General features: G+C 42.2%; 1 protein-coding gene across 2 annotated transcripts; it reads right to left on the minus strand.

Moving 5' to 3' along the window:
• Positions 1-8,257: 8,257 nt before the first annotated feature.
• On the minus strand, positions 8,258-59,276 carry LOC120058363 (pre-mRNA-splicing factor CWC22 homolog). Of its 2 annotated transcripts, none has more exons than XM_039006975.1 (20): positions 59,196-59,276; positions 57,786-57,876; positions 48,536-48,801; positions 47,443-47,498; positions 47,209-47,295; positions 46,698-46,940; positions 43,658-43,786; positions 43,307-43,475; positions 42,935-43,124; positions 42,183-42,389; positions 35,191-35,253; positions 34,773-34,877; positions 33,843-33,927; positions 27,111-27,171; positions 15,817-15,894; positions 15,155-15,307; positions 12,141-12,268; positions 11,850-11,951; positions 11,114-11,289; positions 8,258-9,490 (listed from the first exon to the last, which is right to left on the minus strand). In XM_039006975.1, the coding sequence occupies exons 1-20, from the start codon at positions 59,256-59,258 to the stop codon at positions 8,748-8,750; spliced, it is 3,195 nt and encodes a 1,064-aa protein (XP_038862903.1). In that variant the 5' UTR covers positions 59,259-59,276; the 3' UTR covers positions 8,258-8,747. The 2 variants fall into 2 exon arrangements, with proteins under 2 accessions (XP_038862903.1, XP_038862902.1); XM_039006974.1 differs by having other exon boundaries at positions 48,536-48,804.
• Between the last annotated feature and the right edge of the window lie 12,813 nt (positions 59,277-72,089).

Raw genomic sequence — 72,089 nt, forward strand, 5'->3', positions numbered from 1 at the left:
GAACGGGAAAAAGAGGTAAGGGAGGAGCACCATTCTCAAATCGAACCGTAATCTGCGCCACTCAGTCAAACTAGTTTTCATTGGGAAGCAGATAAATCGTCTTTATCAAAAGCAATCACTTTTGCATGTGAAAACACAGAATCCTACTCATTACTCTACATGCTTAATCTAGCCTAGGCTACGTCACTTTTGTTTTGTGCCAACTTCGCTGTGGACTTTGAACCTGGCTCACGCCCAGAGACAGACCTGTTCCAAAACTAATTCCAAAACGAATTCCAATCACTTTTCACCCGGTGCAAGATAATCGAATCACCTCACTCAACTGTATTAGTGCAGAATTTTGGAGCGACAGTTGTCTCAACCAATCACACTTTGACTTGTAAAAAAAAATTATGGAAAGGTAGACAGGTCACTGCAATAGTGAACAGTAGGTTTCCCAAGGTCTAGCTAGTAGCTAGCTAGCTTTTGTTGTAGGCTAGTTAAAAGTGTGTAGCGTCTGCAACAAGTGTTATCGAAGAGGATGTTGATGCTAATTTGTTGGCTTTGCCCTTTTCAAGATAAACTAAAGATGGATTAATTGGTGCCTCTAGGGCAATTTATGTGAATGTTAATGTGTATATTGATATGTATAGTGTACACTAAGTGTACAAAACATTAAGAATACCTGCTCTTTCCACGACAGACTGACCAGGGGAATCCAGGTGAAAACTACAGTATGATCCCTTATTGATGTCACTTGTTAAATCCCCTTCAATCAGTGTAGATGATGGGGAGGAGACATGTTAAAGAAGGATTTGTAAGCCTTGAGACAATTGAGACATGGATTGTGTATGTGTGCCATTTAGAGAGTGAATTGGCACGACAAAAGATTGAAGTGCCTCTGAACGGGGTATGGTAGGTGCCAGGCGCACCGGTTTGTGTCAAGGTTCTTAATGTTTTGTACACTCAGTGGAAATTGATGTGTTAGATGTGTATTGATGTGTATACAGTGCTCATCTGTGAAAGAGACCTTGGTCTCAGCATGAGTCCCTGTACATTCCTGGATCGCTCGTCTTTTCAGTTCGCTGCAGCTAGCGACTGGAACGAGCTGCAACAAACACTCAAACTGGACAGTTTTATCTCAATCTCTTCATTCAAAGACTCAGTCATGGACACTCCTACTGACAGTTGTGGCTGCTTTGCGTGATGTATTGTTGTCTCTACCTTCTTGCCCTTTGTGCTGTTGTCTGTGGCCAATGATGTTATTACCCTGTTTTGTGCTGCTACCATGTTGTGCTGCTGCCATGTTGTGTTGCTACTATACTGTGTTGTCATGTGTTGCTGCCATGCTATGTTGTTGTCTCTCTTTATGTAGTATTGTGTTGTCTCTCTTGTCGTGATGTGTGTTTTGTCCTATATTTTTATTTAATTGATTTTGATTTTGAATTTGAATTCCAGCCCCGTCCTCGCAGGAGGCCTTTTGTCTTTCGGTAGGCCATCATTGTAAGTAAGAATGTGTTCTTAACTGACCTGGCTAGTTAAATAAAATAAAAAATAAAATAATAATAATAATAAAGGCTAAATATGCAAATACAGTAAGCACATCTAAATAGAAGACATTATTGTGATACTTCATAAAACTTATGTCATTAAAGATAAGCATTCTGCTTTAAGAGCTGTATAGTCTACTAATAGACAGAAACATGCGAAAAAATGGTTGTCACTTAACTCTGCCCTGCAGTAAAATGTGTATAAAAAAGAATCTGTCAATGTCAGACAAGATCCAAAAAGTGGATAAATATAGTCATTGGGGCGACTGGTGTTGGGCCAGTAACAAGGTAGCCTAGCGTCGGACCAGTAACCGAAAAGTTGCTGGATCGAATCCCCGAGCTGACCGGGTAAAAAGCTGTTGTTCTGCCGCTGAAAAAGACACTTAACCCACTGTAGGCCGTCATTGTAAATAATAATTTGTTCTTAACTGATTTATCATCCACTTATTCTAAAATTATCAAGCAGCATTCTGGGCACTGTAGGCAGATCAGCTCTTCATTTTAAACAAAACACATATACCTAACAGACAACAAAAGACAAGACTTTACGTCGGAATAATGGATTTGTAAAGGATTATCTCATGACAACAAAGCGTGTAGCCCATTGACAGCATTATCACTAGGCTGCACAAAGCGAAACCGTTAGCCCACTATCAGTCTTTTCCCCTGGATTTATTTATTAATTTCTTCAATCTTACTCATTGCCTACAATCAAGGTGGACTGACCAGCCTAAAAACGATCACTGAATCGGACTCAGAAATCGAATTTAAAACCTAATAATTATATGAAGAGATTTCTTTTCGTTCTTTCTTTTTTGGATTAAATGCATGCCCTGTTTAGCCACCATGGAAATTATATGACATTACTTGACACGAAGCTATGGATTTATTTCCTAACAGGTGGCATGTGTGCAAGAGCCAAGACAAATTAATAACACGTGCATTACTGGTCCGCAAAATAGGAGAACAAACTACGCACGACGATGCTCAATTGACATAACATTCTCGCATCACAGCGCAGTCAAGCTCGCTTTCAAATTCTGAAGACACAGAATAACACTTTTATTGCAATTCAACTTTCAAATAACTTTCAACTAATAAAATTGCTTCCAAAAACAGACTAAACTTCGCGTAAAATGAAAGAATAATGCCACATGAATAATATTTCAGTGAAAAAATGTAAGGAGTTCGTTAAAGTGGGAACGTCCAGTTGACTCCATCTATTTACCTTGCAAATGGTTCGGTGTGAAATGATGAGGAAATCCGCTCAAATCCATTTGATAATAACTCACGTCTTGCAGTGTATTGCATTACCTGTAGACACCCTTGGATGTCAGGAAAGTAAAACCGTCTCCGTTTTGTTCTTGCGGGTAGTTCCAAACGCCTTCTCCACTGACTCGAGCTCAGAATGTTTGACTGCGATGAGCTGCACGCGCTTGCTCTGCTTTGACCAAAAAACCTTCACGCATGCTCATCCCGGGGCCGAGGCAGCAGTAGCAGAACTACCTGAGCCCGCGCAGTAGACTATGGCCTACATTAGGCTACCAGTACTCTCTTCCTTGAGTCTTCCTGCTCTGAAAAAAAGTGTTTTATTTGTCTCAGCTTTATTTCAAAAATAAAAATAGTTTGACATTACTATAATAAACATGCGTAAATGCGCACAGTTGTAAACTATATTTAAGTATTCAAAATAATAAAATCAACATTAACAATCTATTGGGAGATGAGACTTAATTGTATGCTATAGTGTTGGTCATCATGTAAACCTACTACTTTAGAAGTTAAATGCAGGGTTCAGTACACAACCTCTCCTCTCATAAACTTCCTGTGGTCGAGTTAGTTAGGTGGTTCGACACCCTCTCCTTCTCTGGATTAAAATGTATTCATGAGTAAAGCCACTTGAAAATGCACACACTTAGTAACAGTTCTAGTAAAATAGTTAGAATACATACAGTACCAGTCAAAAGTTTGGACACACCTACTCATTCCAGGATTTGTCTCTATTTTTACAATTTTCTACATAGTAGAATAATAGTTAAGACATCAAAACTATGAAATAACACATAATGGAATCATATAGTAACCAAGAAAGTGTTAAACAAATCTAAATATATTCTACATTTGAGATTCTTCAAGGTAGCCACCCTTTGCCTTGATGAAAGCTCTACACACTCTTGGCATTCTCTCAACCAGCTTAATGAGGAAGTCACCTGGAATGCATTTCAATTAACAGATGTGCCTTGTTAAAAGTTTATTTTTGGAATTTCTTTCCAAGTCCATATTATGGCAAAAACAGCTCAAATAAGCAAAGAGAAACGACAGTCCATCATTACTTTAAGACATGAAGGTCAGTTAATGGGGAAAATTTCAAGAACTTTGAAAGTTTCTTCAAGTGCAGTCACAAAAACCGTCAAGTGATATGATTAACTGGCTCTCATGAGGACCGCCACAGGAAAGGAAGTCCCAGAGTTACCTCTGCAGCAGAGGTAACTCTGCTGCCATATTACTGGTTTCACATTTGTCACTAGCGATCATAACGTAAAATAGATCTTAAACAATTGTAATTTATATTTACAATCCCTTATTAATAGTTCAGCCTCTTATCAACTAGTAAATGAGAGTGCATGGAGAATAGTGATATTTCTATCAAGGGATGGAACCGTTTCAGGGAACAGAACAGAAAACCAGAAAACAACTAAATTATTTGAGGAAAAGAATCCGAACCAGAAATGAAAGTGATCTATACTGTTCTGGAACATTCCAAGCATTTTATTTCCACTCCCACAAAAATTGCCTATGCAAAGCCCTCACTCTGTCACTCAGAAACTTATTGCAGAGTCTGCCTGCCAGCTGGAAATCTTTTCCAGTGGGTGTGGGTGTGTGTAGTAGGGTTGAATGGCAGGAACCCGGTTACCGAGATTTACAGAGATTTACCGACCAAAACCACTCCCTTTTCCCAGGATAAACAACTGTGAGAAACTGGTAAATTATAACAAATTATTTATATCAAATCAAATTTTATTTGTCACATCCGCCGAATACAACAGGTGTAGATCTTACCGTGAAATGCTTACTTACAAGCCCTTAACCAACAATGCAGTTCAAGAAATAGAGTTAAGAAAAGTTAAACTAAAGTAAAAAGATCAAATCAATCAAAAAGTAACACAATACATTTACATAACAATAACTATATACAGGGGGTACCGGTACCGAGTCAATGTGTGGGGGTACAGGTTAGTAGAGGTCATTTGTAAAGTGACTATGCATAGATAATAAACAGCGAGCAGCAGCAGTGTAAATAGTCTGGGTGGCCATTTGATTAGTTGTTCAGCAGTCTTATGCACATCATTTTCCTGCCTCACGATCCCATCTATTTTGTGACGTGCACCAGTCGCTACTGCAACAAAGCACCCCCACAACATGATGCTGCCACCCCCGTGCTTAACGGTTGGGATGGTGTTCTTCGGGCTAGCAAGCCTCCCCCTATTTCCTCCAAACATAACGATGGTCATTATGGCCAAACAGTTCTATTTTTGTTTCATTAGACCAGAGGACATTTTTCCAAAAAGTACGATCTTTGTCCCCATGTGCAGTTGCAAACCGTTGTCTGGCTTTTTATGGCGGTTTAATAGCAGTGGCTTCTTCCTTGCTGAGCGGCCTTTCAGGTTATGTCGATATAGGACTTGTTTTACTGTGGATATAGATACTTTTGTACTTGTTTCCTCCAGCATCTTCACAAGGTCCTTTGCTGTTGTTCTGGGATTGATTTGCACTTTTCACACCAAAGTACGTTCCTCTCTAGGAGACAGAACGCGTCTCCTTCCTGAGCGGTATGACGGCTGCGTGGTCCCATGCTGTTTATACATGCGTACTATTGTTTGTACAGATGCACAGGCGTTTGGAAATTGCTCCCAAGGATGAACTAGAATTGTGGAGGTCTACAATTTTTTTCCTGAGGTCTTCGCTGATTTCTTTTGATTTTCCCATGATGTCAAGCAAAGAGGCATTGAGTTTGAAGGTAGGCCTTGAAATACATCCACAGGTACACCTCCAATTGACTCAAATGATGTCAATTAGCCTATCAGAAGCTTCTAAAGCCATGACATCATTTTCTGGAATTTTCCAAGCTGTTTAAAGGCACAGTCAAATTAGTGTATGTAAACTTCTGACCCACTGGAATTGTGATACAGTGAATTATAAGTGAAATAATCTGTCTGTAAACAATTGTTGGAAAAATTACTTGTGTCATGCACAAAGTAGATGTCCTAACCGACTTGCCAAAAATTTCTTAAAACCTTTTTTTGCTTTGTTATTATGGGGTATTGTGTGTAATTTGACGAGGGATTTAAATTTAAAAAATCATTTTTAGAATAAGGCTGTAACGTAACGAAGTTCTGGAAAGAATCAAGGGGTCTGAATACTTACCAAATGCACAAATGTATTGGATAACAGCACACTCATTTAGGCTTTTTTGGGCTTGTGTTCATAAAATGTATTTAATGGAGGGCTTATAAAATGTATTTCATGTATATCTCATCAGGCTCCGTTAGCATCAGGCTTGATTTTTGATCAAATTTCCAATCAAATTTAGACATAGGCCTATTTATATGCTTAATATGCTTTTGAATTACACTTCTGGTTTTGGCGGGAAATAGCTAAAAAGCATTTTTTTCTTGGGATGGAACATTTGTAAAATACCAGGAAAATATTACACCATAGTGTGTAGGCTTATCTGCCCCTACCCTCTGAAAGCATAGGTTACCATAGCCTACGTTACAAGCGTGATTGGCTTCCCCAGTGATTTTACCCATGTACCTCTACTGGCAGCACAGTGCGTGTGATTGTCTTTCATTATGATTAAACCATGCTGTTAATGCTAAGACTTTCCTATACAGATTAAATAGTTTACCCTCTCCATAGCACGCTGATCTAGCCGCACTGATTGGTGAAGTAATTTAATGTCGAGCTAAATGTAAAAACAATTTCGATTTCAGAGGTTTAAAAAGGAGCAGAAAAAAACGATATTAACCAATACTTGTTGGGTGTTTGAACCGGTTCAGAATGATTATTTTGCTGGTCAGAACAATGGAACGGAACAAAAATAATGGTTCAGTTCAGAACAAAATTATTGGAAAATAATTTCGGTTCCAACCAGATTACTATTAAAAAAAATAAAGTAAATGTTGTTCCACTTGGAACCGATGTTGCTCGACCTTATTCGTTTCATCAAGCGTAAAGGTGGTGGAATTATGAAGAAATTAAGTCAAAACCAGAATACAGTGTATCTGTAGACACACCATCCCAAACGGGAATTACGTTACGTTCCATTTACCGGCGTTTAACTCCGGTCGGAATTCCCCCCAAAGAGACTGTTCTGTGTCTCGGGAGTTGAGCAGTCTTAACCCAGTGTAACTGATAACGGAAAAGCATGGTTCTATCTCAATTAGTTTTCTATCATTCCTCGCATCCTATCTCCTTGCTTCTTTTTCAACCTTATTGGAGTTCTAAGGTCCCTCCTATCAGACCTTCTTATGCAATGCATTCTGAGGATGATCATGCAAGGATTCAAGGAAAGATTAACTGAGTCACATATTCCTACAAGACAACCCACTGAGACTCTACCAGGCACTATAATCTGCAGTATGGGAAACGTGTCTATTGTTCCCCATGAATTCTTAACCGTTTGTATTAATCATAAGACAGTTGAAATGAACCCTATTCTTCTCTTGGAATCCAATATTTGAAAAGGAATACATAGCGCAGGAAAAACTAAATTGAGGGACACTGGTAGTTAAAGAATGTAACAGCATAACAAAACCAAAACACTGGCATCATGGTCTTCCTTCCTAGCACAGATCCAACCAAATGAGTCAAAATATTAACAGTGCTAGTCCTATTTAACAGAATATGTAGTCTATGCTGATTTTATCCTTTCTATTGTGCTTCTACTTTTCAGTTACATCTTAAAGCAAAGCTTGAATCTGCCCCCTATCCCCTTCTCCACTAGGCAGGATTCTACTGACAGACATCAGTTCATTCTAGTGATTTCACAGAGTTCCGTATTCCATCCCAACGGAAGCAATCTTCCATTCTACTGGCCAAAACACAAATAAAAGATGACCCAGTTCTCGTGGAACCCTGTGGTGTTTTGATACATACAGTACACCCTTAGGGAGAATGCTGAAGGTCAAATAAGGTAGGCTCTATCTGGAGATCAGCGTGAAGACGTATGTCAATTGTGTAAGAGGCATGTATTCATGCATATTGTATACTGTGGGTGATAATGACAGGGTCTTGAATTCATTCTTGCAAGTATGTTCAACATGAATGTCAGATTTGACAAGAACAGATCCTTGGATTGATCTGTGTGTTAACAATCACCTGCTGGGTGTCAAAAAATGGCAGCGATTCAAACATTTTATGAACTGGCTGATGTTCTTTAATCACAGGTGTTCAGGTTAGACGGCACCCGATGCTTTTAAGTGGACAATGTGTGGCTCAGTCGGTAGAGCATGGAGCTTGAAACTCCAAGGGTCATGGATTGGATCCCAGCTGGGGCCAGCCATATGTAAAATGTATGCACGCATGACTAAGTTGCTTTGGATAAAAGCATATGCTAAATTATAAGGACACTGCATTGCTCTGGTGTATTTCCCCTCTAACCTGTGTCAATATAGTGCAAACATGTTCAGTATACTGTATAATATTTAGTAATAAATCAAGTAGAATTGAACAGTTGCAAGGTTTTTAATATGTTGTCTCATTCTTTTTAAACCGCACCCCAAAAATAGGTTGCACTAAATACAAACTTCACACATTTTCTTGACATTACCAGTCTTACATTGATAGAACACACAGAAAGAAACCTTCATATATACACTACTTCTGCAAGCAGAGCTCTGTACTGTTATTGTTCCAATACAACCGCTGAACCATTTCTAAGAAAGACATTTCATTGCGCGATATAAAACATACATTTTAAAGGCTATGCATAAAATGTATACATTGAGAGGTACAGACTATGGCAGAGGATGAGATGGATGAGTCCAATTTACAACTGGCTTATGAACAGCATGACTACAACGTAGGCTCTGTTTCAACGTTCACACTAGCACACTACTTAGAATGAAGTACTGGACATGTACTTGAAGTAGTATGCTAGCATGGACATTGGAATGTAAGACTACTACATTTCCTTTTTGAGTAACGTCCGTCCGGCTATCTCCGTCTACGTGGGGAGCTATCCCTGCTCCGTTCCTCGTTTCTCTTGGGTTCTCTGTATCTGTCAGAGTGATGGCGGTTCTCCCTGTTCTCCTTGTCCGCCCGCTCTGCTTGCTGCTCCACCCCGTTCCTGTACGAGTTCCTGGAAGAATCCATGTCTTTCTCCTTGTGGCTGCTCTTCTCTCGTGACTTTGACCTCTCTCTGTTTCTGTACCTGGCTGGTTCCTTCTCTTTCTCAGGGCTGCGGTGTCTGACTCTGTCATGGTCAGTCTGGTCAACCTGGGGGGCTTGGCGTTTCCCATCATATTTCCCCCCATCGTCCCGGTTGTGCCTGCGGGACTCTGGCTGTCTGTCGCTGTCCTCGTAGTCTCTGCCTCTGTCAGGCCTGCCACGAGGCTGCTCCTCATCTTGGTGCCCCCCACGGTCGCGGTGGGGTCTCTCGTACGAGGGTTGCGGCGCGTCTTCTTCTCGACCCCGGTGGCGAGAGGATTTGTGGTGGTCCTCTGGCTCTGGTCTCCTCCCACCGCGCTTCGCCGCCTCCTCATCGCTACTGCTGTCATCACGGCGACGGTTGTCGTTTCTCAGACTCTTATTGGGCCGTTCCTCCAGAGGTGACTTCTGATTTGAGGAGGTATTTTTGGAAGAAGCCTTGGACTTGGTCATCTTGTCTTTCTTCTTGTCTTTGTCACTCTTCTTATTTTTGCTCTGGCCCTTGCTCTTCTTACGCCTTGAATCAGAATCTGTAAAACAGTAAGTACGTCTTAGAAACACGAGATAATTCCAGACTTTGAACCGAAATATGTTAAACATAAGCAAAGAACCTAAATAAATCCAGAAGCATGCAAACAGCACACCACATTGCAATCCCATAGAGCGAGACATTATATATGCTGTAAAAAATAAATATCGAAAGACAAGAAAAATCCCCCAATGACAGTCCGTCATCGCCCAACATCTGCACACACAGGGTGTCCCCCAAATGGCACCATATTCCATATATAGTGCACTTCTAGGCCCTGTAGGCCCCGTTAAAAAACAGTGCACTAAATAGGAAATAGGGTGCCATTTCAGACACAACCTGTGTGTGCAGATAATGTGTGGCGATGACAGACTGTGCTTTTAGCAGGTGCCTGGAGTGCCCTACTCTGCCATGTTAACATGTCACTCTACCCTACAGAGAGCCGGCCAGGGACACCCAACACCACACCAGTCAAACAGTCACCAGACTGCCAGAGCACTGACTGCAGGGAGGGTGTATTTGTGTGAGTGTGTGTGGCCACTGCAGGGACTGACTGACTGTCTTTGCGTGCATGGTTTTCATAGATATTTGCATACAAACACAGGATGAATGGTAAATAGCCACATCAACATCACAGCAGGAAACACCTCCAGTATCGCAAACAGGCTTGATATCATGTTCAGGACAATTGAGAACCAACAGAAGCTATCAAGGAAATGTTTTGTGCTGTTGGACAGACATTTCAGTGCTATTGGACATTTTAGTGCAAGGAGGTCATTTCAGAACTATTGATTTGATGTGAAAGCAGGGATTGTGTAGAGAACATCTTTCTCCAGGACAATTGCTGCTCTCTTCTCAAATAGGACATTTCAAGTTCTGCTCTGACAGACATTTTTCTTTAATTGAATAAGTGAATACAGACTGGTCCTTGGTTGGCTGTGGTTGCATGTCATCAGCAAGGGACTGACACGAAAAGCCATCTTAATGTCCCACAATCAAACAAGAGGTTGCCTAAACAAGTCTTTGGATAAAAACCTTTGCTAAATGGAATTTTTATATTATGTGAAATGAAGCATTTTCCAGGGAAACAGTGAAGTCCTTCAAACATCCAAGTTTCATTTCAATAGAGCTGGTCAATTAAAATAGTTAAATTAGCTAATTAAATTAGCATGCCGAGTGAGAGGGGCTGAGTACAACACAGTAACATTCTTCAAGGTGAGGCAAGCGATGACCCATGACCCAGGCGCGCACACACACACACACGGGCAACAGGCTGTGCCACCCTCACATCAGGGACCAGGACCTCCCCGACACAACACAGGCATTATAATTAGGTAGAGGTGAATGTGGAGGGCAGACAGTTAATAAATACTAAACTATCAAAGGACGAATTAAAGGACAAGCACTTTGAATTCCTCAGAAATAATTCAGATATTGCTGTTAGAAGAGGGCTGGGTTGTAAATTGATTGCAACTACCTAAGTGTTTCAATAAAAAGCCTAGTTAGGGTAGCCTGGTCCCAGATCTGTTTAAACTGCTGTTTGTGCTGACAATGACCAAAGTCGATACAGTATAAGAAACAGCTCTGGGACCAGGCTACTGTAAGGCTGGTAAAATTACTGTACCTGAGCTGCTGCTGGAGGAGGAGGAGTCACTGGAGGAGTCAGAGCTGTCACTGTCGCTGCTGTCACTGTCTGAGGACGACGAGTCAGAGGACGAGTCGGTGTCAGACGACTCCACTTCCTGGTTCTGGGTCATGATAATCTTGGGGGCGTTCTTTAGATGCTCACGGAGCTCATCCCTGTGGTAATGAAGAGGAGAGATAGAGCAGGAGAGAGAGCGAATGAAAGAGAGAAGGAGCGAGTGGAAATTATGACACTGGCAAGAGATCACAGGAGGCTGGTGACGCAATACACCAGCCTTGTTATAGATGCCACAGGAGGTTGGTGGCACCTTAATTGGGGAGGACTGCCCTATAAAAATCAGTTTATTTTTTAAATACGTTTATTTGATGCCCTACTAATAAGTTCAATACATTTTGGGATATTGTTGAATTCCGTTTTTATTGTCTGGATTAAGTGATCCAGTCTGCGTTCTCCGTATCAGATTTTATAGTGCCCTAGTAATGGCCGGAGCGGAATGAGTCGAACGGTATCAAATACATCTAACACATGGTTTCCATTAGTTTGATGCAATTCTATTCACTCCGTTCCGGCCATTATTATGAGCCTTCCTCCCCTCAGCATCCTCCTGTAGATCACAAACATGCATCAAATCTATGCACACATTGAGCTGTCGCTTTGGGTGAAAGCATCTGCTAGGTGGCACGTACTATCATATTATTAGGATGGAGGCACTTACGTAAGTCCACCCAGGCCGATGGAGGTGAAGAAATTAATGGCGAATCTGGTGTTCCTGGGGTTGTCACGAGGAAAAAGACCCTCAAAGAAGGGCTGCAGCGTCCTGGAAGATACAGAAAAGACCAGATGCAGGGGGGGAAAAAAATCACGAATTTGCCATTCAGTTAAATTAATTCAACTTTATTTTTCCTTTCAGGGGCAATAAAGAAAAACAGAGCCAGTCTACAAATATAAACATCCTCAGGTGATATATTAGTTGACAGTGGAAGAGGAAAAGACTAGATTGACTTACATATCCTTGAGTCGTTCATTGAGCCTGGGAAGTCCCATATAGGCACAGAGCTCCTGAAACAAGATCTTGACGAAGATACGACTGGATGAGGTGGTGGTGTCCTCACTGACTTTAATACATTCCAGCACCTGAGAGAGAAAAACCCAGACGGTGTAACTAGATTAGTAGCTGTTTAAAATCAAATCACCAACCCCAAAAAATCTTGGCTGACCGAAAGTCGTCTGTTCTTTCGACCTATCGATTGGTTGAAATGTTTAAACATGTATTATTCCATATAGACACACCCTTTGTATTTTAATAAATTCAACTATATGCTTGTCTGATTCGGTTTGATGAAATAAGACAGAAATGACTCAAGAGTCAGAGATCAAGATAACCAGAAGAGAAAACCCTTAACCCGACCATCCTCCCCCCGCTCCTGCTGGCTTTCACAGATCCTTCCACTACTCTCCTGAAGGTGCCGGTAAACAGGCTACACGAGGAGTCGGCCACCTTTCTCATGTGGCATAACAATTTATCTGAACATTTCTACCAATCAACGTGCCAGTTATGGTTTTCATATGCACATTTTCATCTAACAATTACATTTATAATAACGTCTTCGTATCTCAAAATCATTGTCATGTGGTTAATTAAAATGTATCCAAATCTAAATGAAAATGATAAACCTAAAAAGTTGCATCTATTGCCAACTATGTAAAAAATATCCTACATAAAGCTAACAAATATAAATATTGCAGCCTGCAGGTAGAACAAAAATATTCTGATAAAAACATCCTATAAATCCCACTGGCTACACATGGCCTGTCTGCAACGAACTTGAAACATTGTATCAACTATCAACTTGGGTCCAGCCGTGCCAGTGAGCTCGGGACAGACACAGCTATAGGCTATTTTCCATAAGGGATAAGAGGTCATCAGGTAGACCTATTTACAAAAAAAAAAAGTTTCCACTGGATCAGAGCATGACATTTTCCCCTTTCACGCTGAGTGATTATCGAAAGGCAGAGAGCTGGAAAGACCTTCAAAATACATTGAGTAACTATTGTCATTCTCAATGGATGTTTAAAAAACAGACTCCACAGCTCATTAGTGGTAGTGCATTAAGACAATCAGAAATACTATCAGATCCCCAAATGAGCACATTTATATGCCTACATTTGCATGCAGGCCAGGTAGCCTACTTCTATGCGTAATCAGGTGCCCGTCCTTACTCAACATCGACAGTAACGCTTTCTCACAAGTGTAGCATAGGTTGTGCGCTCTGCAAACAACATGTCTACTCTGACCATGAGAACGGTAAAAGACTAGAATAATATACTGAATGCATTAACAGAAATTACCATAACCAAACAAACATTGTAGATTAGAAATTACAGGAATTAATGGTAAATGTAGGCTACTAGTGGTGATATATATAGTGGAATAGACACTAAATCAAGGAAAACAATTCACACAATTAAGTTATGAAACAATGAATGTGCACAAATTGGCAGGAGAGCGCATTGGATAGAGACTTGCATTGTGCGGTGTCTCGTGTGCCATAAAATAAATATACAGTACCAGTCAAAAGTTTGGAAACCTACCCATTCAAGGGTTCTTATTTATGTTGACTATTTTCTACTATGTAGAATAATAGTGAAGACATCAAAATGAGGAAATAAAACATACGGAATCATGTAGTAACCCAAAAAAGTGTTAAACAAATCCAAATATATTTAAAAATATTAAAAGTAGCCACCCTTTGCCTTGACAGCTTTGCACTCTTGGCATTCTCTCAACCAGCTTCATGAGGAATGCTTTTCTAACAGTCTTGAAGGACTTGCCACATATGCTGCTTTCCCTGCAGTCCAACTCATCCCAAACCATCTCAATTGGGTTGAGGTCGGGTGATTGTGGAGGCCAGGTCATCTGATGCAGCACTCCAGCACTCTCCTTCTTGGTCAAATAGCCCTTACACAGCCTGGAGGTGTGCTTTGGGTCATTGTCCTGTTGAAAAACAATTGATAGTCCCACTAAGCGCAAACCAGATGGGATGGCGTATCGCTGCAGAATGCTGTGGTAGCCATGCTGGTTCAGTGTGCCTTGAACTCTAAATAAATCACTGACAGTGTCACCAGCAAAGTACCCCCACACCATCACACCTCCTCTACGCTTCACAGTGGGAACCACACATGCGGAGATCATCTGTTCACTTACTCTGCGTCTCACAAAGACACAGCGGTTGGAACCAAAAATCTCAAATTTGTCTCCTATTCTCATTGGTGTCCTTTAGTAATATTTTCTTTGCAGCAATTCGACCATGAAGGACTGATTAACGTAGTCTCCTCTGAACAGTAGATGTTGAGATGTGTCTGTTACTTGAACTCTGAAGCATTTATTTGGGCTGCAATTTCTGAGGCTGGAAACTCATCCTCTGCAGCAGAGTTAACTCTGGGTCTTCCTTTCCAGTGGTGGTCCTCATGAGAGCCAGTTTCATCATAGCACTAGATGGTTGATGCGACAGACCTTCATGTCTTAATGGACTGTCGTTTCTCTTTGCTTATTTGAGCTGTTCTTGCTATAATATGGACTTGGTCTTTTACCAAATAGGGATATCTTCTGTACAACACCCATACCGTGTTACAACACAACTGATTGGCTCAAATACATTAAGAAGCACATAAATTACACATTAACTCTCAACAATCACATCTGATAATTGAAATGCATTCCATGCATTCTCATGAAGCTGGTTGAGAAAATGCCAAGAGTGTGCAAAGCTGTCATCAAGGCAAAGGGTGGCTACTTTGAAGAATCTAAAATATATTTGGATTTGTTTAACACTTTTTTGGTTACTACATGATTCCATATGTGTCATTTCATAGTCTTGACGTCGTCAGTATGATTCTACAATGTAGAAAATAGTCAAAATAAAGAAAAACCCTGGAATGAGTTGGTGTGTCCAAACTTTTGACTGGTACATAAGTGCACCATATAGGGAATAGGGCGCCGTAGAGAGCTACAATACGTACACTCCACGGGACTGAGTCTGTGTACAAGAGATGGGCGAACATTCTAGCAACGTTCCTCAGTTTATTGGTCTCTAGGCGATGGATGGTTTCATACTGTTCCATGAAGATGGCCTCAAAACTCTCCATGTAATCCTTCTTCAGCAGACAAAACCTCTGAGAAAATAACAGTCACGGTTAAAAATGTTTGTTGATCATAGAATAAAGTTGTTTTTAAACTTAGTGCTCTTGAAGGAGAATGTTAAAGGCCACATTAGTGAACTGTACTATTGTACCATAAAGCTTACCAACAAATGTAATTTCAAGGGTGATGAAATTCCTATTTTCCCCATGCAACTTAAACAGACTTCAACTAAATAAAAGAATGTCTCAGGCATAAAAAAGTATTACATTTTAGTAATTTAGCAGATGCTCTAATTCAGAGTGACTTACACGAGCAATTAGGGTTAAATGCCTTGACAGATGTTTAATTTCACCTAGTCGGCTCGGGGATTCGAACCAGCGACCTTTCGGTTACTGGCCCAACGCTCTTAACCGCTAGGCTACCTACCGCTACTATTAAATATATATTGTGGTTATATTTTGTTATATTTCATATAATAAAACATGTAAAAATATATTACATATAATAATACATGTAAAAATATATTATTTGGTCTACTTACCCCTGCTAGCAGACCAAAGAACTTCTCGTAGGTCCTCTGTTGGGCACAGCAGTCCAGAATCATGTTGCACAGCTCTTTCTGTTGAGAGAAGACACACAAAAATAGCTTTAATCTCTGGCACATGGACATAGAGAGGGGATGCTGGCCGAGCCAGGCAGGGCTGCACCTATGGGGGATAGAAAATACCTTGTACTGGCCTGGAGTGGAGACCCATCTGTTACATCCTCCTGCAGCCAGCCAGAGGCTGCTTCTGAAATAGGACCCTATTCTCTACATAATGCCATTTGGGCTTGGTCAAATGTAGTGCGCTGTAGGAATAGGGTGCCATTTTGGACAGCGCCATTGTCTTTCCTCTCTCATTCTCCAACAATTATCCCAGCCAAGCAGGTTATTGATTTCATAACATTATATTTTCGATGAGGAAGCCAGCCTTGGGCGACCATGGGCTGCGGTATGATCAATCTTCACACTAACGTCCTGGACAGGCCATGACAAAATTACACTGGTAGTGAGGAGAGATAGGAGAAGGTAAATATCTTGGGCTAATAATAGAACTCCGATATGGAGATGGGAAAATGTATTTGCTTGACTAAAATATGAACACATTCAGATAACACAACACCTCCTTCAATGTCTCTCTCAGCACAGTTATTATAATAATGATGGGTATGAGGCTAGGCGCTGTATGTATAGTTTGTTACTGAGAAGCCATTCTGTCTGGCGACTGTCTCTCTCTGCCACAGAGGAAGCCCTTGCAGCAGCATCAGGAGACTTATGTTGTTGTGTGATACTGAGATTGAAAGTGTGATGTTCACACAGCGGGCCTGATTCACACGCTGTCCATGTCTGGCAACACGATGGGAATGCAATGAGACTGTTGTCTGTCCCTCATCTCATCTCAGCTGCTTCCCACCCGGAGGACATTGAGGGTACCTCCCAAATGGCACCCTATTCCCTTGTTAAGGGATGGGCAACTTTGATGGGGTGGGGGCCACATGAAATCGTAATACATCATGAGGGGATGCAGTGGTTTGTGGGTCTGCATACCCACATCTATACCCAGGTCCTAACCTTTTGGGGTCCCTAAGCAAACTTTTGACATTAGTTAATTTCCTGCAATTCTACACATTTTGCCATAGCGTGGAGAGAAATGTTTGCAGTTTTAATATGATACACTACATGATGAAAAGTATGTGGACACCTGCTCATCGAACATTTAATTCCAAAATCAGGGGCATTTAAATGTAGTTTGTCCCCCCTTTGCTGTTACTTCTCATAGGTCCTCTTTTGGGCACAGCAGTCCAGAATCACGTTGAATAAAAAAAATGGCTTTAATCTCAGGCACATGGACACAGAGAGGGGATGCTAGAGATTGCTCTCCTGCTAGAGCTGCCCTGGTCAACTGTAAGCGCTATTACTGTGAAGTGGAAGGAGCAACGTGGTGCGAAGTGGTAGGCCACACAAGCACACATAACGGGACCGCCGAGTGCTGAAATGCGTAGCATGCAAAAATGGTCTGTCCTCGGTTGGAACACTCACTACAGAGTTCCAAACTGCCTCTTGAAGCAATGTCAGCACAATAACTGTTAGTCGGGGGGCTTCACGGAATGTGTTTCCATGGCTTAGCAGCTGTACACAAGCCTAAAATCACCACGCACAAACCCAAATGTCGGCTGGAGTGGTGTAAAGCTCACAGCCAGTGGAAACGCGTTCTATGGAGTGATAAATCCCGCTTTACCATCTGGCAGTCCGACGGACTAATCTGGGTTTGGCGGACGCCAGGAGAACGTTACCTGCCCGAATGACATTCTAGATAATTCTGTGCTTCCAACTTTGTGGAAACAAATTTGTGTAAGGCCCATGCCTGTTTCAGCATTACAATACACAAACAGGGTTGCAAACTGCTGAGGGCCCAAAAAGGTGACACTTTCCCTGCTAGGGGGAAATGCAGGTTAACTAATTAAACAACAAAGAATATGATCTACATGATCAAGTGGTTAATGTGAACCTAACTCACACCTAAAAAAAATTAAGAAAGCAATCCAATGTTATTTGTTGCCTAGACTTTACTGAAAGTGACACTCAAGTCTTGAGAAAAAACAATATAAACTATTAGTGCAGTTAGCCTTGACAGCCTATATAATAGAATGCTTGTGACCACACACACACATCTAAATATTGCACTTAGGAAAAAAAACTTCTTAAAGTAGAAATATAATGAAACAAACAGGCATTCTATTTTCTCTCTATTATAGTGGCTAGTATGGCAGACATCGATCAAGTGCACAATGCTACTGATGCTGTAACTAGTAAGTTGGTTGTCTATTTCTTCAGTCGTGTGCTGCGCTGCATTCTGTTATGTGAACGATTGTCTGAGCGTTGGATACAGTGTTGCTCGAAACGCAAATCACTTGTTCGCTTACAGCCAGTAGTGATCCAATGCCCACCACTTTTCTAATCGGATATACACGAATCACGTAGGTCACCTATTTTGGATTCAAAATGGCGATTTCACCAAAAGGTGACTAGTTCACATTCCTGACAAAGCAAGGTCCATAAAGAAATGGTTTGTAGAGATTGGTGTGGAAGAACTTGATTGACCTACAGAGCCCTGACCTCAACCCCATCGCATACTTTTGGGATGAATTGGAACGCCGACTGCGAGACAGGCCTAACATCAGTGCCCGACCTCACTAATGCTCATGGCTGAATTGGACTATACAGCTCAGCTGTAAAATGCAGCTCAGCGTTATTGTGTTACTTTTTGCTTTAGTTCATTTGGTAAATATTTGCTTAAAACTCTTCTTCAACTGCACTGTTGGTAAAGGGCTTGTAAGTAAGTATTTCACAGTAAGGGCTACACTTGTATTCAGCGCATGTGACAAATAAAGTTTGATTTGATGTCCCCGCAGCAATGTTCCAACATCCCAGAAGAGTGGAGGCTGTTATAGCAGCAAAAGGGGGGAACCAAATCCATATTAATGCCCATGATTTTGGAATGAGATGTTCAACGAGCAGGGGTCCACATACCTTTGGCCATGCAGTGTACATGTCAACAAGCCTGATGGAAACAGCTAATTTGATGGTAAACTTTCCAAATGTCAACAAAACAGAATACGCTAGACAAGGTGGGATCGTTTTGTGTCTGTAAAATTAATGCGAGAGAAATGGCAGTGGAAAACTTGAGTCACACATTGATATTGTATGGTACTCCCAGTATGACTCGGGAAAACATGCAGTTTATTAGTCTAGATTAAATAAGTTATGCTCGTGGAAAGTCATCTGCTAGACATCATTGAACACCGCAGCAATACAACTCTACCAGCACTTTTAAAACTAGTGGTAGAGGTAAATTCCAGTTCAGGTTAAGTCCAAGAGGATAGATTTGAGACAGAGACAGGCAGCTGACTGAAAATAAGGATTTCCCTTCATGTTTTTAACCCAATAACCCTTTCTAATCTACAGTTGAAGACAGAAGTTTACATACACCTTAGCCAAATAAATTTAAACTAATATTTTCACAATTCCTGACATTTAACCCTAGTAAAAATTCTGTTTTAGGCCAGTTCGGATCACCATTCTATTTTAAGAATGTGAAATGTCAGAATAATAGGAGAGAAAATCATTCATTTCAGCTTTGATTTATTTCATCACATTCCCAGTGGGTCAGAAGTTTACATACACTCAATTAGTATTTGGTAGCATTGCCATCAAACATTTTGGGTAGCCTTCCACAAGCTTCCTACAATAAGTTGGGTGAATTTTGGCCCATTCCTCCTGACAGAGCTGGTGTAACGGAGACAGGTTTGAAAGCCTCCTTGCTTAGACACGCCTTTTCAGTTCTGACCACAAATTGTCTATGGGATTGAGGTCAGGGCTTTGTGATGGCCACTCCAATACCTTGACTTTGTTGTCCTTAAGCCATTTTGCTACAACTTTGGAAGTATGCTTGGGTTCATTGTCCATTTGGAAGACCCATTTGCAACCAAGCTTTAACTTCCTGACTTATGTCTTGAGATGTTGCTGTTCAATATATCTCCATAATATTCCTCCTCATGATGCCATCTATTTTGTGAAGTACACCAGTCCCTCCTGCAGCAAAGCACCCCCACACCATGATGCTGCCACCCCCGTGCTTCACAGTTGGGATGGTGTTCTTCGGCTTGCAAGCCTCCCCCCTTTTCCTCCAAACACAATGATGGTCATTATGGCCAAACAGTTCTATTTTTGTTTCATCAGACCAGAGGACATTTCCCCAAAAAGTACAATCTTTGTCCCAATGTGCAGTTGCAACCCGTAGTCTGGCTTTTTTATGGCGGTTTTGGAGCAGTGGCTTCTTGCTTGTTGAACGGCCTTTCACATTATGTAAATATAGGACTCCAACTGTGGATATAGATACTTTTGTAACCGTTTCCTCCAGCATCTTCACAAGGTCCTTTGCTGTTGTTCTGGGATTGATTTGCACTTTTTGCACCAAAGTACGTTAATCTCTAGGAGACAGAATGCATCTCCTTCCTGAGCGGTATTACGGCTGCGTGGTCCCATGCTGTTTATACTTAAGTACTATTGCTTGTACAGATGAACGTGGTACCTTCAGACGTTTGGAAATTGCTCCCAGGATGAACTAGAATTGTGGAGGACTACAATTTTTATTCTGGGGTCTTGCCTGATTTCTTTTGATTTCCCCTTGATGTCAAGCAAAGAGGCACTGAGTTTGAAGGTAGGCCTTGAAATACATCCACAAGTACACCTCCAATTGACTCAAATGATGTCAATTAGCCTATCAGAAGCTACTAAAGCCATGACATCATTTTCTGGAATTTCCCAAGCTGTTTAAAGGCACAGTCAACTTAGCGTATGTAAACTTCTGACCCACTGGAATTGTGATAGTGAATTATAAGTTAAATAATCTGTCTGTGAACAATTCTTGGGAAAATTACTTGTGTCATGCACAAAGTAGATGTCCTAACCAACTTGCCAAAAATGTTGTTAACAAGAAATGTGTGGAGTGGTTGAAAAATGTTTTAATGACTCCAACCTAAGTGTGTAAACTTCAACCGTATCTGTTCTCCTTTAAAAACAGAGGCAGACGTTTCTGTGTGTGTCCAGTGAGCCGTGAGAAGAGAAACAGGCTATACTCTGCTGTGCTTGTGAATTGGTTGACAATCACTGCTTCAGTCATTAGCTTTTCTAATGTGTCTATACAATCACAGCTAAGATATTGAGCAGTCCATAAGCTCAAGGTCTCTGTTCTTATCCTATCCACTTGGCTGTCGGTCCAAGGAATTCTCTAAATGCATGTGTACCCATAGCCTAGAATATGTGAATTATAGAATGTGTGTGTGTCCTTGTCCACCTGTGAGGGCAGAAACCCCCATCACTGACACTCCCTGAGTCCTTGCAGCTGGGTGGGTATTACTCGCTAAGGTAGATAGGAAGATAGGAAGTGTGAGGATTATATATGCAGAGACATAGAGAACTATTTCTATATGGTTCTATGTGCACATGCTTCCCAGCAGCATTAAAGAGATAGTTCACTTTAAATAACATATTTGGTTCATTACCATGAAAGCAGTTTGTGGACATGGAAAGACAGCAGTCATGCTTTGGGTTCATTTACTGAGCAATTTCTTACCAAAAACCAATGCAGCTCTGATCATCCCTGCAGCTTACTATGGTATTTCTCTGGGCTGCAAAGAAAGTATTCAGCCTCTTTGCTATGAGAGACGAAATTGAACTCAGGTGCATCCTGTGTCCATTGATCATCCTTGAGATGTTTCTACAATTTGATTGGAGTCCACCTGTGGTAAATTCAACTGGTTGGACATGATTTGGAAAGGCACACACCTGTCTATATAAGGTCCCACAGTTGATAGTGCATGTCAGAGAAAAAAACAAGCCATGAGGTCGAATGAATTGTCCGTAGAGCTCAGAGACAGGGTTGTGTCGAGGCACAGATCTGGGTAAGGGTACCAACAAATTTCTGCAGCATTCAAGGTCCCCAAGAACACAGCAGCCTCCATTATTCTAAAATGGAGGAAGTTAGAACCACCAAAACTCTTCCTAGAGCTGGCTGCCCTGCCAAACTGAACAATCGGGAGAGAAGGGCCTTGGTCAGGGAGGTGACCAAGAACCCGATGGTCACTCTGAATAAGCTCCTCTGTGGAGATTGGAGAACCTTCCAGAAAAACAACCATCTCTACAGCACTCCACCAATCAAGCCTTTACGGTACAGTGGACAGACGGAAGCCACTCCTCAGTGAAATGCACATGACAGTTGGCTTGGAGTTTGCCAAATGGCACCTAAAGACTCTCAGACCATGAGAAACAAGATTCTCTGGTCTGATGAAACCAAGATTGAACTCTTTGGCCTGAATGCCAAGCGTCACGTCTGGAAGAAACCTGGCACCATCCCTACGGTGAAGCATGGTGGTGATAGCATCACACGTTGGGGATGTTTTTCAGCGGCAGGCACTGGGAGACTAGTCAGTAACGAGGGAAAGATGAATGGAGCGAAGTACAGAGATCCTTGATGAAAACCTGCTCCAGAGTGCTCAAGATATCAGACTGGGGTGAAGGTTCACCTTCCAACATGTCATTGACCCTAAGCACACAGCCAAGACAATGCAGGAGTGGCTTTGGGACAAGTCTCAATGTCCTCGAGTGGCCAGAGCCCAGACTTGAACCCGATCAAACATCTCTGGAGAGACCATAAAATAGCTGTGCAGCGACGCTCCCCATCCAACCTGACAGAGCTTGAGAGGATCTGCAGAGAAGAATGGGAGAAACTCCCCAAATACAGGTGTGCCAAGCTTGTAGCGTCATACCTAAGAGCCTGTAGTCGCTGCCAAAGGAGCTTCAACAAAGTACTGAGTAAAGGGTCTGAATACTTATGTAAAATGTCATATTTCCGTGTTTTTATTGTAATAAATTAGCCAAATAAAAATAAAAACTTTTTTTCCTTTGTCATTATGAGGTATTGTGTGTAGATTGATGAGGGAAAAAATACAATTTAATATATTTTAGAATAAGGCGGTGACCTAAAAATGTGGGAAAGGTCAAGGGTTTCCGAAGGCACTGTTGATAAAGGCCAAAAGGGTCTCACTCCATGCTGCAGCATCTTAGGAGGATGAAGATGAAACAAATCCTACAAACTCTTAAATACAACAGCATATAATTTCTATACCAACCCTAGACAATCGGAGACAGATCAGCTGAAAGACTAAACTGACAACATTGGTGTGCTTTTTTTGTGTGTTCCACAAGGCGAAAAAAATCCTAACTGAAATTTACATTTTTGCAATATATTTCACAGCAAGCGTACTTTTATGGAAGCATGTCATTCTGGTATGAGCAAGTAAAATGCATGCAAAACGTGTAAATCTCCATATAAACATTTAAAATATTTAAGAGCACAGATTCTGATTGAGATTGTCGGTCCCGCTTTATCAATCTTAGTTTTTCTAGCAGACTAAACCTTCATGGTGAAGCATCGAGAGGCAGGCAGGGGTGCTGTGAACAACGAGAGACCTAGCTGTAGAAACGACTGACTGACACAGATTAATTCATTCATTCTTCATTCACTCCCCTTAAAATTACGTGTTCGCTCTCTCACTGCTGATAATAATAAGGGCAATAATTAGGCCTGCCGTGAAGTCAGCTACATGGTGCCAGACTAGTAGACAGAAAGAGGTGATAGAACTGATAGTCATCCACACACAGCTCATCTCCTTTATTAAGTTTGCTTCACAGTTCACACCTCATAGAAATGAATGACTAATAAGCTGTGCGACTGTCATATAGGCCTATCTAGCAATATAGGTCTGGTGATGGTACGATGCTTAAAGGCTCATCCCAGTTATGACATTGTACTATACATTGACACAGAGGACTGAAAGTCATTGAGGGTCAGTTTATCTGATCCAGATTAGCCTAAACCTAGCCCTGGACTAAACAGCATGGTCAGTGGAAAATCACCATTTAAAGTTATTTCTTAGGAGCCCTGGAGTAGGCTTAATCGGAATCCTAGAAATTGGCCTTCAACGTGGGTGGCAGGTAGACTAGCGGTTAAGAGGGTGTGGCCAGTAACCAAAAAGTCGCTGGTTAGAATCCCCGAGCAGACTAGGTAACAAAAAAAGATCTGCTAATGTGCCCTTGGTCCTGCAAGTCGCTCTGGATAAAATGTAGGGCTGTCCAACTCAAATAAATAATAATCTTGGTCGACCGAGAGTCATCCTGTTTTTTCGACCAATCAATTCGAAATGTTTAACCTTATTTTTCCATATATTGGACACACACCCTATGTGTTTGAATAACTTCAACGACATATGCACTGAGCTTGTCTGATGCTTTTAAGCACACTGTTTAATTAAATAATTAAGAAACAAATGACTCAAAAAACAGCCCCGATGGTCAGACTTAAAAAATTACGAGTGAATGTGTGACTGGCGCACGTTGTCTCGCTCTCCTCCCTACTGCAGCAAAAAGGCACAACAGCAAGTGTTTATTGCGCTGTCCGTGCTGAAGCTGCAACATTTCAGCGATTTAGTTTCTTACTTGTTTCTGACTGACAAGTTCTGTCACTGAAATCCTCAATTTGTTTGGGAAAACCTTCCCTCAACCCTTGCTCTCTTTATGTGAAACATGTACGCATCTCATGCATGTGACCAATAGGGCCTGACCTATAGCCTATCATAAATCACAAATAAATTGGTCATAAATTCAGAACAGCAAAATGGATGCGGAGGACGTGAAAAAGAAACATGAAACTGGCGAATGTTTACTGGTTTTTCAGGAGGGAAAGGGGAAGTCACTTATTTGTGGAAACTACTAGAGATCAAGATAAAGGAGGGTATAGGAGAAAGCGTTGCGTGGGTATTGTGTGCCAAACAGTTGCTCTTCGATTACAATATCATAAATAAATAAGTGTACCAGAGTCTGTTCTGACGGAAAATATATATAAAGCCTTCATTACAGCTGACAAAAAACAGTTGCACGCATTCGTGAATTGCGGTTTATTTATTGTTTAGGCTAATTATTCAAAGCTCCCATTGTTATTTAATTTTTAAACTAAAATGCTTGATTGCATTTCAAAGCATGAATGTCTCGTATGCTGTGATGGCATGAACAAATTAATGATCGATTCAGTAGCTTATATATTGAAATAAAGGCCTAAGTAAGTTACAGTATTTAGACTAAACAGGCCTACAGCTAGGTGGTGGTTATACAAAGATACTATACAAAGCCTACTCATGATAACAAAATCATCCAAAAGATTTGGAGTTGGAGGGTCCGTCATGGTCTGGAGCGGTGTGTCACAGCATCATCGGACTGAGCTTGTTGTCATTGCAGGCAATCTCAATGCTGTGCGTTACAGGGAAGACATCCTCCTCCCTCATGTGGTACCCTTCCTGCAGGCTAATCCTGACATGACAATGCCACCAGCCATACTGCTCGTTCTGTGCGTGATTTCCTGCGAGACAGGAATGTCAGTGTTCTGCCATGGCCAGCAAAGAGCCCGGATCTAAATCCCATTGAGCACGTCTGGGACCTGTTGGATCGGAGGGTGAGGGCTAGGACCATTCCATCCAGAAATGTCCGGGAACTTGCAGGTGACTTGGTGGAAGAGTGGGGTAACATCTCACAGCAAGAACTGGCCAATCTGGTGCAGTCCATGAGGAAGTGATGCACTGCAGTACTTAATGCAGCTGCTGGCCACACCAGATACTGACTGTTACTTTTGATTTTGACCCCCCCCCCCCCCTTTGTTCAGTGACACATTATTCCATTTCTGTTAGTCACATGTCTGTGGAACTTGTTCAGTTTATGTCTGTTGTTGAATCTTGTTATGTTCACACAAATATTTACACGTTAAGTTTGCTGAAAATAAACGCAGTTGACAGCGAGAGGACGTATATTTTTTTTCCTGAGATTATAAGGAGGAGGAGTGGGGCAGGAAGTGGCAGAGTAAACTAGGCCCTACTTCCAAAAGTTATTGTAGTCAAGCCTAAATCTCTATTACCCAGGTGATGATTGATGCTCAACAGTCTGAGCTGGACCAAGTGACCAGTAAACAATTACAATCAAGGTCTGGATGACAGCCATGAGAAAATAGAACTGTGGCAGAATCCTGATTGTCTTCATCTCACAATGATGTTTTGGAACACAGCAGCATATGTTCTAGACTCTATTATAAAAGATCATGTTGATGTAGAAGCGTTGATCAAAACACAGTCATCGGTTCAGAGAACATGCTCATTAAAATACCACGTTACAAAAACATGAACCAAGTAGTCTAGTATTTCATTTATTCATGAGCAAAAAAAGAAAAATACAAGCTTAAGAAAAACAGTATAGCTATAGTACTATATGAATACAGCTGTAAACTTGGTCATGCACAACTCTATTCCTACACAAAATAACTAGATGGGCACAAACTGATTAATTATATGGATGTTAAAAGTGACCTAGCAGTAAGCTCACAAAAGCAGCCATTTGATATGTTATACAACTGCTAGCCCTGTGGCTATATAGCACAGTGTACACTTGATATACACCTCAGTGATTCCTTTATAAAGCAGGGGAAAGACAGATGTATCAAAGACACCTGGGTATATTTTCTTTCACTATTTTCTTACACATCACAGCTTTATTTTCAACACTTATTTCTTATGGAAGTAGCCAACTTACAATTGCATAAAATACCAAATATAGTACAGGTACATGAGAGTGATCACATAATATTATTTCCACCCACAAACATGTGTACTGTAGGCTGGCCACGAGAAAACATGACCTATCGCACAGCTATTTTAAGGTAACATAAATCACAGGCAGTAAATCACTGAGTTGCATTACATAAAACGTGTAGGTGCATTAACGGTGTGTAGGATGTCTCTAAACCTCTCCTCTCTACTGGGGTTCTACTGTAAAGACTACAAGATATTGAAGCTTGTTATTACAATGTCCACAACTATGACAGTTAAAAATGGGACACTTCGGGGAAACAAACTACTTGATCGGCTAAATCATAGTGGGGAACACCCAGTTCCTAAATGAGGGCTTTCTTTGGCCTGGCGAAGACACAAAACAAGGAAATTAAGATGACAAATGCTTCCCGAGTGACTGAAGAATCCAACAACCCAGCAGACCAGAAACTATTTAGATGAAGCTAAAAGTTTGGATAAACAGCTCTGGAAGCTCTTTAGATTAGATGGCCTTGATATGGCAGTCTGGCAGCTAGGGGAAAAGTATACTGGTGGAAGGGTACTGGGAGGAGAAGTACTGTAACCTACCGTTTGGCTGTCAGGAAAGTCCATCTTGATCAATTTGTGGGCACACTCCTCAAAGTCCAAACTGTTGAAAGAAGAGAAACTTGAATTTCCTATTCATCATGACTTAATAAGACAATAATAATTAGCCAATAAGTGCATAAGTTTGCATTATCATATTCCAAACAGCTTTATCATGCCATATAGACTAGGACAGAGTGTCCAGGTCATGTCTTTGCTTGGATGGAATTTTAAAATCATATCACACAGAAAAAATAAACTTTCTGCCCTCATGTTTATTTTAGAAGTACATTCAGTACGCATTTAGACTTTATATATCCATTAACAAACATGGGGAAGATAATGTCTTATTTTGTTGTTTGATCACTTTGGAAAATTCCATCCAACCCAACTGCATTTAGCAAGCAGGCAAGACTGCATTCTGCAGACATGGTGTAAAACTGTGGTAAACACCATGGACCTCTCATTTCATTCATACATTTCCACCATCATTCTGCATCTCTTCTCTAACCGCTGACAAACCCAGACAGACACACTGCTGAGCCAACGTGTCGATCCACGCGTTCCAAAACCACACAACACTCTAGAAAACTGTCCTGACCATTTCATTTACCATGACTAGACAGGGGAATTCTGATGGGACGCTGTTAAAACACAGAGGGTGGATAATCCCAGTGACGGTTATATAGCCTTCTTCAATACATGTGACATGCCATACATGTTATTAAATCACATTCATAAAGGACAATTTGTATAAGCTCCTTTTGAAAGAGACACTGATCTGCGTGGAACTCCGCAGGTTATACATCAAACCGGCTATATTCATGCATCCGTAGAGGTAAAACGGTAGAGAGCAAGGACTCATCTAATTTCCTATGTAATCACTTATCAGGGTTCCTAAAGTTCAGTCCTCTCTCCACGTTGATGCTACTGCCTTTCTACCAGCTGGAACAGATAACCTTCTCACACTACAGAGCCAAACCCAGATAGGCCAAGTGGAGTTGAACTGGGCCAATGTGAGCCAAAAATAGCCAAGCCAGCCAGGTTCGATTCAGGTCGGCACAATGTGAAAAGGCTAAGAGAGAACAAGGACCACAGAACTACCTCTTTCAGATTGAGTACAGTGTGGCTATTTATCACACTGAGACAGACAAGCAGGCCGGTCAACGGAAACTGATTTGATTATATCACAGAAATTATGGAAGAATGATTGAAAATGTGACAAACTAGGCTATGACAAACTACTTACCTTTACTGGAAGGCCACAAATATGCCAAATGTCTATGTCCCCATGCTATAAAAACGTGCATTGCAGTATGCAAACACATGTAATACAAAAATGTGGGAGGCCTACACCGCACATACAAATACTCAGCCTGTCTATTAGTGGCCTGAAGACGTTCATTCAGAAACCAGGTTAAAATAGACTGCACACACGTATAACCTCTTATCTGAAAGTGCTTAAGAGGAGAGGAGCTTTCAGCATCATCAACATATGACTGGTCACTGACTGGCCCTGCGGTAGTATGTCTGAGACAGTTGATGGCTATGCACTCTGCTCTTCCAAACAATGCGGTGTGTCTGATAGTAAGTGGATTGCTCTGCAGTGTCATCCTTCCACCTACATCATCTTGAGAGTAAGTCTGCTCTGTTCTCTCCTTCCTACACCCTATATCAGCTGGAAAAAGACCAGCTCAGATTTAGAGAAGCAAAATCTAAGAAAAATAGCAAACAATGGTTGCCATTCTCTTTGACCTCTATGGCCAGGTTTTACTCATTAGGCAGAAAATGGAAGAAACTGATTGGATTACCTGGACAAATGTATTGTTATGGTGTGCTTTAATGAAAAAGACCCAGCACAAAGAGAGAGAAAACTTCCCAAAAATATAAAACTAGAGCATGGTGCATTCTGATCTTAGACTTCAGCAGGGCTGCTGCGTATGAATGAATAGCCTACTTCATCACTTGCTGCGGCAGTCTCCCTAACAGCAATGTTTTAGCTAGTCACTAAAACATGGTTTAAAACACCGTCTCTCTGGACATAGACAAGTCTGTTCTTCTTCAAATTTACCCCAACATCCCTTAACACAATGCTATTAAATTCTGCTCTGCAGAAGTCTGTGCCACTAAGAACTTAGACCTATAAAACGTTTTTATGCCAATTAATTATGAATGCGTGCAAAACAAAAATGTTCATTCAATTAAGAGAAAAACAACATTCCGCAAATACAGCTTTAAATAAACTGCATTCTTCGAGACTTGTCTATCTGCCGTGGACATGCAGTGATTTTCAGCCATCTAGGTTTGGCACAGAAGAAAAGTCTACTGCCCCATTTCTGCTAAAAACATCCCTGGATCTGGACCCTTTCCCATTCTGTTGGGTTTGGCAGATCTAGTTTACTTTTCTTAACAGAAAAAAACACACACAAACCACACACGGACACACACAAAAAATAAGATGGATTTCAATAAGAGTTATTGAGTCATATCAGTGAATCATTGCAAAAATTATAGCTAACTTGCGGATGCACTCTGCATTCACCCTATAAAACCAAAATTAAAATGCATCAAAAAGGGGTTTCTGGCCAAAGTAGGCAGTAAGTTATGTGCAGAATAATTTGTATGGGGTATGCAATGTAAGTAGTGTAAAAACGGCAAGTCAGCCAAGCTAGCACAATGATGCTGAAACTTGGAGCGAGAGAGGCACATTGAGGGTTCATTTGAATTTCAAAATGTGATCATTTCACCACTTCACCTGGCTTGGGAGGGCTCAGTGACAGCTGGGAAACATTACAGCACGTCTAATCTTTTTAACACACACACACACACACGAGACTGAGGTTATTGGAAACACACACCATGCTAACCAGATCCTGATACTTGATAAGAAACAGAGGATGGGCTGCAGTAAGTGGGCTGCACAATTCATTTAATTTTAATAGAAACTGCGACGTTGACATGTGCAATATGCAAATCGCAATATGTTTGTCGTCTCTATCCAGTCACCCTCGCTTTCATGCAGCTGCTTGCTTCCGACAACCCAAGTCCCACCCCTTGTCACTCAAGCAGGCACAGCTGGCTGTTAGAGTCACTCACTCAGCTTGAGTCGGCATGCTTCTGTTTGCTTCTTCGTGTCAATCCACATGTTTTCTGTATTAGACTATTTGTTTTTGTATATCTCTGCAAACAGCTAGTTAGTTAAAGCTCCACACCACGTGCCTCCCCAAAAACGTGTTAGCTTCTTATGTTCATTTCTCTAATACAGGCTGCTGCCAGTGACTGAGGCCACATGTTGTTTGTGCAACGACATGTTCTGGGTCAGAGAAGAACATGTGAAGCGTATTCTAAAATCTTGTCTGAATATAACATCTCTATTCAAAATGTATTTCGGGTCTCCTGGGAAACACTGACCAACACTTTGGATTCTACCCTGTCACAACTCCTTCTATATGGTCTTTTTTATTAGTTGTCATGCCGAACACCAGCCATATAATTAGAATAGCCTACTCATTCTATTTCTATGATTCCAATGGTACACATCACACACAAACTGCCTTCAATAAGTATTCATACCCCTCAGCTTATTCCACATTTTGTTGTTACAGCCTGAATTCAATCTGTTTTTTCTCTCACCCATCTACACACAATACCCCATAATGACACATTAAAAATATGTTTTTAGAAATAATAACAAATATATTGAAAATGAAATACAGAAATCTAATTCACAAGTATTCACACCCGAGTCAATACTATGTAGAAGCACCTTTGGCGACGATTACAGCTTTGGTTTCTACCCTGTGAGAACTTCTCCTATTTGGTCTTTTTTATTTGTTGTCATGCCAAACACCAGCCATAACAGCTATGAGTCGTCTTGGGTAAGTCTGCATCAGCTTTGCACATCTGGATTTGGGGATTTTCTCCCATTCTTCCCTGCAGATTTTCTCAAGCTCTGTTAAGTGAGATGGGGAGCTGCAGTGACCAGCAATCCTCAAGTCATTCCATGGATTTTCAATGGGATTCAAGTCTACGCTTTGGCTGGGCCACTCAAGTACTTTCACATTCTTGTTCTGAAGCCATTCCAGCTTTGCTTAGGCTGTATGCATTGTCCTGTTGGAACGTAAACCTTCGCCCCAGTCTAAGGTCATTTGCACTCTGAAGCTGCCACCACCATGCTTCATGGTAGGGATGGTGTTAGACGGGTGATGAGCTGTGCCTGGTTTTCTCCAGACATAATGCTTTGCATTCAGGCCAGAGTTAAATTTTTGTCTCATTAGACTCCAGAATCTTTTGTCTTACACTCTCAGACTCTATCACGTGCCTTTTTGCAAACTCCAGGTGTGCTGTCATGTGCCTTATCTCAGGAGTGGCTTCCGTCTGGCCACTCTACAGCACTTCACCAATCTGAGCTTTATGGTAGAGTATTGTCCTTCTGGCAGGTTCTCCCATCTCAGCCAAAGAACTATGTAGTTATGTCAGAGTGGTCATAGGTTTATTGGTCACCTCCCTGACCAAGGGCCTTCTTGCCCAGTTACCCAGTTTGTTAGGTCTAGGCTGGGAAAATCCATAATTCTTCTATTTCCCAACTTTTAACACTCAAGAATGTTTTATACCCTTCCCCAGATATATAGTACCAGTAAAAAGTTGACACACCTACTCATTCAAGGGTTTTTCTTTATTTGTTACTATTTTCTACATTGTAGAATAATAATGAAGACATCAAAATTACAAAAAAACATATGGAATCATGTAGTAACCAAGAAAGTGTTAAACAAATCAAAATATATTTTAAATTTGAGATTCTTCAACGTAGCCACCTTTTGCCTTGAAGACAGCTTTGCACACTCTTGGCATTCTCAACTACCTTCACTTGGAATGTTTTTCCAACATTCTTGAAGGAGTTCCCACATATGCTGAGCATTTGTTGGCTGCTTTTCCTTCACTCTGCGGTCCAACTCCTTGGACCACAGACATCGGGTGATTGTGGAGGCCAGGTCATCTAACGCAGCACTTCATCACTCTCCTTGGTCAAATAGCCCTTACACAGCCAGGGGGTGTGTTGGGTCATTGTCCCACTGAAAAACAAATGATAGTGGGACTAAGCCAGATGGGATGGCGTGTCGCTGCAGAATGCTGTGGTAGCCATGATGGTTCAGTGTGCCTTAAATTCTAAATAAATCACTGACAGCGTCACCAGCAAAGTACACCCCACACCTCCTCCTCTATGCGTCACTGTAGGAACCACACATGCGGAGATCATTCTTTCACCTACTCAGCATCTCACAAAGACATGGCGGTTGGAACCAAAAATCGCAAATTTGGACTCATCATACCAGTCTAATGTCCATTGCTCGTGTTTCTTGGCCCAAGCAAGTCTTCTTATTGGTGTCCTTTAGTAGTGGTTTCTTTGCAGCAATTTGACCATGAAGGCCTGATTCACACAGTCTCCTCTGTTACTTGAAACGCTGAAGCATTTATTTGGGCTGCAATTTCTGAGGCTGGTAACTAATGAACTTATCCTCTGCAGCAGAGAACTCTTGAGTATTCCGTTCCTGTGGCGGTCCTCATGAGAGCCAGTTTCATCATAGCGTTTGATAGGTTTTGCGACTGCACTTGAAGAAACGTTCAAAGTTCTTGAAAAAAAAAAAATATATATATATGTAACCTTTATTTAACCAGGTAGGCACGCTGCAAAAATGTTCCAGACTGACTGACCTTCATGTCTTAAAGTAATGATGGACTGTCCTTTCTCTTTGCTTATTTGAACTGTTCTTGCCATAATATGGATTTGGTCTTTTACCAAATAGGGCCATCTTCTGTATACCACCCCTACCTTGTCACAACACAAGTGATTGGCTCAAACACATTAAAATAAATAAATTCCACAAATTAACTTTTAACACGGCATACCTGTTAATTGAAATGCATTCCAGGGGACCTCATGAAGCTGGTTGAGAGAATGCCAAGTGTGCAAAGCTGTCATCAAAGCAAAGGGTGGCTACTTTGAAGAATCTAAAATGTATTTTGATTTGTTTAACACTTTTTTGGTTACTACATGATTCCATATGTGTTATTTCATAGTTTTGATGTCTTCACTATTATTCTACAACTTAGAAAACAGTAAAAATAAAGAAAAACCGTGGAATGAGTAAGTGTCCAAACTTTTGACTGGTACTGTATTCCTCATCACAATTCTAGGAGATCTATGGACAGTTCCTTGGACTTCGTGGTATAGTTTCTGCTCTGACATGCACCGTCAGCTGTGGGACCTTACAGAGACAGGTGTGTTGAATTGGCCACTGGTGGGCTCCAAGTTCTAGTGACATCAAGGATGATCAAAAGAAATTGGATGCACCTGTGCTCAATTTAGAGTGTCATAGCAAAGGGGTGTGTATACTTAAGTAAACAAAATATTTCTATTTTCAGTAAATGTGCTAGGGTGAGAGTAAAAAAATAAATGTAATCCATTTTGAATTCAGGCTGAAACAACAAAATGTGGAATAAGTCAAGGGGTATGAATACTTTAAGGCATATATGCCATTTAGCAGATGCTTTTATTCAAAGTGACTTACAGTCATGCGTTCATACATATTTTCCGTATGGGTTGTCCCGGGGATCAAAGTGTTTTGATCTAAATTGCAATAAATATTGATAATCGCAGTCTTTGTAAACAAATAGATTTTTGGCACATATCGTGCAGCCCCTAACACACACACGCACAGCACAACTACCCACCTTGACTGGATGGCGAGATAGATGGTACGGCGAAATGCGACTAGGTTGACTTCCGTCTGGTCAAAGATGGTGACTTTCTCTGCTTCTATAAAAGGAAAACAGTACATAGTTATAAGGATGAAGGAGGGCTGTATTGATTGTTACACTGTCAGGTATTGTCATGCTATCGGTCTCCACACAGAGGTCAATCTGTTTGTCTCACTCATTCTTTTGGGATTTATTTCCATTTCTCAAGCATGGCGTTGCCAATGCCAAAGTCGTGTGTTTGATTCCCGCAAGATACTAAAGATGAATGCACTTACTGAAGCCGCTGTGGATAAAAGTGTCCAAGTGGCATGTATTATAATAATAAAACTAAGGTCATTCAAGTTGATACAAAGTTTAATAAATAGAGTGCCGAAGTGTTCTGACAGACCATCTAGGAGAGAGCAGTCAGTGAAATGTAAAAGCAGTGACCGATCTCTTGCTTGCCATGGGATAGCATGGAGACACTGAGACATGACCATATGCATCCCCAAATGGGACCCAATTCCCTATATAAGGGACTACTTTTGACCAGAACCCATTAAAGTGCATTATATAGGGAATAGGGCGCCATTTGGGATGCACACAGAGATTCAGAGGTCTCCTTCCTACCTAATGGTCTTGGTATGCAGTGCATTTCCTTTGCAGTACTGAGCCACTGGGGATGATGAGATTTCTGGGGCAGATTACCTCTGGGACCATCAAGGACAGCCAAGGCCACCACTATAACCACCACTGTCCCCAAGTTACTGCAGTACAGAACACGTCACTGAACTGAGCACTGTTAACATAACAGTATCCTTCCTCTTGTCACATGTTTAGGGTTTTTACCATACTCTTTGTAATTGTTGAATGTCAATGTTAATCTTTGTGATATCTCAAATCAAAAAGATGTTGCATGCATACCATCTCCACCCTCTTCCCCCTCCTTTTCTCCATCATTATCATCATCTTCATCATCACTTCCATTGGCATCCTCTCCAGAGTCGCTGCTGCCCTCATCCAGGATCTCTGAGAAAAGAGATGGTCATATGACATACTGTACACTAAAACACATTACTTTCTCCAACATTTGTATTTATTTAACCAGGTATGTCATGGAGAACACCATCTTCCACAATAACTATCTGAAATTATGGCACAGTATGGTGGAATTCAGTTGATCATACAGACTTTATACACTGTAGTAGCTGCAACATTAGCTAGGTAGCTGCCAGACAACGATAACCTATTACACATTAAACCATATTCAGTTCAAAGTCAAATGTTTTGCTTTGCCTTAAGGCAATAATTGGCATTGTGATCCATCCATCTAGCAACTCACCCTTTTTAATTGCTTTGTACTTCTCCTCGTTCTCCAAGAAGTCTGTATCCATCTTAAAGACATCTGCAAGATACAGAACATTATTGTTTTTAATAGCAACCATTTGTTTGCAATTACTCCATTCCAGAGCAATTAAAATCATTGCAAATGAGCCACAATGCGAAGTAATTACCCATAAAAACACTCATTGTGTATTAGGATGCATTTCATATCAGGGCTTAAAGTGATAATGGCTTTCTTTTCTTCTCTTGCACCCTGAAGGACGCTTGTATAAATTTTCCAATTAGGACAAGTGTGTATGTGCTGAAGCTACAGAAAATATGTTCATCATCTGTTGAATTGAACAAACAAATAAATAGAAGCGGAATCTTAATGTCAGTCTGAAAATATAACCCTCTTTTACGAGAGAGAGAGCGAGGGAGTGAGAGAGCAGAGGCGAACGCGGTGATTTCTCTCCTACCAGGGAACATCATTCCACACTGGGACATCTAGAGAGACTGATAGAGGAAACCCCCAGCTATACCAGTATAATTAGCTCAGAATCCTTAGGGACCTAAAGGACAGCAGGTGAATTGACTGAATAATGGGACATGGTATTCTCTCTCTCCCCTGGCAATGAACATGCTGAAAACTAAGCCATCACAGATACGGCTCAATCAGATTTTCTTAAAAACATGTTCTCACCTTGTCTCCTCCCCTTCATTTACACAGATTCGAATAGACTTGATAGTTGAAAACCACATGGTGGAAGCTAACCATTGGCTGGCTTTCACATTGTCAGTTATTTCAGAACAGCGCAATTCAGTAGGGTGAGTATAGGACTGTTGTGGTGACCATATTATTTCCACACCGGCAGTCACGAATCAGTCAAATTCCACAACAAATTGTATTGGTCACATACACATGGTTAGCAGATGTTAATGCAAGTGTAGCGAAATGCTTGTGCTTCTAGTTCCGACCGTGCAGGAATATCTAACAAGTAATCTAACAATTTCACAACAACTACCTTATACACACAAGTGTAAAGGAATGAATAAGAATATGTACATATAAATATATGGATGAGCGATGGCCGAACAGCATAGGCAATATGCAGTAGAGGGTATAGAGTACAGTATATACATATGAGATGAGTAATGTAGGGTATGTAAACATTATATAAAGTGGCATTGTTTAAAGTGACACATTTATTACATCCAATTTTTTATTATTAAAGTGGCTAGAGATTTGAGTCAGTATGTTGGCAGCAGCCATTCAATATTAGTGATGGCTGTTTAACAGTCTGATGGCCTTGAGATAGCTGTTTCAGTCTCTCGGTCCCAGCTTTGATGCACCTGTACTGACCCCGCCTTCTGGGTGATAGCGGGGTGAACAGGCAGTGGCTCGGATGGTTGTTGTCCTTGATCTTTTTGGCCATCCTGTGATATCGGGTGATGTAGGTGTCCTGGAGAGCAGGTAGTTTGCCCCCGGTGATGCTTTGTGCAGACCTCACTACCCTCTGGAGAACCTTACGGTTGTGGGCGGAGCAGTTGCCATACCAGGCGGTGATACAGCCCGACAGGATGCTCTCGGTTGTGCATCTGTAAAAGTTTGTGAGTGTTTTTGGTGACAAGCCAAATTTCTTCAGCCTCCTGAGGTTGAAGAGGCGCTGTTGCGCCTTCTTCACCACGCTGTCTGTGTGGGTGGACCATTTCAGTTTGTCCGTGATGTGTATGCCGAGGAACTTAAAACTTTACACCTTCTCGTCGATGTGAATAGGGGGGTGCTCCCTCTGCTGTTTCCTGAAGTCCACGATCATCTCTTTTGTTTTGTTGACGTTGAGTGTGAGGTTATTTTCCTGACACCACACTTCGAGGGCCCTCACCTCCTCGTCGTTGTTGGTAATCAAGCCTACCACTGTAGTGTCGTCTGCAAACTTGATGATTGAGTTGGAGGCGTGCATGGCCACGCAGTCATGGGTGAACAGGGAGTACATGAGAGGGCTGAGAACGCACCCTTGTGGGGCCCCAGTGTTGAGTTTCAGCGGGGTGGAGATGTTGTTTCCTACCCTCACCACCTGGGGGCAGCCCGTCAGAAAGTCCAGAACCCAGTTGCACAGGGCGGTGTCGAGACCCAGGGTCTCGAGCTTAATGACGAGTTTGGGGGTACTATGGTGTTAAATGCTGAGCTGTAGTTGATGAACAGCATTCTTACATAGGTATTCCTCTTGTCCAGATGGGTTAGGGCAGTGTGATTGCGTCGTCTGTGGACCAATTGGGGCGGTAAGTGGGTCTAGGGTGTCAGGTAAGGTATAGGTGATATGATCCTTGACTAGTCTCTCAAAGCACTTCATGATGACAGAAGTGAGTGCCACTCGTTTAGATCAGTTACCTTAGCTATCTTGGGAACAGGAACAATGATGGCCCTCTTGAAGCGTGTGGGAACAGCAGACTGTGATACGGATTGATTATGTCCGTAAACACACCAGCCAGCTGGTCTGCGCATGCTCTGAGTACACGGCTAGGGAGCCTTGCGAGGGTTAACACGTTTAAATGTTTTACTCACGTTGGCTGCGGTGAAGGAGAGCCCACAGGTTTTGATAGCGGGCCGTGTCAGTGGCACTGTATTGTCCTCAAAGCGAGCAAAGGTGTTTACTTTGTCTGGGAGCAAGACGCAAGTGTCCGCGACGGGGCTGGTTTTCTTTTTGTAGTCCGTGATTGACTGTAGACCCTGCCACATACGTCTCGTGTCTGAGCCGTTGAACTGTGACTCTACTTTGTCTCTATACTGACGCTTAGCTTGTTTGATTGCTTTGCGGAGGGAATAGCTACACCGTTTGTATTTGGTCATGTTTCCGGTCGCCTTGCCATGATTAAAAGCATTGGTTTGCGCTTTGAGTTTTGCGTGAATGCTGCCATCAATCCACGGTTTCTGGTTGGGGAAGATTTTAATAGTTACCGTGGGTACAACATTACCGATGCACTTGCTAATAAACTTGCACACCGAATCAGCGTATACATCAATGTTGTTGTCTGAGACTATCCGGAACATATACCAGTCCACGTGATCGAAGCAATCTTGAAGCGTGGAATCAGATTGGTCGGACCAGCGTTGAACAGACCTGAGCACGGGGAATTCCTGTTCCAGTTTCTGTCTATAGGCTGGGAGCAACAAAATGGAGTTGTGGTCAGATTTGTTGAAAGGGCGAGGGAAGGCTTTGTATGCGTCGCGGAAGTTAGAGTAGCAATGATCCAGAATTTTGCCAGCCCGGGTCGCGCATTCAATATGCTGATAAAATTTAGGGAGCCTTGTTTTCAGATTAGCTTTGTTAAAATCCCCAGCTACAATAAATGCAGCCTCAGGATATGTGGTTTCCAGTTTACATAGAGTCCAATTAAGTTCTTTCAGGGCCGTCGAGGTGTCTGCTTGGGGGGGTATACACGGCTGTGATTATAATCGAAGAGAATTCTATTGGTAGATAATGCGGTCGGCATTTGACTAAGAAATTCTAGATCAGGTGAACAAAAGGACTTGAGTTCCTGTATGTTATGATTCCACCACGACTCGTTAATCATACAGCATACACCCCCGCCCTTCTTACCAGAGAGAATTGTTTGTCGGCGCGATGCGTGAAGAAACCGGGTGGCTGTACCGACTCTGATAACGCATCCCGAGTGAGCCATGTTTCCGTGAAACAGAGAATGTTACAATCTCTGATGTCTCTGGAAGGCAACCCTTGCTCGAATTTCGTCTACCTTGTTGTCAAGAGACCGGACATTGGCGAGTAGTATACTCGGGAGCGGTGAGCCCGTCTTCGAAGCCTGACCAGAAGACCGCTCCATCTGCGGCGCTGTTGTTTTGGGTCACGTATTGGGATCCGATCCATTGTCCTGGGTGGTGGTCCAAACAGAGGATTCACTTCGGGAAAGTCGTATACCTGGTTGTAATGTTGGTAAGTTGACGTTGCTCTTATATCCAATAGTTCTTTCCGGCTATATGTAATAAGACTTAAGATTTCCTGTGGTAACAGTGTATGAAATAATAAATTTAAAAAAACAAAATACTGCATAGTTTCCTAAGAAAGGAAAGCGAGGCGACCATCGCTGGCGGCGCCATATCACACACGTTTAGTCACGATAATTTGGCTTCTCCAAGCTCTGATGCGGCTGCTGGTCATTAGTAGCCTTCCAAACTTGCTAACTGCCTGGTACTCAGCACTCTATTGTTCCTCTAATCACTCTGACATCAATGCAAATGTATTAGAAAATCTAATCAAACACTTCATGAGAACCCATGAGCTCATGTTGCGCAACATTCTATAGGTTATGCAATTGTGGGAGAAAACAGAGTGACAGCCGCTAATAAAAAGAGGATTCCAACAGCTTTCTATAGGCTAGGCCTACTATATTTATTTCTCAACTTTCCTAATATTAAGTACATTGCTTATATTTCCAACAGGAGTAAAGCCTACGTGAAAATAAACCATGGGGAAAAGTTTCCTCCATTTGGTATTTAAGTGCATAGATGACATTTATTTTTTCCCGCTGCCCCTATTTCGAGACAGGTGTATGATAATGGTCCATTCTAAATTAAATATCAGACATATGATTTGGTATATATAAAAGACAAGATTAAATCAAGAATAGTCTGATGGGTGACAATATTAGCCTATCACTTGTGAATTATATATTATCACTTGTGAATGATGCCCAGCATAAGGTAAGAAACAATGCCTTTTTTGGACAACTTTTTTGAATCAGTCGCACACTTTTTTTGAATAGCCTGGCCTATATGTTTTATTAAGGTTTGTATCACAACTAAAGTGGCCAAATAACTTCATAAAATGAAGCACATTAATCAGCTTTACAAGGGGTGTAAAGCCTAACTGGCATACACAAGCAGCGCGTGAGTTTCAAGTTTGTAGCCTGTGAGACAGACCAGATCACGTGACGGAGAGCCATGTGAGTGAGAGATGCTTTGGATTGCACAGCACACTCAGGGAGAAGGGCACAATGCAGCACTCTGGGCCACAAAAGGCATGGATTTTTTAGGGTGAATTACAGCCACAAAAGGGAAGCCACCGTGAAATTCAAGGCATTATCAAGTGCTTGTCAAATTGTGAATGAGAGACTACTGGAGTGTGCACAGCCTGCCCAAAAAACAAAGCAGAGCTCATGCCTTTCAAGCAACGTATTTCAAATCATCATTAGTCTCATCATGCAGCATTACAATGTATTAAACATCTAAACGTATAGCCCAACATTGGTAGCACAACTAAAGTTACATTAATAACTCTAAATGAAGCATATAGGAGTACCTATTTCTTTGTTAACCGCTCAACACAGAATAGTCACGTGTGCGCACTCCCTCAAATCATTGAGAAAATATTTATATTTTATTCAGCTTTGTTCAATTGTATTCTTCAGACTATAAAATAATTCCACGGAATTCTAAGCTAATCTTGTCTGCTAAATGAACTAGTGTAGCCCACAGCCATTTGGCATAGCCACATCATGACAACTCATAGTATGCTATTCTGTTCTTCTGGAATAGACTACATTTTCCTCATATCATGCTTCTTTAGACCTGTGTAAAATAAATAATGGATTTATTGTGAAGGTGACTTTTTCTCTTGTAGGCTGTGTGTGGAAGCCAGCAGATTCTAAATGTGTTTATGTTAATTAACTGTCAATTAACGTGAGGACGACAGTTATTTGCTGGACAATCACCGGCTGAAGACATTTTGTGACCGCCACAGCCCTAGGTGAGGACACTTAGTTTTTTTTATAAAGTCTTGGCTGGTTAGGCCTACAGTATGTGAAAGCCTGGGACTACCTTACTCAGGATATCTTCATGATTGTAGTCATCCTCTAGGGGCAGCATGGGTGTGAACTGAACCTACTAGGGACTCCCTACTAGAGGCTCCGGAGTGGCGCAGCGGCCTAAGGCACTGCATCTCAGTGCTAGAGGTGTCACTACAGACACCCTGGTTCGAATCCAGGCTCTATCACAACTGGCCGTGATTGCGAGTCCCACAATTGGCCCAGCGTCATCCGGGTTTGGCCTGTATAGGCCGTCATTCTTAACTGACTTGCCTAGTTAAATGAAGGTTAAATAAATAAAAAATAAATATATATTCTATACACAGGGCCACTCAGTGGCCAGTTTAATTGGTACACCACCCCCTGTTCATAAAAATGGTTCTCTCCTACAGACAGTGAGTCACGTGGCCTGCTATATAAAGCAGGCAGACAGGCATTCAGTTACTGCTCGATTAAAAACAAGTGACCTAAGCGACATGGTATGATCGTCGGTGCCAGGCACACCGGTTCTAGTATCTCAGAAACGTCCGGCCTCCTGGGCTTTTCACGCACAACAGTGTCTAAGGTTTACAGAGAACGGTGAGAAACAAAAAACATCCAGCCAGCAGCAGTGCTGTGGCCAAAAACAACTTGTTGATGAGAGATGTCGAAGGAGAATGGCAAGAATAATGTATGCTAACAGGCGGGCAACAAACAGGCAAATAACGGCGCAGTACAACAAATGTGTGCAGAACGGCATCTTGGAACGCACAACTCGTCAGTCCTTGTCACAGATAGGCTATTGTAGCAGACGACCACACCGGGTTCTACTCCTATCGGCTAAAAACAAGAAGAGGCTCCAGTGGGCACGCTATCACCAACACTGGATAATTGAGAAGTGGATAAACATTGCCTAGTCAGACAAATCCCGGTTCCTGTTGCATCATGCTGATGGCAGAGTAAGGATTTGGAGTAAGCAGCATGAGTCCATGGCCCCATCATGCCTGGTGTCAATGGTATAGGCTGGTGGCGATGGTGTGTGGAAGGTTTTACTGGCACACAATAGGTCCCTTGATATCAATTAAGCAACGTTTGAACGCCACACCTTGTAGAATCTATGCTCTGAAAGAATTTAGGCTGTTCTGGTGGCAAAGGGGGTCCGACCCGGTACTAGATGGGTGTACCTAATAAACATAATCTGTAGCATCTTACTGAGTATATCTTCTTGGTTGTAGTCGTCCTCTAGGGGCAGCATGTGTGTGAACTGATCTTCTTCCTCCACCAGGTCCAGCCCCTCTGGGACGATAGGGTGGTCCTTAAACCCATCCTTCCTGATGGCAAACATCACTTCGATCATGTACTGCACCCGCTTGTCAATCTCTGACTCGTGAAGGATGTTGCGCAGCCGCTCGAAAATGGCTGAAAACAGAAGAGACAGTGTTTGAATTAGATAACAAGCGAAATGGGATGTAAGAACACCAGAGAAATAAATAAATAAATCCCTTGATTTCTCTGAATGAACTGTGATGGAGTGCTAAAAGGATTCTGTAGCTGTGATGGAACTAATGCTTCCTTCTCTCAAGCCTGTTCAAACTGTAAGAGCGGACGTGTTCTGTATAGCCATGGACCATTAATGCCCCTAGGGGAGACCTCAGTGTATAGCCATGGACCATTAATGCCCCTAGGGGAGACCTCAGTGTATAGCCATGGACCATTAATGCCCCTAGGGGAGACCTCAGTGTATAGCCATGGCCCATTAATGCCCCTAGGGGAGACCTCAGTGTATAGCCATGGACCATTAATGCCCCTAGGGGAGACCGCAGTGTATAGCCATGGACCATTAATGCCCCTAGGGGAGACCGCAGTGTATAGCCATGTACCATTAATGCCCCTAGGGGAGACCTCAGTGTATAGCTATGTACCATTGATGCCCCTAGGGGAGACCTCAGTGTATAGCTATGTACCATTGATGCCCCTAGGGGAAACCTCCGTGAGTTTGAGGCCACACTCCTTGAGGAAGCTGATGGACACCTCCACGCTGTCGTCAGTAGGTCTCTCCAGGAGCAGAGTCAACATCTCCAGACACAAGACCTCATGGGCCACATTCTGATTGACGAGGTGAGCAACAAACTTTGATGCTGTGAGACATTGTGCCTGAAAAACAAGAATACAAAATGTATTAGAAAGAGTTAAACAGCTGAGCTCTGAACTTCTCCATAATATGTATCAAAGTTATATGTATAAATGAGGCAGGAGTGACTGAAGTAGCTGAAGCAGTCACCGTGTCTTCCCATCACATCGTTATGTCAAAACTAAACGAGGCGGCAGCTAGTCACCTTGTCGTTCCTCCGGTAGCCCTTGCGGAAGTTAAGGATGAGTCTCTTGAGGATGAGCTCTCCTATCTGAGGGAACTTGGAGTTGATGATGGCTACCACAGCAGCATAGACGTGGGTGAAGGTGGCCGAAGCACTCTGGGCCTGCAGGGTGGACCTGGCCAGGAGACCTCTGGAGAATGGACACGGACACACACAGGCGGCGCAGACAGAGACACGGAACGACAGACATGGATATGAGACAGACATACACACATTAGTGATCTGCACTTAAAAATTACTTTACCCAAATAATCCATGTCTCAAAGCTAAAAAGTAATACATTTGATTGATAAATCAAGCTGGAGTCATTACCTGCCCCTAACAATGTTCTCCTGCAGCAGTTCCTGAATGATCATGGCGATATTGGACACATTCACCTTGTTGATCAGACCGTTGATGGACTTCTTCAGAGCCTCCCAGCTCATACGCTGGTACGCCAGACTGGAAACAGGAGAAAAATCATCCTTATCAATCAAATGTATTCATGAAGCCATTTTTACATCAGCAGTCAAAAAGTGGTTATACTGTAACGCAGCCTTACAGCTGCATGCTGAGTCGACTCAGCTCATTTCAGAATGGTGATTGCAGCAAGGATGTGTGCAACCAAGTAATAACAGTACATGCTAACAGTGCATTTCTACAACACACTTTCCACGAAGCAGAACATATTTCTAATTCCTTTGCAAAGCAATACTTCCTAAATTGTCAGTACATACACAAGATTACCGCAAAAATAATGATCTAATTCATAACAATTTCAGCCTGGTTAATAGACATATCTGCTTTTCCCAGTTCCACCGATAAATAAATAAATATATACAGTTGAAGTCGGAAGTTTACATACACCTTAGCCAAATACATTTAAACACAGTTTCACAATTACTGACATTTAATCCTTTAAGAATTCCCTGTCTTAGGTTAGTTAGGATCACCACTTCATTTTAAGAATGTGAAATGTCAGAATAATAGTAGAGAGAATGACTGATTTCTTTCATCACATTCCCAGTGGGTCAGAAGTTTACATACACTCAATTAGTATTTGGTAGCATTGCATTAAAATTGGTTAACTTGGGTCAAATGTTTCAGGTAGCCTTCCACAAGCTTCCCACAATAAGTTGGGTGAATTTTGGCCCATTCCTCCTGACAGAGTTGGTGTAACTGAGTCAGGTTTGTAGGCCTCCATGCTCACACACACTTTTTCAGTTCTGCCCACAACTTTTCTATAGGATTGAGGTCAGCGCTTTGCCATGGCCACTCCAATACCAATCCAATAGTAATCCTTAAGCCATTTGCCTCAACTTTGGAAGTATGCTTGTGGTCATTGTCCATTTGGAAGACCCATTTGCAACCAAGCTTTAACTTCCTGACTGATGTCTTGAGAAGTTGCTTCAATATATGCACAATATATTTTCTTCCTCATAATGCCATCTATTTTGTGACGTGCACCAGTCCCTCCTGCAGCAATGCACCCCCACAACATGATGCTGCCACCCCCGTGCTTCACGTTTGGGATGGTGTTCTTCATGCTAGCGAGCCTCCCCCTTTTACCTCCAAAGATAATGGTGGTCATTATGGCCAAACAGTTCTATTCTTGTTTCATCAGACCAGAGGACATTTCTCCAAAAAGTACGATCTTTGTCCCCATGTGCAGTTGCAAACCGTAGTCTGGCTTTTTTATGGCGGTTTTGGAGCAGTGGCTTCTTCCTTGCTGAGCGGCCTTTCAGGTTATGTCGATATAGGACTTGTTTTACTGTGGATATAGATACTTATGTACCCGTTTCCTCCAGCATCTTCACAAGGTCCTTCGCTGTTTTCTGGGATTGATTTGCACTTTTCGCACCAAAGTACGTTCATCTCTAGGAGACAGAACACGTCTCCTTCCTGACCGGTATGACGGCTGCGTGGTCCCATGGCGTTTATACTTGCGTACTGTTGCTTGTACAGATGAACGTGGTACCTTCAGGCGTTTTGTAATTGCTCCCAAGGATGAATCAGACTTGTGGAGGTCTACAATGTTTTTTCTGAGATCTTGGCTGATTTCTTTTGATTTTCCCATGATGTCAAGCAAAGAGGCACTGAGTTTGAAGGTAGGTCTTGAAATACATCAACAGGTACACCTCCAATTGACTCAAATCATGTCAATCAGAAGCTTCTAAAGAGATGACATCATTTTCTGGAATTTTCCAAGCTGTTTAAAGGCACAGTCAACTTAGTGTATGTAAACTTCTGACCCACTGGTATTGTGATAGTGAATTATAAGTGAAATAAACTGTAAACAATGAATTACAAGTGAAATAAACTGTAAACAATTGTTGGAAAAATTACTTGTGTCATGCACAAAGTAGATGTCCTAAACGACTTGCCAAAACCATAGTTTGTTAACAAGACATTTGTGGAGTGGTTGAAAAACGAGTTTTAATGACTCCAACCTAAGTGTATGTAAACTTCTGACTTCAACTGTGTGTGATATATATATATATAGATGGTGATGCTTTATTCAGGGACCCTAGAGTAGGCTCATAGTGTACCTGTGTGTATGTATGTGCGTCTGTGCACGTGCTGTGTGTATGTATATGCTTGAAGGCTGTGAGGAAAGAAGGATAGCAGGCCAGGCTAACTCCTTCATTGCTCTGCTCTGCGCCAGAAGATCTCATTGAACCAATCACTACTTCATTATCTTCGCCAGCATCTCTGCGTCCCAAATAGCACCCTATTCCCAATATAGTGCACTACTTCTGACCAGGGCCCAAGGCACTCTGATGAAAAGTAGTGCACTACATAGGGAGTTGAGTGCTATTTGGGACGCAGACCTCGTCTCAGGGTACTCAGACTCAAGGCACCAAAATGCTATTCCAAGAAATGACAGGAAGGTGACTGTGAAAACACCTTGAGCTACAGTTAGTCTATGTCCGAAATAGCATCCAAGTCCATATATAGTACAATGCAGGGATTCCCTATATAGCACAACGTAGGGATTAGGGTGCCATTTCGGACACAAACATAGATATTCACGCCGCTCTCAGAGAGTCAGCTGTTCATTTTAGCCTCTAGCTTCAACACCTAGCTCCCGCCAGACCAAAAATGATTATCTATTGTGTTGCCATCAACTTACTAGACAGCATCTTAGAAGAACTTCATTTATAGCATTCTTTTATATTAGAAATATGATAATGTTTCATTCTTTGATTGTAGTCTTGAGTTTGACTTCACCATCCATGAGTATTTGTTCTGTAATGACAGGCAGATATAGAATCCATAGAATGGACAAAGCCCCTCAGACCACAGCAATCTAAATGGGAATGTCCATTCTAATAATTATATTTCTATGTTTTCAGACAACATCTTAACTCACCTGCTCTTGTCAGTGATCTGGGCCTGCATCATGCGCAGTTTGGCCGGGGGGATGTAAGCTCCACCAGTCCTGGTCAGGATAGGGTCCAGTTCCTCCTTCTTCTTCTTCACTGGTGGTTCCTCTGCAGCAGGGTCTTTCTTGGCTGGGGAGGGCGACCGGCCTCTCCTCCTGAACTCAGCCGCTCTGTCACGACTCGACTGGCGCTCGTAGTATCGGTCCCTGTTACGATCATCCTCCCTTGACCTGTGGTTGAGGCAAGGGCAGGTCAATATATCAATACTGTAGTGATCTTTTTAAGAACGGAGCTAGGACTAGTCTAAATGCGGTCTAACCTAAATTAGCTGTAAACATGATACAGATCAATCATATTTAGAAAGCCCTTTCACATTCATCACTAAGTGCTTTACAGTAACGTAGGCCCAAAGAACAAGCAGAAGTGGCAAGGAAATATCTCCACAGAAGGAAACCTCAAGTGGAAGCTGGCAGACTGTGCCGTGTTTTTTTTCCGTACCTGCCATAATCTCCTCCACCGTAGCGCCGGTCCCTCTCCTGACTTCTGGAGCGGGACCTAGAGCAGGAACTGCGGCGATCACCATCCCTGGAACAATGAGAAACAGCTGTAGGGTTGCAAAATTACAGAGACTTTCCCAACATTCTTCATAAATACCAGTTGAAGGACTCCCGGAATCAGGAGGGAAGCCCTGGAGAGTAAGGGATGACCTATAGCTCAGAGATAGTCACTCACCTGTCATCTGGGGTGGGGCTCCTGCCTCTGTTCGCTCTCTGGTCATCTGGACTACGCTGGAACACAAAACGTCAACATCCCCCATCTGGTCAATGTCGACCAACATTACCACCGCCGCAAACTTTTGTAATCGCATAACGTTAATAGTATGTACGAATATCAGTTCGGAGGGTTTGTTTCTCGGACAGTTGGACACAGATGAAACCTAGTCCTCAACTAAAAAGCATGGTCAATAAAGAATCTCCACTGACAGTAGGGCTGGGCAGTATACCATATTTCACGATACACCGGTAGTGACGCACGGACCGGTTTGGGCTTTTACTTGGGTTTAACTTTGGGTTTAACTTTTACTTCTATAATGGTATTTGAATGTCTGGTTTGTTAAATGTGATATGCCGACCCCATGTGTGACATCCATTTTTATAGTTTACTTTGATACTTCAGTCATCTCTCTCGCTTTCCACACAGACCTAGAACCTGCCCCGTCACTCAAGGAGCATATTTTATACGGTCCCCTAGGACACACTTAACACTTTGGTTCCTACCCCGTCACAATAACTCCTGCCTGGCATTTTCATTCGTTGTCATGTTAAACACTGTATTCAAAGTGCCCACTGTTATATTCTAACTATAGAATTAGAATAATCATTCTATTTCCATGATTCCAAAAGTTAACTTAAGTGGTTGGTTCTAAATCGCAAGTCAAATCACAATTGCAACATTTGGCAAAAAATAAGGCCTAGATTGGGCTGTACGATATGGGTAAACAAAGTGGCAGTGTGGAAATGATCTCAAATGAGCACAGGAAATGCAGAAATGTATTAAAATAATTTTGGGTTGAAAGCATAACAATCAGAATAGAGAAAGAAACCACTTAGAATGTATGTGTTGCCACACCAGGGTAAGACACTACTCATAAAGCAAATTTAGAAGTTTAATTTTCAAAAACATAAAATAGATGTTTTTTTATACAGTGATACAATATTTTGGCCATAACGCCCAGCCCTAACTGAAAGTATTTTTGGGGTGCAGGATTACTTTCCAAACTGTGTCTGGCAAACGGGCCACGAATGTGGCTGTGTCAGTCACTCACCATGATCTGTGCCACGCTGCTCTTCATCCTGCAGCCTACTGCCTCATCACTGCTCCCATCGTCAGAGCCGCTGGACTCATCTTCCTCCTGGCTGACACTGGCACTGGATGGGGCCCTACTACCCCTGGTGGCTCTGGAGCTGGTTACTCCTGGACTGGCCACTCCAGGACAGCCGAGAACTATGGGGGCCTCTGAGCTGGGACTGGCTGCTCTGGGACCTTCGGGTCCAGGACTGGCTGCAGGGCTATCTGCCCCCTCTGTAGCTTCTACTGCAGAAAAAAACGTTTGGTTAATAAGTGGCTTTTACTACGCAGTCCTACGTGATATTGTAGGACAAGGTGGAATGTTGTCTCTAAGTACAAAATGAGAGACAAAGTCATACAGTGCATTCTGAAAGTACTCAGACACTAGAATTTTTACACATTTTATTACATTACAGCCTTATTCTAAAATGTATTAAATTGTTTTTTTCCCCTTCATCAATCTACATACAATTTGCCCCTAATGACGAAGCAAAACAGGTTTAGAAACTGTTGCAAATTACAAATAAAAACCTGGAATATCACATAAGTATTCAGACCCTTTACTCAGTACTTTGCTGAAGCACCGTTGGCAGCGATAACAGCCTCGAGTCTTCTTGGTTATGACGCTACAATCTTTACACAACTGTATTTGTGGATTTTCTCCCATTCTTCTCTGCAGATCCTCTCTAGCTCTGTCAGGTTGGATGGGGAGCGTCGCTGCACAGCTATTTTCAGGTCTCTCCAGAGATGTTCGATCGGGTTCAAGTCCGGGCTCTGGCTGGGCCACTCAAGGACATTGAGATTTGTCCTGAAGCCACTGCTGTGTTGTTTAGGATCATTGTCCTGTTGGAAGGTGAACTTTCACCCCAGTCTGGAACAGGTTTTTAATCAAGGATCTCTCTATACTTTGCTCCGTTCATCTTTCCCTCGATCCTGACTAGTCTCCCAGTCCCTGCCGCTGAAAAACATCCCGACAGCATAATGCTGCCACCACCATGCTTCACTGTAGGGATGGTGCCAGGTTTCCTCCAGAAGTGACAGTTGGCATTCAGGTCAAAGAGTTCAATCTTGGTTTTATCAAACCAGAGAATCTTGTTTCTAATGTTCTGAGAATCCTTCAGGTGCCTTTTACTGAGGAGTGGCTTCTGTCTGGCCACTCTACCATAAAAGCCTGATTGGTTGAGTGCTGCAGAGATGGTTGTCCTTCTGGAAGGTTCCCCTATCTCCACAGAGGAACTCTGGAGCCCTGTCAGAGTGACCATCGGGTTCTTGGTCACCTTCTCCTGATTGCTCAGTTTGGCCGGACGGCCAGCTCATGGCTGGATTTTTGGTCTGACATACATTGTCAACTATGGGACCTTATATTGACAGGTGTGTGCCTTTCCAAATCATGTCCATTCAATTGAATTTACCACAGGTGGACTCCTATCAAGTTGTAGAAACATCTCAAGTACGATCAATGGAAACAGGATGCACCAGAGATACATTTTGAGTCTCATAGCAAAGAGTCTGAATACTTATGTAAAATATGTGTCCATTAAATGTATATAGTATGTATAAGCTGTGAGTAGAAGCCTAAGTGTCGTTGTCCATTAGGGGAGGGTTAGTTGGGGGAAGATAATGGAAAATATATTTAAAATATGTTTAAAGTAATATATTTATAAAGAAAATATATATGGGGGATTGGAAATGATGCAGGCAATTACATTGATGGAAGCCACAATCTATTTGCAATGTTAAAGCTGATCCACCCCGTTAAATTAAAAAAAAATAGGCAAGCACAATGAAGCTAAGACATACAGTGCATTCGTAAAGTATTCAGACCCCTTCTCTTTTTCCACATTTTCTTACTTATTCTAAAATGGATGACAAAAATATTTTAAAATCTTCAACAATCTACACACCCTACCCCATAATGACAAAGCGAAAAGAGGTTCAGAAATGTTTGCAAATGTATACAAAATAAAAACAGATGCCTTATTTACATTAGTTATCTATTGTTTGTTTTTAATCCCATCCTTCAGCTCCCCTCAACCCCTCCCATCCATCTCTGAACACCATCCAGTTTTGATTTTACATATATTTTCAGGTGTACCGTTTAAAAAAATGTCTAAACCTACATACATTTTACAGACACAGTATATTTTAACACGAGTGAGCTTGTTTTTTGTTATTTTTAGTCCCACCCTTCAGCTCCCCTCAACCTCTGATCTCTCTGTTTTGATTTATATTTTACATATATTTCTTTCAACTGTGCTGTTTCACCAAAGTTCTGAACCTTTCTATTCTCATAGTTTCTACAGATTGTAAAATAAACATTTTTGCTAAGAGTATTATTATATTATGCTTGCCTATTGTTGAACATGTTGAATGTGTTGTTAATGAAAGTGGGATATGGAAATGTGTCTTGAGTCTTACAATATGTAGACAATCTACATTCAGACCAAAAGCAATCGACAAGCAAACAAGAATGAAAAGGAGCGAGAGTGAACTTCAACTGACATTCAGTTAATGCTCTATATAAGAGAACTGACTGTGCTGAAGGCTTAAGAACAGGAAGGCTGTATTAAATAATTGATGAAGTGCACTGTAGTGGCCTGCTGAGATAGATCCCTAGTTGGACCAGTGACTCATCTCCTGCCCAGTCCTCAGCTCATTCCTTCATGCCCGTTGGCTGATTTCTAAGTAGACTCTGACAACGTTAACTTAGCACATCATGCAGTTATTACAGCAAACCTTTTCAAGAAACAATGAAACATGAAAGTTGAATATTGTGAGAATTACTTCAAGCACTGTCTATGCATACAGCGAGACAATTACAAAATCACTTGAGAATAATAGTGGTCTACTAATCTCATAGCTGGTATCCCAAAGCAGTGCGGAGTGTCTTGCAGGCAACTGCCATCAGAGTTAAAAGGTGAGCCAAAAGGTCTCCGACAGCAATATCAATTTCTAGATGCTACCACAGCACTCGGCTCTGTTACACACACACACAGAGATGACTCTGCAATGCATTGTTGAGAATTGGCACTGTGTGATTTGCATAATACCAATTCTAATGTTCAATGTTGACACTGAGGAATAAAATGTTGTGTCACATGCGCCGAATACAACAGGTGTAGACCTTAGTGAAATGCTTACTTACAAGCCCTTAACCAACAATGCAGTTAACACTTTTTATCTTAAGAAAGTATTTACTTAAATAAACTGAAGTAAAAAAATAAATAATAATAATTAAAGAGCAACAATAAAATAACAGTAGCGAGGCTATATACACTGCTCAAAAAAATAAAGGGAACACTTAAACAACACAATGTAACTCCAAGTCAATCACACTTCTGTGAAATCAAACTGTCCACTTAGGAAGCAACACTGATTGACAATAAATTTCACATGCTGTTGTGCAAATGGAATAGACAACAGGTGGAAATTATAGGCAATTAGCAAGACACCCCCAATAAAGGAGTGGTTCTGCAGGTGGTGACCACAGATCACTTCTCAGTTCCTATGCTTCCTGGCTGATGTTTTGGTCACTTTTGAATGCTGGCGGTGCTCTCACTCTAGTGGTAGCATGAGACGGAGTTTACAACCCACACAAGTGGCTCAGGTAGTGCAGCTCATCCAGGATGGCACATCAATGCGAGCTGTGGCAAGAAGGTTTGCTGTGTCTGTCAGCGTAGTGTCCAGAGCATGGAGGCGCTACCAGGAGACAGGCCAGTACATCAGGAGACGTGGAGGAGGCCGTAGGAGGGCAACAACCCAGCAGCAGGACCGCTACCTCCGCCTTTGTGCAAGGAGGAGCACCACCAGAGCCCTGCAAAATGACCTCCAGCAGGCCACAAATGTGCATGGAGGTCATTTTGCAGGGCTCTGGTAGTGCTCCTCCTTGCACAAAGGCGGAGGTAGCGGTCCTGCTGCTGGGTTGTTGCCCTCCTACGGCCTCCTCCACGTCTCCTGATGTACTGGCCTGTCTCCTGGTAGCGCCTCCATGCTCTGGACACTACGCTGACAGACACAGCAAACCTTCTTGCCACAGCTCGCATTGATGTGCCATCCTGGATGAGCTGCACTACCTGAGCCACTTGTGTGGGTTGTAGACTCCGTCTCATGCTACCACTAGAGTGAGAGCACCGCCAGCATTCAAAAGTGACCAAAACATCAGCCAGGAAGCATAGGAACTGAGAAGTGGTCTGTGGTCACCACCTGCAGAATCACTCCTTTATTGGGGGTGTCTTGCTAATTGCCTATAATTTCCACCTTTTGTCTATTCCATTTGCACAACAGCATGTGAAATTTATTGTCAATCAGTGTTGCTTCCTAAGTGGACAGTTTGATTTCACAGAAGTGTGATTGACTTGGAGTTACATTGTGTTGTTTACGTGTTCCCTTTATTTTTTTGAGCAGTGTACATGGGGTACCGGTCCAGAGTCAATGTGAGGGGCACCAGTTAGTCGAGGTAATACGTACATGTAGGTAGAGTTAAAGTGACTATTCATGGATAATAAACAGAGAGTAGCAGCAGCGTAAAAATGGGGGGTGGGGACTAGAGGTCGACCGATTATGATTTTTCAACGCCGATACCGATTATTGGAGGACCAAAAAAAGCCGATAACGATTTTATTTATATATACACATTCTTACACAATGACAATTACAACAACACTGAATGAACACTTATTTTAACTTAATATATAAATAAAATCAATTTAGTCTAAAAATAAATAATGAAACATGTTCAATTTGGTTTAAATAATGCAAAAAAACAGTGTTGGAGAAGAAAGTAAAAGTGCAGTGTGTGCCATGTAAAAAAGCTAACGTTTAAGTTCCTTGCTCAGAACATGAGAACATATGAAAGCTGGTGGTTCAATTTTCCCAGTTCTTCAATATTCCCAGTTAAGAATTTTAGGTTGTAGTTATTACAGGAATTATGACGCTTCGACTATTTCTCTCTATACCATTTGTATTTCATATACATTTGACTATTGGATGTTCTTATTACAGCACTTTAGTATTGCCAGCATAATCTTGTGAGCTGATAGGCTTGATATCATAAACAGCGCTGAGCATCAAGCATTGCTAAGAGCTACTGGCAAAACGCAGTAAGTGCTGTTTGAATGAATGCTTTTGAGCCTGCTGCTACCTACCGCCGCTCAGTCAGACTGCTCTATCAAATATCAAATCATAGACTTAATTATAATATAATAAACACAAATACGAGCTTTTGGTCATTAATATGGTAAAATCCAGAGACTATCATTTCGAAAACAAAACGTTTATTCTTTCAGTGAAATACAGAACCGTTCCACATTTTAACGAACAGGTGGCAACCCTAAGTCTAAATATTGCTGTTACATTGCACAACCTTCAATGTTATGTCATAATTATGTAAAATTCTGGCAAATTAATTACGTTCTTCACACAGTTCGCAACGAGCCAGGCGGCCCAAACTGTTGCATACACCCTGACTCTACTTGTACTGAACACAAGAGATGTGACACAATTTCCCCAGTTAAAAGAAATTAATGTTAGCAGGCAATATTAACTAAATATGCAGGTTTAAAAATATATACTTCTGTGAATTGATTTTAAGAAAGGCATTGATGTTTATGGTTAGTTACATTTGTGAAACGATTGTGCTTTTTTCATAGGCACCACATTGATTATTTGCAATGCAGGACAAGCTAGTTAACCTAGTAATATCATCAACCATGTGTAGTTAACTAGTGATTATGTGAAGATTGATTGTTTTTTGTAAGATAAGTTTAATGCTAGCTAGCAACTTACCTTGGTTCCTTGCAGCCACAAGGTCCTTTTGACGCTGCACTCGCGTAACAGGTGGTCAGCCTGCCACGCAGTTTCCTCGTGGATTGCAATGGCCATAATCGGCATCCAAAAAGGCTGATTACCGATTGTTATGAAAACTTGAAATCGGACGATTAATTCGGTTGACCTCTAGGTGGGGACAACGCAAATAGTTCAGGTAGCCATTTAAATAGCTGTTCAGGAGTCTTATTGATTTGATTAGGTGTTCCTTTTGTCCAGGTGGGAAAGGGCAGTGTGGAGTGCAATAGAGATTGCATCACCTGTGGATCTGTTGGGGCGGTATGCAAATTGGAGTGGTCTAGGGTTTCTGGGATACTGGTGTTGATGTGAGCCATGACCAGCTTTTCAAAGCATTTTACATCTACAGACGTGAGTGCTTCGGGTCAGTAGTCATTTAGGCAGGTTCCTTGGGCACAGGGACTATGGTGGTCTGCTTGAAACATGTTGATATTACAGACTCGGTCAGGAACAGGTTGAAAATGTCAGTGAAGACACTTGCCAGTTGGTCAGCGCATGGTCAGAGTACATGTCCTGGTAATCCGTCTGGCCCTGCGGCCTTGTGAATGTTGACCTGTTCAAAGGTCTTACATCGGCTCGTCCTGTAATGATGCTTTGCCTGTGTGATGGTTCATCGGAGGGCATAGCAGGATTTCTTATAAGCGTCCAGGTTAGAGTCCCACTCCTTGAAAGCGGCAGCTCTACCCTTTAGCTCAGTGCGGATGTTGTCTGTAATCCATGGCTTCTGGTTGGGGTACGTATTAGAGGTCGACCGATTATGATTTTTCAACGCCGATACCGATTATTGGAGGACCAAAAAAAGCCGATACCGATTAATCGCCCGATTATTTCTTTTATTTGTAATAATGACAATTACAACAATACTGAATGAAAACTTCTTTTAACTTAATATAATACAACAATAAAATCAATTTAACCTCAAATAAATAATGAAACATGTTCAATTTGGTTTAAATAATGCAAAAACAAAGTGTTGTAGAAGAAAGTAAAAGTGCAATATGTGCCATGTAAGAAAGCTAACGTTTAAGTTCCTTGCTCAGAACATGAGAACATATGTCTTCAATATTCCCAGGTAAGAAGTTTTAGGTTGTAGTTATAGGAATTATAGGACTATTTCTCTCTATACGATTTGTATTTCATATACCTATGACTATTGGATGTTCTTATAGGCACTTTAGTATTGCCAGTGTAACAGTATAGCTTCCGTCCCTCTCCTCGCTCCTACCTGGGCTCGAACCAGGAACACATCGACAACAGCCACCCACGAAGCAGCGTTACCCATGCAGAGCAAGGGGAACAACTACTCCAAGTCTCAGAGCGAGTGACATTTGAAATGCTATTAGCGCGCACCCCGCTAACTAGCTAGCCATTTCACATCGGTTACACCAGCCTAATCTTGGGAGTTGATAGGCTTGAAGTCATAAACAGAGCTGCTGGCAAACGCACGAAAGTGCTGTTTGAATGAATGCTTACAAGCCTGCTGGTGCCTACCATCGCTCAGTCAGACTGCTCTATCAAATCATAGACTTAATTATAACATAATAACACACAGAAATACAAGCCTTTGGTCATTAAAATGGTCGAATCCAGAAACTATAATTTCGAAAACAAAACGTTTATTCTTTCAGTGAAATACGGAACCGTTCCGTATTTTATCTAACGGGTGGCATCCCTAAGTCTAAATATTGCTATTACATTGTACAACCTTCAATGTTATGTCATAATTATGTACAATTCTGTCAAATTAATAACGGCCTTTGTTAGGAATAAACGGACTGGACACAGTTCGCAATGAGCCGGGCGGCCCAAACTGCTGCATATACCCTGACTGCTTGCACGGAACGCAAGAGAAGTGACACAATTTCCCTAGTTATAAGAAATTCATGTTGGCAGGCAATATTAACTAAATATGCAGGTTTAAAAATATATACTTGTGTATCGATTTTAAAGAAAGGCATTGCGGTTTATGGTTAGGTACATTGGTGCAACGACAGGGCTTTTTTTCCGCAAATGCGCTTGTTAAATCATCACTCGTTTGTCGAAGTAGGCTGTGAATCAATGAGAAATTAACAGGCACCGCATCGATTATATGCAACGTAGGACACGCTTGATAAACTAGTAATATCATCAACCATGTGTAGTTAACTAGTGATTATGTTAAGATTGATTGTTTTTTTATAAGTTTAATGCTAGCTAGCAACTTACCTTGGCTTCTTGCTGCCCTCGCGTAACAGGTAGTCAGCCTGCCACGCAGGCTCCTCGTGGAGTGCAATGTAAGGCAGGTGGTTAGAGCGTTGGACTAGTAAGGTTGCAAAAACGAATCCCCGAGCTGACAAAGTAAAAAATATGTCGTTCTGCCACTGAACAAGGCAGTTAACCCACCTTTCCTAGGCGGTCATTGAAAATAAGAATGTGTTCTTAAATGACTTGCCTGGTTAAATAAAGGTGTAAAAAATAATTATAAATTCGGCAAATCAGTGTCCAAAAATAGCAGTTACCGATTGTCACGAAAACTTGAAATCGGCCCTAATTAATCGGCCATTCCGATTAATCGGTGGACCTCTAGTACGTATGTATGGTCACTGTGGGGACGACGTCATCGATGAACTTATTGATGAAGCCATTTGCAACCAAAAGAGAGTAAGAACGTTCCTCTTTCCCTTTGTGCAAGAACACAAATAGCACAATTCCCTACTGGACTGCTGTGGGGGGAAATGCAACAGCTCTAACCCTATTCTCTAACCCTACTTTTGCCCAGAGCCCCATGAGCACTGGTCATAATTAGTGCACTGAATAGTGAATAGGGTGGCATTTGGAATACAAACCCCTGGGTGTTACAGAGGAACTAGTTAAGAGACTATCAGCAGCAGACAGCACATTCGGTGCTCTGACAATTTTCAAATGCCCTTGGGTTGAGGGCGGCTTGTGCTGCTCTGCCCTCTCTCTCATCCCTCACTCTCCTCTCTCTGAGCAGAGGAAAGATTTGCAACAGCCTAACAGAAGGGATGATTGAAAGCATTATCTGGACAATAAGAGAGGCTAAAACTAGGCTATAACTGACTGTCAGTGATGAGGTTGAGAAACCACGGAGACCTGGAGTGTTTGATCAGATAAACAACAGATGGGAGATAGCATGATCCAAGGTTCAACAAGGCCGGCGCAAAAAATATAGGGGTTCTTCTAAACAGAATCTGATCGTTGATAGCCTAGTTGTTCATTTTATACCACCAGTCAAGGGTTTATTTTGTAAGTGATAAGATTTCATCACACCATTTAAAACAAAAGGTAGCTTTTTAGATGTTTATCTAGGCCTATTACATAGATTACAATTTATCTTCAGGTAACAAAACCTTTGTTTATCTGAGGAAAAAGTAATTTCCACTCACTGCTGCTCCTCTGCTGTGCCACATCGGTTCCCCTCTCTCCTTCCTCTGATGGGCTCCTGCGGGGCTGACCCATGCCACTAGACCTGGAATGCTGGAGGACGTACAGAGGACACAGCTGGTTTAGACTACATGGATATCTGAACTGAAGCTTGATGTTGTTTTATGAAAGCAAAGGGCCTGGAAACAAATGGTAATGCAAGCTGCTCTCAGAACAACAAACCCCTCCTTGAGCAGAGACATTAAAATGCATAACAGCAGGCAAATTAATATCATTACTGAGATCATGTTGTAGGCCACTGGGCCAATGAGCTCTGGCTGCCACTGCTGGAAGGAAACTGAAATAAACACAGGTTATAATAAACCTGAAGGAAGCTAAATTATGCCTGCAGCTGTTAGATATGAGGTCATAGGTGTTTGTTGATTAGATGGAGGCACATAAACAACAAGTAGCCTATATGCACCAGCTATATGCACCAGACATCAAATGAAGTGGTCATTTTTCCTTCACAAACATTTCATAAAGGTTGCCACTTTCCAACCATGCTGCCTCTAGCTCAGCTTCAATCCAAATGCAATGTGCTCTATCAGCAGGGCTGGCAGGCCTACGCCTGTCTGAGCTCATCCCTCGTGTGTTGCTGAGGCGAGTCTCACTGGGTTGAACCAGTCCCTGATGGAGATGGATAGGGAGCTGGGTAGGAAAGAAAAATGCAACTAATAGCAACAACCCACGGCTACGCTTTGCTGCTAGATGCTTTCCACTGCATAAATGAAATGCGTCATTAAATTAGACTTTGCCTCTAACATTCAATGACAAACTGCCAAGCTGCTGGGAATCTAACTATGAACATTTATACATAGGGGAGACACCCGTCGGCAGATAGCTAACGTTAGACAATGCCATGTTCTGTCAATCAATGTGTACACAAACATAGCTAGCTAACAAAACCCTAGTAGCGGGCGACACACTGACACTCAACACTGATCACGTTGAACAAAAGGTTTGGACTGAAATGTACACCATTGTTCCATGTTTCTGTTATCATGTTTTTATGTGGCGTAGCTAGCTAAGTTAGCTAACATCGATATGAAACTAACGTTAATTAGCTGCTGCTAGCGATTTTATTTTTACCCAACAATAAAATATTAACATTTTACTGACCAACGGACTATCTAGCAATCTAACTAACTACCCAGTAACTAGCTAGTTACGTCGAGGCGAAACGGCAACTAACCCCTTGCTACATGGCTAGTGATTAGCTACAAATGCGCTCTCCTCCATGTGTGCCACTTCTTGCATTTGAGAAGCGCGATAGAGAACTTTGCTAGCCTGGCTAAAACACAACTTAGAATAACTAATACTTCCGTATTCATGTATGATCTTTCGTGGATATATGAGTGTAAACTTCTTACCTCTTCTTTAGAAGTAGAGCTCAACTCCACTGCTAAATCGTTGTCGTTTGTCTTCGTAGCCATTTCCCTCCTGTCCTCTTCCGCAAGTGTTGCTACGGATAGCAGTAAGGGCCAAACACAACGCACGTAAACGCGAAATCAATGAGGCCTACTGTTCTAATGTCATTAGCAAGCGAACAAATCAAACAGCAAAGTAAATGAACTATGTTGCTGTACATCGCATATTACGATGTAACAAGTATGATGTATGTATGATGATCTCAGATATGAGGATTAGTGAGGCGCTGATTTACTCAACCCTGTAGGGGGGTTTAGGGTCATAATACCCATAAAACTTAGCAGTCAAACAGGGAAATGGTTCCAATCGTTTTTCCACCATACATTTTTCCCATAGGGGATTTTAGAAACATTTAAGATAAGGGCCGTGTTTCATGTAGGCATACCCTGGTGTGTCGTTTTGATAACCGTGTAAATCTCTCTAGGAGAAGGTGACTTTTATCAATATATTCACCTGTATTTACCCCCCAAAAATGAAATGCTAATTAGCTGCTAATGTGGCTATCAGAAAGAACTACAAATGCCATGATGCTCTGGGCGAGACTGACAAATCGAGGCAAAGGTAAGAATCTCTGGATTAACTCAAATTTTAGCTAAATGTAACAATAAATTGGCAAAATTTCTTTCAATTGACAATTCTGAGAACGGCCTTGTGCAAGTTTTAAATTGTCACAATACCTTTTAGCAAAAGTGTCAGCTTGAGATCACGGCAGTACCTTGCAGGGATTTCTAGTTTTGCACGATGTCTCCTTTGATGCTAATTATAATTTTTGAATCGGAGAGTAAATAGAGCCAAATATATTGATAAAAGTTCCCTTGTCCGAGAGAGATTTACATGGTTCTAAAAACATCACACCATGGTAAGCCTAAACGAAACACATCCCTTATTTTAGGTGTTTATAAAATCCTGTATGGAAATTTTTTTATGATGGGAACCATTTCCCTGTTTGACAGATAGGTTTTATGACACCTCCACAGTGGGGCTCTATGCTAATTAGCGTTAGGCACTGACTATGGGTATCTGCTACCATGCTAGTAGATACCCATAGACTAAGTCATTACGCTAATGCTAGTTAGCATTGCCTCGCAAAACTTCCTCTAACTTCCTTCACACTGGACACATAGACATAAGTATCTACTCTGGCGAAGTAGATACGAAATCCAGAAGTATCCCTTTAAATAGTTTGTTGGATGAAGGGCGGGCGGGTTGAATAAAGAGAGAACAATATCTTAACAAAATCCATCAATGTATAATTGTTGTGCAATTTATATCTATAGGCTACATTGATGTTTTTCTTCATTATTTTAGGCTATCTGGCATTAGTGCTTAGGCTTTAGGGCCTAACTGTACTCGCACCAAATAGCCTACATGCCAATCGGCAAATGCTTTAGGGAACGGGCAGAAAAAGTTAATGTCATCCACAGAGGCAAAAAGGACAATGTGGGAGTTTAATTCAATGAGAGAAAAGCTGGGTGAGAAAGGAGTTGGGTTCAGTTGAATCAGTGAAGGTAACCTGTAGTGGACTTGTGACATTTGTTTGTTTCTCTTCTGATCAGAGGGGGGGGGGGGGGTGCTCCTTCTCATGCAACTTGGGTCAAGATTTGTTTCTTACTTTCCTCTTAGGAACAGGGCACCATTGAAAGGAATGATTTCTGGGGTAGCATTAAGTGTGGCGATGGAGCAATTGAAGTTGAAGATTCCTGGTGTTTGTGACGCTTGGCGCGTCGCAGACCCGGTGGGGAGCGTGGTAAAACAGAGGATTCACTGTCAGTCCTTTTTGAGTTTTGAGTCAGTCTTTACCTGACAAAGTTTGTGCCGAATCCGCTGCGTTGTTTCAGGTGTAACGTTTATGGCCACGTCACAGCAGTGTGTAGGAAGGAGATTCCAAGATGTGGGAAGTGTGCAGAAGGGTATGGGACAGAGGACTGTGTAGTTTTGGTGGATAAAGTTGTGTGCATTAACTGTAGGGGTGCCCATGTTGCTGATGATCAGAAGTGTCCAGTGCGAGAGGCAGGCTGAAGTGGCTAGAGTCAGAGTAGTGCAGAAGGTGTCATATGCTGAGGCAGTGAAGAAAGTAGAGGGGGATGGGGATCCTGAGAGGATTCCAGTGAGTCATATTTGTGCCATGACAGAGGGACAGGACAACAAGTGTTTATGATTCAGTAAGGTTTGCTTCTTAATGTTTGTACTGTAGCAATGGTTTTCAACTGTACCACAGAAATGGAATGTAAATCACATAAAATATATGTTGTGTTGACAGCTGCAGAGATGTATTTGGGTATACGAGATTTGACTTCAGAAAAGTTACAGGGTGTGTTGAGGGGTGGTGTCCCATCCTCCCAGGCCGTTGGCATGGTCCATAGGGTCAAAGTAGTGGAATGGGGTAGTGGGTTTTTAATGAGTGTAGGTGGTGGTGTCTAGGGCTATATTCATTTTCTTAGAGGAACGGGACTAATGAAGAGAATTGAATGTATGTAGGCCATGACTGGCCTCACACTTCAGTACAGTAGGTGGCGGTGTACGCACCAAAAAGTTGGATGCGATCCTCCAACCAAATCCCGAAGAAGAAGAAGAAGGGAACTGCCTACTGTTCAGATGGGTTAAATGGAAACTGAAATCTGACTGTAGCACAGGAGGTTGGTGGCACCTTAATTGGGGAGGACGGTCTCTTGGTAATGGCTGGAGCGGAACATTTTTAGTCAGGAACAGAAGTGGAGAAATATGATTTTTCTTTTAGCATCTTGAAAGAATGTGAATCTGTAGAGGTGCTATCTTTATCAGCATCATAAAAGCTGATAGTATTTCAACCCCATAAAATATGCATCCAAGCCGAACTGAAATCTTATCAGAAACATATTGGGACATGTTCACAGTTTTCTATTTCCTTACAACCCTCAAACTGATGTATTCCCTTTTTCTTTTAGTTATTGCATTTTCTCCCCGGTCCCTAAACGTCTTTGCTCTGTGAAAGAAGCAGAAAACTTGACCGTTGCCAACTAGATTGAAGCGTTCATTCTATCGATTTATGACATTCTAATGATCAAGGGTTTATTTAGTCTTCTAGGGCAACATATAATGACAGAAGAGAAGCTGCATATATCTAATTATAGACAAGTTGACTAACAAATAGCCTACCAAAAGGTAAGAAATTATAGTCAGAAACATCTCAATCAGGCAACAAAAAAAATTACACCCCTGTCAAAAAATCGTTCTGCCTACTCCAATTGTAGCCTACAGCGCATTTTCTAAATTGGCGGGTTGGGTCCGATGCGGGCCTCAGATTTTCACTTTATCACATATAGTTGGGCGGTTGAGGATGGGTTATTAGCAATTGCGGGCGGGTATGGGTGAACAAACAGCTAACCCAAGCACCACTAATGAGGATGCCTGAAGATACTAGCTAGATATTAACTTAGAGTAAAAGGACGCTAGATTATATATTACTGGATCTTAGTTGGAGTCATTATGTTTGTGAGGGTAGGAACTAGTGATGGGAATGTCACGTGTTCTGAAGCGTTTGGCGCTTTCACCAAATTGTGTTGAAAAACGGTTCATTACTCAGAGCTTTTAACACAATGCACATTGGTGACATCTGCTGGTCAGCAATAAATAGCAGCTTCTGGTGTTCGCTCATATAAAAGTTTCTTCCACATTGTTTATTATAACTCTGTGGCACAGTGGTTAGTCGAAGGCTTTGAAACCCAATAGTCACATCCCTTTTTTGCCTTCAACCCAGCTATCACAGTGGATCTGGGCAGATTCCGGCTGAGAGTCGAGGCACTCGGCTGAGAGTCAGATTCGGCTGACGTCAAGTGGCCTGAGTCTGGGCCGCCTTCGGCATTATTACTTATGGCCAGGATGTGGGTATTGAGCTCAGGGTGATTCCAGTGTGAGTTATCTGGCCCAAATGTATTACTTGGGGCTCAGGCAGATTGGGGCTACTCTCTGGCAGATGATTACATGGGCTGCTGTATTTCATTCTTTATTTTTCCATATTTTCTCATTGTTTCTGTAATCAAAAAATAAAATTAACATTTAAATGAAATTCTTTAAGAGTCCTGTGTAGTATTTTAGCATTTTGATACTTTGTACAAGGCAATTGATAAACATTTAAAAAATTGTCGGATGGGGACTCCCAAATAGCTCAGCAGTCTAAGACACTGCATTGCAGTGCAAACTGTGTTGCTACAGATGCTGGTTCAAGACCCGTGCTGGCTGCGCCCGGGATGTCCTTGTCCCATCGCACTGTAGGGACTCCTGTGGCGGGCCAGGCGCATGCACGCTGACAGGTGTATGGTGTTTCCTCCAACACAAAATGTTTTTTGTGGATGGGTAAAATTTGAATGTATAATAGTAATGTTTAAAATTACTAAATCGGGTAATTTTTTTATACATTTATTTAAATTTGCATCGGGCCGCTTCTGGAGAGATTCTGGTAAGATGCCAGAAGAGTCGGCTGAATTCCGGTAGACGGAAACGGCCGGATGTACTTGGGCCTATTCTGGGCAGTCATTCATTTTGATTCAGGGCCGAGTCCGACACCCGATTCCGGGCTGATTCAATCAGTTCCGACCCCCCCCCCCCCCCCCCCCCCGGAAGAGGGCCGCTTCTGGGCCGATTCCTCAATGCTAGCTGGGAAGTAAACTAATTTGACCCAAAAATTCATGGAGTTAGCCTACTTATGCATAGGACAAAAGCTTTATTATCATATACTAGATAAGCTAATTAACTGCGGTCCTTCCACGGGGTGCAGAAATTCATACTTTTCAGAAAAATGTTTATCGAATACAACCATTGACTTTTTCCTAATTTGTGTTGCTCAACTCAGCACGAATGTGCATGTGCCAATTGACTCTCAGCTTACGTACAGTTGAAGTCGGAAGTTTACATACACTTGTGTTGGAGTCATCAAAACGTGTTTTTCACCCACTCCACACATTTCTTGTTAATTAATAAACTATAGTTTCTGTTAGGACATCTACTTTGTGCATGACACAAGTAATTTTCCCAAGAATTGTTCACAGACAGATTATTTAACTTATAACTCACTGTATCACAATTCAAGTGGGTCAGAAGATTACATACACTAAGTTGACTGTGCATTTTTATACAGCTTGGAAAATTCCAGAAAATTATGTAATGGTTTTAGAAGCTTCTGGTAGGCTAATTGACATCATTTGAGTCAATTGGAGGTGTACCTGTGGATGTATTTCAAGGCCTACCTTCAAACTCAATGCCTCTTTGCTTGACATCATGGGAAAATCAAAAGAAATCAGCCAAGACCTCAGAAAACAAATTGTAGACCTCCACAAGTCTGGTTCATCCTTGGGAGCAATTTCCAGATGCCTGAAGGTACAAACAATAGTACTTAAGTATAAACACCATGGGACCACGCAGCCATCATACCGCTCAGGAAGGAGATGCATTCTGTCTCCTAGAGATGAACATACTTTGGTGCAAAAAGTGCAAATCTATCCCAGGACAACAGCAAAGGCCATTGTGAAGATGCTGGAGGAAACAGGTACAAAAGTATCTATATCCACAGTAAAACGAGTCCTATATCGACATAACCTGAAAGACCGCTCAGCAAGGAAGAAGCCACTGCTCCAAACCCGCCATAAAAAAGCCAGACTACGGTTTGCAACTGCACATGGGGACAAAGATCGTACTTTTTGGAGAAATGTCCTCTGGTCTGATGAAACAAAAATAGAACTGTTTGGCCATAATGACCATCGTTATGTTTGGAGGAAAATGTGGGAGGCTTGCAAGCCGAAGAACACCATCCCAACTGTGAAGCACGGGGGTGGCAACATCATGTTGTGGGGTGCTTTGCTGCAGGAGGGACTGGTGCACTTCACAAAATAGATGGCATCATGAGGTAGGGAAATGATGTGGATATATTGAAGCAATATCTCAAGACATCAGTCAGGAAGTTAAAGCTTGGTCGCAAATGGGTCTTCCAAATGGACAATGACCCCAAGCATACCTCCAAAATTGTGTCAAAATGGCTTAAGGACAACAAAGTCAAGGTATTGGAGTGGCCATCACAAAGCCCTGACCTCAATCTTATAGAACATTAATGGACAGAACTGAAAAAGCGTGTGCGAGCAAGGAGGCCTACAAACCTGACTCGGGTACACCAGCTCTGTCAGGAGGAATGGGCCAAAATTCACCCAACTTATTGTGGAAAGCTTGTGGAAGGCTACCCAAAACGTTTGACCCAAGTTAAACAATTTAAAGGCAATGCTACCAAATACTAATTGAGTGTATGTAAACTTCTGACCCACTGGGAATGTGATGAAAGAAATAAAAGCTGAAATAAATAATTCTCTCTACTATTATTCTGACATTTCACATTCTTAAAATAAAGTGGTGATCCTAACTGACCTAAGACGGGGAATTTTTACTAGTATTAAATGTCAGGAATTGTGAAAAACTGAGTTTAAATGTATGTTGCTAAGGTGTATGTAAACTTCTGACTTCAACTATATGAGCAACACAAATGAGCAATAGCCGGTGGTTGTATTCAATTAAAGTTTTTATTAAAAGTGTAAATAGGGCAGGTGTAAACCACTCGCCATTCCGCAGCAGAACTTTACTGACTTTTAACATCACTTTGTTGCTGCAGTCTGGGCGTTGATGTAGAAGAGCTTCTCTCTAGACAGGTGCTCTCGTTTGGCGTGTTGTTGCTGACACTCTCATTAGCTCTCTCATTCACATCATTCACATCACAAAAAAAAAAAAAAAAAAAAAAATGAAGGACTGTGAGGTGCTTTCTGTTGTAGACCTTGCATGATGCTTTCAGTGTACACTTGGTTGACTGATGGCCTCGGCCCCAACAGCAGCAAATGTGGTTGCTCTTTATCCAGCTGATTGTCTGTTCTTTTGTGAGCTGCTTGAAGTTAGCACAATCATTGAGAAAGTGCTTGGTGTTTTCACAGTAGTGACATACTGTTCCTGTGTCTTGGCGGCAGCTGGATCGGGGGTTGTTTCTGGAGCAGGAGAGGCAGAGTCTGGCGATTTCGTCAGTGTAGAGGAGAATGGTGGTTTTTCTGAGAGGGGGTTTGTGTTTTCTGCGCTGATCCTTCCCACAGTTACTGGTGAACACAGACCCATCTTCCTGGATAAGGATTTCGTCACACCAAACTGGAAGTCTTCCGACTAGCTTGGAAAGACAGTATCGAAGAGCCCTCACTGCTGCTCGATCATCCTATTTTTCCAACTTAATTGAGTAAAATAAGAACAATCCGAAATTTCTTTTTGATACTGTCGCAAAGCTAACTAAAAAGCAGCAGTCCCCAAGAGAGGATGGCTTTCACTTCAGCAGTAATAAATTCATGAACTTCTTTGAGGAAAAGATCATGATCATTAGAAAGCAAATTACGGACTCCTCTTTAAATCTGCGAATTCCTCCAAAGCTCAGTTGTCCTGAGTCTGCACAACTCTGCCAGGACCTAGGATCAAGAGAGACACTTAAGTGTTTTAGTACTATATCTCTTGACACAATGATGAAAATAATCATGGCTTCTAAACCTCCAAGCTGCATACTTGACCCTATTCCAACTAAACTACTGAAAGAGCTGCTTCCTGTGCTTGGCCCTCCTATGTTGAACATAATAAACAGCTCTCTATCCACCGGATGTGTACCAAACTCACTAAAAGTGGCAGTAATAAAGCCTCTCTTGAAAAAGCCAAACCTTGACCCAGAAAATATACAAAACTATCGGCCTATATCGAATCTCCCATTCCTCTCAAAAAACAATTAAAAAGCTGTTGCGCAGCAACTCACTGCCTTCCTGAAGACAAACAATGTATACGAAACGCTTCAGTCTGGTTTTAGACCCCATCATAGCACTGGGACTGCACTTGTGAAGGTGGTAAATGACCTTTTAATGGCGTCAGACCGAGGCTCTGCATCTGTCCTCGTGCTCCTAGACCTTAGTTCTGCCTTTGATACCATCGATCACCACATTCTTTTGGAGAGATTGGAAACCCAAATTAGTCTACACGGACAAGTTCTGGCCTGGTTTAGATCTTAACTGTTGGAAAGATATCAGTTTGTCTCTGTGGATGGTTTGTCCTCTGACAAATCAACTGTACATTTCGGTGTTCCTCAAGGTTCCGTTTTAGGACCACTATTGTTTTCACTATATATTTGACCTCTTGGGGATGTCATTCGAAAACATAATGTTAACTTTCACTGCTATGCTGATGACACAGCTGTACATTTCAATGAAACATGGTGAAGCCCCAAAATTGCCCTCGCTAGAAGCCTGTGTTTCAGACCTAAGGAAGTGGATGGCTGCAATCTTTCTACTTTTAAACTCGGACAAAACAGAGGTGCTTGTTCTAGGTCCCAAGAAACAAAGAGATCTTCTGTTGAATCTGACAATTAATCTTGATGGTTGTACAGTCGTCTCAAATAAAACTGTGAAGGACCTCGGCGTTACTCTGGACCCTGATCTCTCTTTTGACTAACATATCAAGACTGTTTCAAGGACAGCTTTTTTCCATCTACGTAACATTGCAAAATTCAGACATTTTCTGTCCAAAAATGATGCAGAAAAACTAATCCATGCTTTTGTTACTTCTAGGTTAGGCTACTGCAATGCTCTACTTTCCGGCTACCCGGATAAAGCACTAAATAAACTTCAGTTAGTGCTAAATACGGCTACTAGAATCCTGACTAGAACCCCAAAAATTGATCATATTACTCCAGTGCTAGCCTCCCTACACTGGCTTCCTGTTAAGGCAAGGGCTGATTTCGAGGTTTTACTGCTAACCTATAAAGCATTACATGGGCTTGCTCCTACCTATCTTTCCGATTTGGTCCTGCCGTACATACCTACACGTACGCTACGGTCACAAGATGCAGGCCTGCTAATTGTCCCTAGAATTTCTAAGCAAACAGCTGGAGGGAGGGCTTTCTCCTATAGAGCTCCATTTTTATGGAATGGTCTGCCTACCCATGTGAGAGACGCAGACTCGGTCTCAACCTTTAAGTCTTTACTGAAGACTCATCTCTTCAGTAGGTCCTATGATTGAGTGTAGTCTGGCCCAGGAGTGTGAAGGTGAACGGAAAGGCTCTGGAGCAACGAACCGCCCTTGCTGTCTCTGCCTGGCCGGTTCCCCTCTCTCCACTGGGATTCTCTGCCTCTAGCCCTATTGCAGGGGCTGAGTCACTGGCTTACTGGTGCTCTTCCATGCCGTCCCTAGGAGGGGTGCGTCACTGACGTGATCTTCATGTCTGGGTTGGCGGCCCCCCTTGGGTTGTGCCGTGGCGGAGATCTTTGTGGGCTATACTCGGCCTTGTCTCATGATGGTAAGTTGGTGGTTGAAGATATCCCTCTAGTGGTGTGGGGGCTGTGCTTTGGCAAAGTGGGTGGGGTTATATCCTGCCTGTTTGGCCCTGTCCGAGGGTATCATCGGATGGGGCCACAGTGTCTCCCGACCCCTTCTATCTCAGCCTCCAGTATTTATGCTGCAGTAGTTTGTGTCGGGGGGCTAGGGTCAGTCTGTTATATCTGGAGTACTTCTCCTGTGTTATCTGGTGTCCTGTGTGAATTTAAGTATGCTCTCTCTAATTCTCTCTTTCTCTCTTTCTCTCTCTCGGAGGACCTGAGCCCTAGGACCATGCCTCAGGACTAACTGTTATAATGACTCCTTGCTGTCCCCAGTCCACCTGGCCTTGCTGCTGCTCCAGTTTCAACTGTTCTGCCTGCGGCTATGAAACCCTGACCTGTTCACCGGATGTTCTACCTGTCCCAGACCTGCTGTTTTCAACTCTCTAGAGACTGCAGGAGCGGTAGAGATACTCTTAATGATCGGCTATGAAAAGCCAACTGACATTTACTCCTGAGGTGCTGACTTGTTGCACCCTCAACAACTATTGTGATTATTATTATTTGACCATGCTGGTCATTTATGAACATTTGAACATCTTGGCCATGTTCTGTTATAATCTCCACCCGGCACAGCCAGAAGAGGACTGGCCACCCCTCATAGCCTGGTTCCTCTCTAGGTTTCTTCCTAGGTTCTGGCCTTTCTAGGGAGTTTTTCCTAGCCACCGTGCTTCTACACCTGCATTGCTTGCTGTTTGGGGTTTTAGGCTGGGTTTCTGTACAGCACTTTGAGATGTCAGCTGATGTAAGAAGGGCTATATAAATACATTTGATTTGATTTGTATTCCAATGAGTCAGCGAAGTCGAGTAGTGTGTGAATGTGAATTTTTAGCTGGTGGACAAACCTCTTGAAGTTGGACCTTAGGTCATGTGGGAGCTTTCCTGACAGCTGTGAAACGTTGGACCCGCTCCATGTCACCTTTCCTTCCCAGCTGCTCCAACCTGGACACTAGGGAACAGATTGAGTGCCAACATACGGAAAGCCTTATCATCTCCACTGCGAATTTCAGGGCCATCCATAAGCTCAGCGATGCAGGGCCAGCTGATGTGGTTGTCCAAACTGCTTAGTGAGAGAGTATATGGTGTCTGAATATGGGTACCTGGAGTTACTGTATGAATCTGCGATCAACAGGGCCTCTTCCAGTCTCAGGTGATTGGTGAGGATCTGGAACTTGAACCTTTCGGTCGTATCTGCTGACAGATGTTCTCTGGGGCTATTTTCATACGTGCAAACTCTCTCGGGCCAGGATGGACAAAGTCTGGTATGGTAGGAAGGGGCCCTCTGTATGTTTTTTTTTCCTGGTTTGGGTGCACGATGGGGAACTGTGATGACGGGAAGCAGAACGGTGGCAGTCAGGCGAGTAGTATCCTCTATCTGATCTGTCATAGTAGTCCTGACGTCGCCAGGGGGGTTTCAGGGTTCCCGCAGAGAAGGGTGCCAATGTCTGTCTTCGGTGTGATGGTGCCGTCTGCTTGGGGCTACAGAGAAGTCTGGTGACTCACCACGGTCAGGTGACACAGCTGCTGCTGATCTGGAGGGGGCCTGTGCCATCTCTGACTGTCTTATATGCTCTCTGAGCGCAGCCACAAGGTTGGGGTCTGATGAACACACATCCTCATCTTTGTCTGGAGGTTGGCTCCTTGTGTGAGGCGCAGGTGCTGGTCTGTCTCTGACATGCGTCTCCTGGCTTTGGTGTTGCTTAATGGTGTGTTGAGATGTGGTTGGCCATGGTGTCTGTAGCTGAGTAGAATCTGGAGCCTTGAGTTCTCGCACCTCATAGTGAAGTGTTTCATAGTCATCCTTGGTGGCCTCATGTCAGTTCTATTATTGTTTGTGATTGTTCTCTTGCCTTGCACAGGAGGGCTGCATTCTTCATTTTCATGTTTTGGTACGTAAACCTGTACTCGTGCAGGTGGCTAACCTCGCTGCAAGGTACTTGATTTCTTGCTCCATCTCTCTGAAGTTGACAATCCACTCACGGGGACTGCTGCTGGGTGAGGTGGAGAGTGCCTGATCATAGAAGTCCTCTTCTTCTCTTTGGTTGGACTTAGCAGTATGTGGCAAGGTGGGGGGTGAGAAGCGCCTAACATAACCTGGACCTCTCAGGTCAGAATCTATCACATTATCTGGGAGGCAAGTCTCACGCCGGGGCTGCATGATAGTTGGGTCAGGCTGGTGCATCCTCTTGATTGTGGTGGTTCCTATATCCGGCTCTTCTGAAGGACCATGTAAAATAGGGCAGGTGTAAACCTGTGTTTTGATAGCTAAGCAAGGTTGCTGTGTTGGATATTGAATCTGGCCCACCAACAAAATTATTGGCCCCCCAAAGCCCCCAAAATTAATTAAGAATTTTATAAACATTATATCAAAATAATAATAAAAAAAATCTCAGACCCGAGATATGCAATGTCCCAAGAAGGAAGTTACTCTACCTAAATAATGCACAAGTACATTTTTGACTTCATTCATGAGGAGAGCGAATGCAGGAGACAGTTAACTAATAAAGCAGGCAGCAGACCATTTTGTGGTGTTGAAATGTAAAGCTGCCAAATATTATTTGGCCCCACAAATTAATTATGTATTTATTATGTATTTTATTTTATTTATATCAATAATAATTTAAAAAATCTCAGACCCGAGATGCAAAAAGTTCCAAATGCAATGTCCCAAGAAGGAAGTTATGCTACCTAAATAATGCAAAAGTAAAATTTTTACTTAATTCATGAGGAGAGAGAATGCAAGAGACAGTTAACTAATTGGCTCCCGAGTGGCACAGCGGTCTAAGGCACTGCATCTGTGCTAGAGGCGTTACTACAGACCATGGTTCAATTCCAGGCTGTATTACAACTGGCCGTGATTGAGAGTCCCATAGAGCGGCGCACAATTGGCCCAGCGTCATCCGGGTTAGGGTTTGGCCGGGGTATGCCGTCATTGTAAATAAGAATTTGTTCTTAACTGACTTGCCTAGTTAAATAGATGACTTGACAGTTAACTAATAAAGCCGCCAGCGGACCATTTTGTGGTGCTGAAATGTAAAGCGGCAACCGCGTCTGTACTGGTTCCTGTCGTGAGTCTTGATTGTATTCATAGAGGAAAAACTTGCAAGCAATGTTCCCTCTAAGTTGCGCCCGTGCCTCTTCCAGGACTGCCACGCAGAAGAAATGCCATGCCGCACAGATGCAGAAGATTGAACTTCACTGAGTTCGCCCCATTAGTTTGCACTATATCGATCAACGTTTGTGTACATTATATCAGCCTATTTTCAATGCAAAAACCCAAAACAAATCTAACTTTGCAAGATTGAGTCTGTTATATTGTTTTAGGCAGACCCAGAGCACAATGGAGTAGAATTCTATTGGCTGGGGTAGCTCAGGAGTGGACTTTCAATCACCCACAAATGAATGCGATTTTCAGATCAGTTCAGATCAGAGCCT

The sequence above is a fragment of the Salvelinus namaycush genome, chromosome 13 (assembly GCF_016432855.1).
Source record: "Salvelinus namaycush isolate Seneca chromosome 13, SaNama_1.0, whole genome shotgun sequence".
NCBI lineage: Eukaryota > Metazoa > Chordata > Actinopteri > Salmoniformes > Salmonidae > Salvelinus > Salvelinus namaycush.

Excerpts from the sequence above, each read along its gene's own strand:
- LOC120058363 (XM_039006974.1), bottom strand. The coding sequence starts at position 59,258 with ATGGCTACGAAGACAAACGACAACGATTTAGCAGTGGAGTTGAGCTCT. Across the intron at positions 34,878-35,190 it reads GTACAAAGCAATTAAAAAGG|AGATCCTGGATGAGGGCAGC; the intron begins GTGAGTTGCTAG and ends CTCTTTTCTCAG. Across the intron at positions 27,172-33,842 it reads TATCTCGCCATCCAGTCAAG|TTTGGACTTTGAGGAGTGTG; the intron begins GTGGGTAGTTGT and ends TTCTTTCAACAG.